Source organism: Mastigoproctus giganteus, chromosome 6, assembly GCF_048544385.1.
Source record: "Mastigoproctus giganteus isolate SK-2022 chromosome 6, ASM4854438v1, whole genome shotgun sequence".
NCBI classification, from domain to species: Eukaryota; Metazoa; Arthropoda; class Arachnida; order Uropygi; family Thelyphonidae; genus Mastigoproctus; species Mastigoproctus giganteus.
Genome location: NC_143580.1, coordinates 169270545 through 169342633, shown reverse-complemented (window position 1 = coordinate 169342633; position 72089 = coordinate 169270545). Strand labels below are relative to the sequence as shown.

The 72089-nt window shown below is 38.5% G+C and overlaps 1 protein-coding gene across 1 annotated transcript; it reads left to right on the top strand.

The window, feature by feature from the left end:
* Window positions 1-33985: 33985 nt before the first annotated feature.
* LOC150084740 (thyrostimulin alpha-2 subunit-like) lies at window positions 33986-67977 on the top strand. Its single transcript, XM_090375477.1, has 4 exons — window positions 33986-34135; window positions 37093-37257; window positions 56706-56881; window positions 66620-67977. The coding sequence occupies exons 2-4, from the start codon at window positions 37155-37157 to the stop codon at window positions 66710-66712; spliced, it is 372 nt and encodes a 123-aa protein (XP_090231603.1). The 5' UTR covers window positions 33986-34135; window positions 37093-37154; the 3' UTR covers window positions 66713-67977.
* Window positions 67978-72089: the final 4112 nt, after the last annotated feature.

Here is a 72089-nt window from a genome sequence, read left to right as displayed (position 1 = left end):
TGCAGATGCAGTTATATCTTTTGCTTTAAATTCCATTCCTTTATTACAGAACCCAAATAAAGCTCTGCCTGTGCCCCCAGCTAGATTAAATCGCGCACAAGTTTGTTTCATTCACTTTGAGCTATAAGACGAGACTTCTTTGGGTTTGGGCTTTCATATTATGTTCCAGAGTTCGTATGGACTTTCTATTGGGTCATCTGTTTTTTTTTATTTTATTCTAATGACCAGCCTGGTTTTTGGAGAAACAGGTAGTTCACCACTGTGACTAACTGATTTAGAGGCCGACAGGATACTGAATGGGAATAGAGAATGACTCTGATCCGTTACGTTTATTTTTCTAGCAAGTCTCTGAGACTCAAAGCGCACTTAGCCCAGATATAAACAGCCAACTTCTTGTCCCGATCACCTAATTTGCAGACAAAATAAAATTCATATGCTTTCTTTAATAGAGGCTTTATGGACCATATACTAGATTTAATTGCAAGTATTGCACATATAACAAAGGCTATCAGATTAATTAACGCGTTGACGTAACATTTAAAAGCACGATGAACTGCAAGTGAACCCAAAAACTATAAAAAGAACAAGAGGTTACAATATGTAACAACGTTAACTTACACACTTATAATTTCGACTGATTGATCTGTCTGGAAGGTTTGTAGTCTAGACACTCTCGACACTGTAGCAAGGTCTAGAAAACTTCTAAGTCAAAATCAAAGTACTGTACATGAAAATTAAAATATGAAATGTCTTGAAAACTGGGGGCTCTAGGAAAAATAGGCAGGATATTGTATAATTCAGCGGTGCAAACACAAGGGCTTTTAAAGGCTTACATTTCAAAGGCTTTCGATCGTGTTTGGCATAAAGGTCTTCTAAACAAGCTTCCATCTTATGGTTTGCCAAACTATTTTTAGTAATTGGTTATCCAGTTTTCTCTCTGATCGCTCACTGAGGGTGATGGTAGATGGCTCTCTGTCTTCTAACTTCTCCACTAATTCTGGTGTCCCCCAAAGTTCAGTTCTTTCCCCCACTTTTTTCCTCTTGTATATTAATGACCTTCTTCCATTCACCGAAAATTCTATTCATAGTTTTGCCCATGATTGCACATTACATTCTACCTGCCAGTTTGAGAAACCTTGCCTTGCACAAACAGCTTCAACTTTTCGAATATCCTCCTACCAATTCTTTAAAATCTGATCGCCAGTGGGACAAAAATAACTTAGTTGATTCAATCCTTCTAAAACTCAGTCTTGTCTTATATCTCGCAAAAAGGATTCTTCTGCTCCTATGCTTATCTTTGGTGACACTCCGATTTCTAGGCAAGATGATATATCTCTTTTGGGGATTACTCTGACTTCTAATCTCTCTTGGCACAAGCACATTATAAATATTGCTTCCTCTGCATTCGGGGTAGTGCCCCCAAAGCCTTTCTCAGGCTTCTAGGTTCCATTCAGAAGAGGGCAGTTAGGTTAATTAATGACTCCTCTCTAACAGAGCCTGTCCACTTCCTGTCTCATAGACGTACTGTTTCTGCTGCATGCCGTTTCTACAGATATTTCCATGGGCAATGTTCTTCTGAATTGGCTTCTATAATTCTTGCTTTCTCTTTTAAAACAGTCCGAACACGTGCCGCCACCAGCCAACATCCATTTACTGTCCAACTTCAAACTCACAGAGCCAACTTTTCATCTTCCTTGTTCATTCATTCAACTGCCATTTTCTGGAACAACCTTCCTTCATACGTATTTCCTGAAAATTACAGTCTACAGAAGTTCAAATCTAATGTCAACAAATATCTTCTTTCGTCTTCTCAACCCATGCAGCATTAAGAAGCTGTACTATAGATTCCAATACCTCATGTGCGTGGGATTTTTGTAAAAAAAAGGTGAAGTCCACGATGTTTCTGTTTCAAGGTATTTTTATTGTTATTCGATTTAATTGGTATTTTTTTTGATACTTAAACCCGAATGCTAGTGACAATTGCAGATTTTCTTAAGCAAGGTATCTTCATTCCGATTAAACAGTCCGAAACATCTGACAAGAAGTAATTTTTTTTGCTCATCTGGACTTTCATTTGGGATTTTCACCTACAATTAATAATAACCCAGCGGGGAAGGCAAAAGTAGTCACGGCAACAGTAGAAACGGGACAGTTTCCCTTCGAGAGTGGTCAATTAACGAAGCCTTTTAAATAGCGTGCAATGGGATACAGCAGTGTGCGCGCGTGTTTTGCAGGAAACCCTTTCAAAACTGATTAATAACAGGATGAGGCTCGCTTAATTAACTGCTGTAAGAACAACTCCCCGGATCCAAACGACATCTTAATCATTTGGTGTTGCGCATGCAGAACGTGCACGAAATTCAAATAATCACCTCCGAGTGGTTTTAATCACTGGGGATTATTTCTTGGGCAAAGAAAGAAACTCCTCTTGATTTATGGATTCAAACACCCGTGGTGGGAGTAGCCTCGACCGTTCATGTTGATTTAATTCCTCTTTCACGCGCAGCGATAAAATAGAACGCTTAGGAAGTGATAAGTAACGCGAGCTGTGAATTATTTCCCGTTTATTGAGTAACGTGTACAAAAACGTAGCCTATTAAAACACCTTAATAGCTGGCTTCGTCACAAAAGTCACTATTCTTAGTTTGCGTGGGTTGAATATATCGAAAAAATAAAAAACTATTAAAATATCCGAATAATTAATTCGCGGTATCCACCAAAAATTAAATCTGAACAATTTTCAAAAATTAAATAACTAATAAATCGGAATAATATTAAGAAAAAGTAAACTTCATATAAAATGAACTTTTGGAAGATTTTATAATAAAAGTAAAATCTACCAAATAAACAAACAGTAATGAATTACAGAAATCGTCAAGAATAATCTAAAATAACGATGATCCGAAGATTAAATCCAGAAATAAGATTAAAATTTTTTTTCTAAAATTGAAATTAGGAAAAAATCTTTCAAAAAAAAAATAGCAATTTTATAAAAATCTCCTATAGAACCAAAACAAGAAAAATCTTCCAAAAATTATCCAAAAAAATCAACTCCAAGAAAGTCTTCCAAAAGCACAATTTAAGAAAATCTTCCAATAAATCAAGATAAGCAAAAATCTTTCAGAAATTCAAAGTAAGAAAAATTATCCAAAAAAATCAACTCCAAGGAATATTTTCCAAAAATATAATTTTGGAAAAATCTTCCAAAGAACCAAAATTTAACAAATCCAAGAAAATCTTCCAAAATTACAATTTCGGAAATATCCAAAAATACAATCTTTCAGAAATTCAAAACAAGAAAAATTATCCAAAAAAAAAAAAAAAGAATAAACTCCAGGAAAATCTTCCAAAAAATAAATAATCCAAATTATCCAAAAATTTTCCAAAAAATCAAACCAAGAAAAAAAACCTTCCAAAAATTCAAATACATAAAAAATATTCCAAAACATTTAATTTACGTATTAAGTTCAGTAAGATCACAAAGCTGTCTTCTTGTTTCATTGCTGTTTGCCGACTCATCAGTGATGCGGATTCTTCACGCGAAGGTAACTTTTTGAGCGCAGAAATGTGGAACTCTTGTTTCAGCTTGAAGCCAAAGCTTGTGTTTTAAATTACGCGGAGCTTTCAGTGGAAGTAAGTTGTGTAATTAAGAAATACGCGTTTGTGGTCCCTGTGGAACACATTAGTGGAAAATCAAGTACGTAATACCAAATCCGTTTCAAGAGCTCTATGAATGCGATGATGCTTACACGGCAAACCCAACCAACTACATTATTTAGTGGCATCTGGTTTATTGCTGTCGTGAGGATGGTGTGAATGACTCGCTTTTAGATATGGCCCCTGTCTGCCACCCCGCATTTCTCGATCACCAGTGTGCCGATGGAGCGCGGGGACAATAACGCGTGAAGTTACTGGGACAGCGTCTCTCAGTAATATCCTTTCTCATAAAAGTATAATCACACCGTCTTTGTGTCCTCAGGTTAGCTTTATTACAGTGGCTCTCCCCAGAGAATACTTAGGCAGGAAACAAGCGGCTGGTCCGTTGGACATCGTCTTTAACAAGATGAGATGCGTCGTTTGTTTCCTTTAAGCCATTCTTCACTTGTTTATAGCGCAACATCATCCATTTTCTTATACATTACCCAACATCCACATATTTTTTCTCCAAATAAACTCGCAGCTTCATCTACCTTATAATTCAATACGAGTACCATTTCCATCTCTTTAAAACTGCGTACTTTCTTCAATCAATTCTTTTCATCATCACGAGTAATTATATAATCCTTATATAAAATACTTAGATGAAATAATAATTTTATTAAACGCGAAAATAATTATATTTTTTATACATCCCCTAAAAAGAAACCCAGGAAGACCATGGAAATCATCGGAAAGAAAATTTACTCTCAAATTGCTGCTGCTGCACGTGATCAAACAATGGTCCAATTCTACTGTCGAGTACATTTAGGGCCGTGCCAACATTTTTAAGCTCCTGGATGGAAAAAGAATCCCTTCCCCTTCTCCACAATATGAAGGGTTCCAGTAATATTCATTTCCCATTCCTTGAGAGGTGGCGCTTTTATGGTCATTTCGAGGCTTCTATGGTAACGCGGTCCTGAACACATCACCTTACCAAATTATTAGAGTCAGGAATTCTAATATGATTCCTGTTGCCGAATCTAAGCGTAATATACACCTTGAGTTTTGTGTCTAGTTATAGTGCTCGTGCAGCGGGAACACAGGTAGCTTACAGGTGCAATTTTACGATGTCCCGTGGTATAACTCACCTTAACAGTAATCCAAAATAACTTCCCTTACGAAAAGAGGACTTTTTAAAAGACCACCAGCCATTGTTTACTTAAGAAGCGCTTTCTTAATTTCTTCAGCAGTTCAAAATGTTTAATTAGCAACACGGTTTTAGCGTGCTGATAAAGAGCACAGTCGTGGGGATTAATTGATTCTTCAAGTTCGAATCGTAGTCCTTTGTTCACACGTAGGCTTCTCCCGTCCTCCCTGTTGGGTGATCGAATACGGGAATGAATTGGACTTTTCTGAAGATGCAGCAACAAGAAGAGGCCTAAAATGAACGCTATTGAAGTTCCGTTAATCAGTCGAAGGGCTGCAAAGAGGCGATAACTCAGAGGGGTTTGAGAAGAGGAGAGGAACCTCTTCAATATTCGCTACCGAATAAACATCTGATAAGATTCGCGGCGCAGTTAAGGATATGAAAGGCTGCGCTACTAGATGCGCAGTAAATTATTTTGTAATTAGTCCCGACAGTGCTGCACCAACCTAATTGTGGCATTGGAAGTATGTTGAAACACAAAGGATTTGTTATGGACGTGCTACTTGCTAAATACAATGAAACAGCCATCAGGACAATCATTAATTATTCGTTTCATTCTTCCCTCAGGTGTCTAGTTTGACAACCAGACATCTAAGTATTCATTGGCTTTTTTCGAATGGTATCCGAGGTAGTTCGAGGCACAGTTTGCATGTTCTCAGAAACTGCATTCTGTGTTTAGAGGCAAGTTGGCGGGGCCCCTCCGGAGGCACAGGATTGTCTCTAAATATAGAATGTTCTTTTTCCCGTTATAGTGCGCAGATTTTCCTTGTCTGGCAGGGAGATTATAATTTCACTGTATAAGGCTGCACTTTGAATACTGTGTTTGTATTGGGAGCTCATATGACAAAGGACATTGAGCTTCTTGAAAGGGGCCCCAAAGAGGACATTGAGCTTCTTGAAAGGGATCGGCAAAAGGGCAACCGTACGAGGAAAGACTTCGGCCACAGAGCTTGGAAACGAGGCAGGCACCTTAGAGGGGACCTGGTTGAGGTTTATAAAGCTCTGAGAGGAATTAGTAAAATGAATGAAGGTGGAATTTTCGCTGTTATACAGAATTCCAGAACGAAGGGCCATAAATTCAAATTACAGGGGAAGAGGTTTCACAAGATTGTAGGAAGTTTTCTTTTTGCCAGCGAGTTGTTGATTACTGGAACAAGTTCCTTCTAGTTCAAACTGTTAGCCTCGGGAAGCACGTAATTTGTACTTTCTTATCTACTTCTTCTTCTTTTTTCTTTTTTTTTTGGAAGGTGTAGCAAAAGCCTGTGGCTTCCTTGCACTATATAGCTAATACCAATACTAACTCTGAATTTTCATTTCGAAACATAACAAACTGGCTGTAAAATACGGAAAATTTGCATACATAAAATAACGCCTCGCGGCCTTAGTTGCTTAAAATTTAAAAACGTTTAAACGACTCTCCATAATCATCCGAACGTTTCGAATACTTCTCAGTCATCACCGAACTTTTCAAGAGCCCTTATCTTTGGTTCTGGAGGTGTTCTTTCCACTGTAGTGCGCAGCTTTTACTTTGCATGTCCGATATGTAAATTATCTCTCTCTTGAAATCTCTCTTGTCGGTGAAAAAGTTTCTTATTTGATTCGGATAATAATTAATACGCAGCAGTAAAGACAGTGCATGTAGGCGACACCATTTTACAACATTAGAAATTTCAAAAAAGGCAAATTCGAGTTTCTTATATAATTAACGGAAATGAACTGGTAATTCTGAAAAGAAAAAAAAATGGCGAGTTGTAAATTAGGAGGAAATGAAAAGTATAATATTCGTTCTTTGCGGTTTTCTGGCAAACGCAGTAATGGGATATATTCGTTGAGTCTAATTACAGTAGAGAGAAAGACACGCGCTTGGCTTCGTCCATAAAATTGACTGCGACCCACATTATTTTCCTCTTATTATTTTTACTCGATCGCATGCAAATATTCAGAAATTTTAATTATTTTTTTTAAAGTTTGTTATTAGGTTTTGACGCTGCATTTATTTCAAAAACAAATGCGTGAATACAAATAGAGATGGAAGAGTTCGAAGAGAATGAAAATGAGGCGTGGGGGGGGGGGTTCTATGTTTTGTTTATTTTTTGTTCCTACTTATCGAAGTAGCATTGAGCTAATTAGCTTTCCAGAATTAGGCATCCCAGCGTGGATTAAGTAAAAATCGCAGCATTCGCGAAATCATTAAGACGCCGAATAATTTTTTATCTCTGCAGTCGAAGTTTTTATTCTGTTTGATCTGAGACTGCTCCCTGTGCGCCAATTGCCTCAATATTTCGAGCAAAAAATAATGAGTATGGAGTGTAAGGCGATGAAGTGCCATATTCGTTTGTTTTACGCGATATGTACAGGCAAATCAGGCCATGGGGCGTCGATGACAAGTTTTATTGACAATAGGGGAGCTGTTTATGGGATGGAAACCACGCGTCTGTAGTCCGACTACATTGGGGGATAATCATAAATTAAGTAACAAGTTAGGAGGGGGTTCAGTTTTTTTTTTTTTTTAAGACTGGGGAATACGACCGTTACGTAACAGTTTTTTTTTTTATAAAAATAAAGAGATTTCAATCGGAGCATTGCGTAATAATGGGGAGAGAAGTAGGAGTATTTCTTTGTTGCAATGTGGGAAGTTGGGGAAGGGGCCAAAAACTAGAAAAATTAAATTGTCCCACAGGGCTCGCTGTTGGGTCCACTGTTGGTTTGTATATTTATCAATGATATCGATGAAGGTATATCAGGCTTAGTGTCGAAGTTTGCAGATGATACAAAGGTTGGCAGGGTTGTTAATGACAGTAATGGCAGTGTGCTACTGCAACAGGATCTAGATAATTTGGGCAGATGGGCTAAGAAGTGGCAACTGAAGTCTAACCTTGACAAATGCAAAGTACTGCATATGGGTAGAAGTAACCCAAGAGAAACGTACCAACTGTGTGGTACTACACTTAAGCTGGTAGAAAATTTAAAGACCTGGGAGTGATTATTTAGTTTTTTTAGTTTTCAGACAGGCTGCCAGGGCAGGTCATGGGGTTTTATCAATGATATGTAGGAATTTTGCTAGCAGGGAGAAGGAGGTGATTATCCCTCTGTATAAGGCAATGGTCAGGCCACGCCTTGAGTACTGCGTACAGGTCTGGAGGCCTCATTTTAGGAAGGATGTAGAGTTGCTTCAGCGAGTACAGAGAAGGGCAACAAGATTGGTGAGGGGAATGAAGGGATCCTCTTACCAAGAGAGGCTTAAGTTCTGCAAATTGCAGTGGCTGGAGACTAGGCACCTGCGCGGTGATCTGATTGAGGTGTATAAGGCCTTGAATGGGTTGAGCACGCTGAATTCTGATGGGATCCTTCCACTTGTTCAGATTACGAACCTAAGGGGGCATAAATTCAAATTAAGAAAAGACAGATGTAGAATAGATGTGCGGAAATTTGTCTTTAGCCAGCGGGTGGTTAATTGCTGGAACAAACTTCCATCTGTCGTTGTGGAAGTTGGTAGGTTGAATAAATTTAAGGAGGAACTGGACAGGCATTTGGAGGGAATGGTGTGATTTTTTTTTTTTTTTTTTTTTTTTTTGGCTGATGCTGCATAAGCTCATACATTTGCTTTCTTGCATCACATGCCACTACTACTACTGATAATTCTCAGTATGGTCAGAAGGTCCCAATACATGAAGGTTATTTTCTTTACATATTGGGCAGAATTGTGTATATGTCACAAGAACTTCAGGGTCACACACAAAACAGAAAAGAAATGGCGCCTCCGTAGCCAGGTGGGAAGGAGCAGCAGTGCGTAGCACACGCTTCTTGATTAGACCGGGGTTTGAGCCCGTCATCACCAAATACAGAGGATGTGGAGAGGTCAGGGAACGACCACCGCATATCCCCGAAGCAATATGGCCTTGGTTGCTAATGCTCCTAAAAACCAGATAACAAACAAAACAGAAAACAAAACTTTTAATGAAAACGCTCATTTACCTTTATGTAATCACAACATCTATAAATAAAAATAAAATTTACCACAGGTCAACGTTAACTGGGTGTTTCATTAGCATCATTATCAAATAATGCTAAAAGAACACTCTCAAACCAAACAGTATCGAATGATCCTACAAAATCAACAAATGAGGCCAATACATACTTGTTATTAGATTGCTTATGAAATTCACTAAATCATTGATGACGTCCTCCGTAGAGCAACCCCTTTTAAAACCATACTGAAACTTGAATTCTAAATTTCTATCCAAAAACAAAGATTCCAATCTTAATAGTATTAATTTCTCAAAAACTTTACCTAAATTTGCTGAGTAATGAGATTGGGTGAAACCCCCTCGGTTAAAGGCTTACCCGGTTTCTGAATCAACTTCAATAAAACAATCTTTCAAAATGAGGGAAAAATCCCTTCAAGAAAACATTTAATAGCACATCAGGACACAACTGCGTGGCTCTAATAATACAATTATTTTCAATTTCATCCAACCCTGGGGTCTTATTTACATTTAACTTAGAGCACACAGCCACTTAAATTGAACAAGTCTTTGTCGTTAGAACCCTGATAAGCTCTGTTTTTCCCCCTAACCATAGCCTGATACGCAGTATCCCGTGCTTCACAGTCAGCTAAAAATAACTGATCAGTAATAGACTTGATAGTTGTGTACCAATCACAGGATTCCGTATCATCAGTTATGACAGTACTTATCGGATTATTAATATCTAACTTGTTTCTGCATATTTTAAATAATAAATCCCATGGGTCATTATTCCCAACAGACAACACTAAATCTTGCCATGTCTTGAGTTAATGAGAATAGATTGCCTTATGATACTGTTTCCTTTTAATTCTAAAAAGTTCCCTACTAACCAGGGCCTTAGCCATACCTCGACTTCTCAATCTCTAATACCTTTTCCTCAGATTAAACCTCTCTGATCTTAATATAGATAACTAATCAGACCACCATGGTACATTGTATGCCCTCTCTCGTCTCCTTCTTGCAGCAAAGCTCAAGGCATTATGCATAACTGATTGAAAAAAATAAACTAACTCAAGTGCATTCAATTTGTAGAAACTGAGTTTTTCGTTTTTAATATTACTCCTAATTATACTATCAAATCTACCCCAATTAAATTTCCTGAAATTAAACCTTGAGCACGCCTTCAAATGAGTCTCAACCAACTGTCCATCCATCAAATTAATATAAAACGCAATTGACTTATGATCGCTACAAGTAAAATTAGTAATTACATCTCAATGAAATTCTGACTTAGAATAAATTCCTCCATTTGAACTCCCCTAGTATCAGCAGTGTTACTATACCACATATGGGATTTAGCATTAACATCCATAGCTAGAAGAACATTCCCTCCAGCAATAAAATCCATAACACGTTCCAATACTCACACTTGGAGGACAATAAGCTGAGACTATATAAAAAGACACAGCCACTGTATTAACATGAATACATGTAACTAACTCAGTACAGACTAGAAATCACTTGTGGGGGGGGGGGGTTTAATGTGTGTATATTTATATTATTATTATTTAATTTATATTATTTTAATTTATTCCCCTATTTAAACAACTCCCCTTTATAATACTCCCCACTTGCGCATCTGACTATTCAACTTCACCGAAGACTTCAGGTTTTGGGGGGGAAACTTCTAGATGTATTTTATTCCCTTCGGATGGGCTTGTGTCCAGTACAACAAATAATTATACAACTGTTATGCAAAAAAAAAAACAAGTTTATTATGCATATTTACAGTTAAATCATAACTAATCTCATTGAGAATAGAATTTCACTGTTTCAACACCAAGGTACTTACAACATATCCAGTCTCTTCCTATCTAACAGGCTCCTTTACAGACTTGACTTTTTTTTTATCTCACCTTTCTCATTACACATACACAGGTTAAATAGTTACTCTTTATATGCTCACCTTATTTCTGCTCCTATTACAACACAATCAAATCATACCTCATAGGTGTCAATAACATTTTTTATCATTAAAGTTAAACATATCATTGATCATATTACTTTTATGTATCATCATAACTACCAATTTATTCTTTAATTCCCTATTCCTCTTTCTTATATATTTCTTTAACCATTATCAGTTACAGAACTTGATTACCAAAATACAATATTACATTCAAACACACCTTTAAGGGTTGGCAATATACATAAATTTTATCTCCACACATTTAGTATTTCTATTTTTACTACAATTCCTTCCGTTAACTTTCTCATCTACATTACTATCCTCCTTATTCCAAATTACTGCCTAAACCAACCATAATTGCCTTAGAGTAGAATTTACTCCTATTTGGTTCACCCATCTAATCTTATCTTTATCATTAAATTCCCCAATTATCGCACTACAGTCCTTTCTCTAGCAGTTAACTTACAGTATTTTCAAAAATAACCTTCTCTTATCATTGAATTCCCCAAATATCGCTCTACAGTCCTTTCTCTAGCTTTTAACTTACAGTATTCTCAAATTAACTTTCACTTACTTAATTTCTGTGATCAGGTGTCTTCATAAGGGCCTTCTATCCTATCCTTATCCAGAGCTGTTATCTTCTGCTATCCAGGGCAACATCTTACAGCTTCCAGGGCAACATCATATGGCATCACAACTGCTACTCCGCTTTCAGGATATTATCGCCTTCCTCGGTGGACTGGGTGTTCTAAGGGAATCTTCTTCTCTCATTCTCACTGTTTGCAGAACTTCCTTTTACTACCCCTTTCCAGTTCATCTCCTAATTTCTCACTCACTACATTACTGATAACCCCACTTCGACTTTTTTCGTCGGCTATTTCTTCATCATCTTTCAAGCAACTCTACCCGACTCACCCTTTCACTGGCACCGCTCAAAAAATTCTCCCCTCTCCTTCTCTTCCTTTTTTTCACTCTCCTCCTCCCCTTCTCTTCCTTTTTCACTCTCCTCTTTTTTTGTGTCCATATCCATCCACAATTTTCTCCAGCAGTTTTCCACGCTTTCCCACAGTGTTTTCTTCCAATCACTCTTTCTTTTTCATTTTTCTTTCTTTTCATTTGTTGGAAGGCTTAGTTCAGCCTGCCCCGTAGCACTAGCACGTGATTCTCTATACCCCTTTCTTTACAATCTGTTGACATCCGTCGGCCGAATACTTCAAAACAACTCTTCCTGTCTCATAACAGCTTGTCTCTATTGCACTCAAAAAAAAAAAAAACCACAAAACGTGACACTGGATACATAGCGTCTATTTTTAGAACTAGTGTGTGTTGTTCAGAATACGTTTCCGGTGTGTGACCCCTCATAAACCTTAAGTTGTTTTTGTAGCGCCGGACCCCCTGCTGGGTTTGTCATAGTGTCAGTTCCCTGTCTTAACGGAAGTAAAGCTAATGGCTCTGTTTTCGTTCCTACTACTCTTTTAATTTTTATACCTCTTACCAGAATAATTCTTATTTCTGAAACTGCATATATTACCCATTTATCCTATTAATGGCAAGAATCAAAGGAAAACTAACTTTCAAAGTCTTAATAAAAAATATTTTATTTTTTTGTAAGATTTTCAAATCTTACACACTGTCACATTTAAATTTTTATTTAAGATCACTATTGCAGTTTTAGGCTTGACCTTCTTGGTATGAATCACATTGGCGGTTATTGGAAAACCTGTCACCCTATAGAGGGAAAGAGAGGAATGGGGAGGAGGATACTTTCTTGGCTGAAAAACATCTGCAACTGGACTGGCAGATCAGCTGAGGATCTTTTTCATCTCACCCAAGACAGAGAGAAGTACAGCGTGGTGATGGCCAACCTCCAATAGGAGACGCCATCAAAAGAAGAAGAAGATAACAATATACCCTTCCTTTTTCTCTCCTCTTTAAAAACATAATACTTGTAAGACTGGAAATGTTACACTTCGATGATGGAGGGAAGTCCCTGATGGCTGCACCGCTATTGACGCACTTTGTGGTCTCTTTATTTTGTTTGTGGGACAAACAGGAACACGGTTATTCCTGAAGGAGGCTAATCTCGACCCCAGAGACATGCTGGTCACGTTCACACAGCCGCCATCTAAATCCCACGAGAACATCTTGTACTAGGAGTACACAGACGAGGCTCGAATGCGAGAGAGGGAAAACGAAGGGGGCCGATGCGCTTTAAGAGAAACATTTCGAATTCAATTATCCTTCGACCTTTAGGACTGTAAAACCTGGCCACGGATGACGGATTCGATAATAATTCAGTTCTTTGGTATCGTTAGAAAAAAGAATGAACTTCCTGCACCAGCAATGTATTTATAATAAATGTTGTCCTGTATTGATCGTGTAGGACTACAGTTGGCATTGTATATTGGAAATACAAAATACGAAAATTATTTACCCGCGTTGGAGAAATTGGTACACGTGTGTAACCGCGCATGTATTCTGTAAAGAAACATTTTTTTTTGTTAAAACCTTGAGTCACGAGTCATCGATGGTTTTGCAGTGATCGATCTCGGCTTGGAATTTGACGGTGAAATGCCAGCGAAAGCCGAAGATAACTTAAAAGGATTTAAACTGAATTAGATGATACTAGAGAGTGAATGAACTATAACTGGCCAGCAGGATTTGTCGAATTCTTGTAAACACGAAGCACTTCGGGGTTTTGAAGAAAACTAAAACGCTAAGCTGCTTCCAGGGAGGTATGTATTTGTTTACGCATTTCCTTTTTTTCCCCTGAGTAAGTAATCGCTGTATATTTGAACCTATTCCTCCACGTTGTAATTGCGACCATCAAATCGAATAAAAGAACCTTCCATGATCTGCAAGGATTAATCCAATATTTTTTGTGATTATCACCTGAAGTTGCTGTCGTAAACAGCTTATTCGATAGAATATGGTATAAAAGATGTAACATTCGCATTTAATTCTGCGCAAATGCGCAGAATTAAACGCGAAGAATTAATACGGTTGCTTCTTTTCTCGAATGATTAAATTGGAGGAATGATAGTCCGTTAACAGAGGAAAGAAGGTTACAACACGACTAGATGATGGTAGCGGCAGTCATCGTGCAAATGTTGACATTTATGATTGATTACTAGTGAGCACATCCTCATCCCAAGAAAGCTCATTCGTTAAAACAATTTTGAATTGTATTATGTATTCATGGAGACGAAGTTGCACTGATCAACACATTAGCTGGGGATGATGTGGCACCGGGGAACAGAACTCAGCATTTCATGGTGTTTTGAATAATTTCGCAAGGGGTGGGGGTTTTCTATTGTTAATTATTACTATGGATGCCTTCAATTCCTTCAGAGGTGGCTGCTAAAGAGCAATCTCTCAGCCTACTACAGCGGTTATAATCAATGTTTCTCCAACAACCTTATGTTTTCAAATTTCGGGAGGGTCGGGGTTAAGGGCTTTCTTTTACCATGACTGAGGTAATTTGGCTCAGGGACGGCTTACGTGTTTTTTTTCCCTCCTCTCTTTCACGGAAATTAGGGCTTTTCATCCCGACCCAAAGCATACCCACTTAATAGACAGAATACTTTGCTATTAATTTGAATTTGAATATACTTTGGCTAATTTGGTTATGTTCAGGAATTACCAGTTATTCAATGAACCGTTGCTCCAGTTTATGCAAATAAATAAATGAATTTCTCAACGGTGTGCTATATATGGGTACGTAATGGGTCTTTATGAAGAGGGAATGCGCACACATCTCGTCTTTTACAGTAAGCCTTGCATAGGAGCTTTATTAGCTCTTTTGAAACTGCTTCTGATATTACAAAAGCCCGGCCAGCTTTTTTGAATATCTCATAATCCGATTTCGACACGCAATCACTTAACCAAATTTTCATTTAGTGATGGCTTTTAATTTTTCCAAAGGAATTTCTTAAATGGCCGTGTTTTGTTATTCGTGTTAAAGTGAAAGTAACTTTAACCTATTTAAATCTTGCCTTCGTAGAAATGATGAGAGAAGCGCGTTCATAATCCCCTTAGGTCGAAATAAAATAGATATTCAAGGTAACAAAGCGTGGTTCAAAGGTATTATCATTGCTCGTAAGATGCTGCGCTCAATAATTACAAAAGAAAGAGTCTGGAACTTCTTAAAGAAAATATCGACTGCTCCTTAATGCACGAGATTAATATTTGCCCGCACACCAAAATGCAGCGAAACGCAAGATAACAGTTATTTATTAATGCGCGTACGTTGAACTCTGAACACAATGGCTTGCAAAGGCAAAGTAGTTAAGCGTTAACCAACTGCTGTAATTGCGTGGTTTTATTGCAAACTTAAGGCAGGTCTCACTTCGTACGTAGGGACTTCATTTTAAGGCTGGTTCGCGTATATACTGGTGCTCAAAGCCTCAGGCATTAAGCCTCAGACAGGGTCACAGCAACAAAATATGTCAGGACCATTATATACTCCCCGCTACTTTATGCAGCTGAAATCTGGGCGTCAGTAGCACCTACGATCAGAAAACCTATCTGGGCTGCGGAATATTGCCTACAAGCATAGGCTACCACCCCATGTTCATACGACTGAAATGACCCAGGCCCTGGGAATTCCTAGGCTACCCTCTCTCATTGACGAAAAAAGACTGGTAATCACAGTAAAATCATTGACCGGTCTGATCACGTCTCCTTCATTCTGGGATCTTTATGGCTGGAGGATTCCACACGCCCAGCTCAGATCCACCCCAACTGTTTGCCCTCTTCATTCACGCCTCCACTTATCAGATCGTTTCCTACCATAACAGATGCTCGGACGAATCCATTTCATCGACGTTGACCTTCAGAAATTTGCTGTCAACCGACGATATAGACGTGGGATACTTGGCCCCACACACCCCATGGACCGCGAACTGTCAGCTGCATCTGCAAATCGCAAAACTGCGATTGGTGACCACTGGAGACGTGGCGCCACCATGCTTTGGCAAAGCGTTACGTCCATTCGCAACCATCTAGACAAAAGTGAAACTGCCCCGGTGGTTGCTCCCAGAAAGAATACTCAATGTTGGTCCAGACAGTGCACAAGGAGGAAAAGCCTTCCTTCTTCACATCCAAAGAGAGCATACCCTTCATCACCACTTGGAGATCCATGTGAATTAACAAATGAACATAACGGGGAAATGAGCCTGGCTGCTCTTGCTGCTCTCTCTCCCATGGACAGTGAGGACAATAGTACATGTAAATCGTATATGTATCAGTTTTCATTTGGTTATTTAAGTTTAATGCTATAAATCTCATGGTAAGATTTAGTAATTTTTGTAATATAATTTAATTTGTGATGTAATTTGTTTAATGCCAGTTCTCGTCATCTTAATGTCTAATGGAAATGCAACACTATTTAACCTTTCATCCAGTTACAATCAAAGGTTGTTGCAATAAAGATTTTCTCTCTCTCTCTTTTCCACCCTATGTGGGGAGTATGGTATTCTTATACTGCCCGTGCTTCTCACGAAGCAGAAGCTTCTTTTTAAATGCGTTCTTTGCGATTCAATGTTCTGTTATAGGAACGAATTGCTCTACCTTTATTTCTTTCGTATTTTTCCAAGAAGTAAATCTTATTATGAAGACAACTTTTTAAGTAAACGAAAGAGAAAGACTGTTTTACGTAAATTAAATTAAAAGAAAGCACAGTTTCTAGTGGAATGCGATGGAAAATCTTTAACGATTCAAGTTACAGAATTACCGCTCAACACAGTTAAGCACAGAGCGATCCGCGCTTTATAATTGGAGGGGACAACGACTCCCCCGAATGCACCTTTAATCTGGAGTGCAACTTTCAAAAATAGACGCAGAAAAACAGACATTTGGTAAATATGTAAACAAATATGTTGACAGAGAAGTATCACTCGCATTACGCGTTATATATAGCTACGGGCAATATCGACCAGGGTGGGCTTTTTAGACTTAGCAAACATCGCTGTATTACACATAGGGGTGCCTACATGTCGAAGGAATTCGATTTGTCATATTTAGATTCGTGTGTGCTGCGTAACTCCTTCCTCCTAAGAATAAACTCCCTCGGTCTAGCACGGTTTGCGATCTCTGGATTCGAGTCTCGTCTAAACGAGAAACATTTCTGTGGGCTTTTTGCGCGCATCTGTTAAGGATTTCACGGTTTTTCATCCCACAACTTACAGATATAAAAGTGAGCTCTTCGCTGTTCAGATGCTCGCTGATTAGTCTTATTTAAGGATTATTTTTTTTTTCTCTTTTTCGCGTGCTTTAAATGACACTTCTATTTTGTCTTCCTCTACCAAACGAGATTACGTTTAAGGCATCCTGTTCTTGGAGGAACACACCCATTGATGGGAGTTTCCGGATCGCTTCCATGTAACTGTCAGCCCTTTTACTATCTTCTGTTTCTTTCCGTATCTGTTTGCAGCGCGATATACTCACTAGGGATGCTCATCAGCCGGCCCTTAGACAGATACGCAATAAAAAAGAAACAGCTTACACTGAGTGAAAAGTTCTTTGTGTTTTTCAAACACCTTCTGCAACTAAAACATCAATTTGGCTGTCGAAATTGAAAATAATCGTTTTCGTTGAATATACCTTAAGTGCGGGACAATTTGAGGAGAGAGAATCTGACAAGGGTCCTTTTTGAGTGATCTGACAAGGCAATATGGGACTTGGATGAAAAGAATGAATAGAGCGCCCCCTGTTGTCAGTCCAGCCGTCATCTGCCAAGAGCCAATTATTGCGAACAAACTAATAAATCATTTCTTGCTGGAACAACAAAGTTGTCCTTTGGGAGTAGTGCGAGGATCGTACAAAGAGATGCTCAAGTTTAAATAATAATAATATTCTTTATTACAACTGAATGATACGCGGTTCTTCCATAATGCCTAATAGAGATAGGGGGACATGGGTTTAAGAGAGAAGTAAGAGTCTACATTTTACTGAAAGAAGAAAACAAAAATCTGAAAAGAAACCGTATACTTACGATGGTCACTCTTTGAAACACTCTTAAGCTCTCGAAACGGGTTTATAAAAAGCCATTATGTGGATGGAGTCTTGGAGCTGAGCTGTTTTCTTTATGGATAAACGCAGAAAGTTTATAGATTGAAGTTGTTGTGGAGTGTTATTTGTGTGACATCCCAGAGGACGGGTGAATGGCCGAGTGCTTCAATATTGTAACGAAACACTATTTGGCGTCTGAATATAAATTCTGTTTGAAACGAGCTCTGTGGACGCTGAAAAGATTCCAGACAGTCTTCATAATAAAGCAAAGAGGGACCAACTCAACGGATAGCCAATCCTCAATTGAAATTTATCTGGAGAATCATACATTTTCAAAAATTGGAAAAAATATATAGTGCACGAGAGGGAAGAGTCTGGGTTGTTATAAGGGGTTGGGGGATTTGCGTTTCGATCCGCCATTATGAAATAAAACTGAAACTGTGCCCCATTATTCGCCACATTGAAACTAACAGAAAATACTCTTCAGTCGCAGGATTTCATGACATGCAGGATTTCAATAGCTAAATTGACCCGTGTTGTTATCAAAAACTGGTTCGTATTCCACTTGCGAGGATACAATGTGCAATTAAGGCCAAAGGTGGACTGATACCTTTCTAATATTGCAGGTTCCCGGTTATTTTTGCCACTATAGATCCTCGTTTATCTGATGATGTGGGCCAAAGTAATGCTTGCACCCCACCTCAAGAATTCTTTTTGTTGCTTCAACAGCCGATGGTGGCAAGATGTTCTGAGGATGACAACGTGAGCAGGAAGATAAAGTTAGATAAGGTTAGGGAGGCCAAGCTTAAGCAAACAAACAGAAGTAAGAGAAGAAAGAATGGATGGGTATAGGGAGGTTTTCATTTATGTGAACACAAAGAAGTAAGCAAATCAGATCAGACGCTTGTCTACTGGGTGTGAAAAAGTTTTAGATAATCCAGCTGATGTTGCTTAATGGAATAGGTACTTCACATCGGTCTTTACTGAAAAAGATCCTTTAGGCAAACAAGACTGAGAAGAGGCATAGCCATCTAAAATTAGCGATTTCTAAATTACAGATGACTGTTTATCAGAAAAAATTTCGAGCCTAAAGGCAAGTAAGGCTCCTGGAGTTGATGGCATATACTCAGTAGTTCTGATGGAGGCCAAAGAGTGTATTGAAACATTGAAGTTAATTATGAGGGCATATTTGGACTCGGGAGACATTTCTTTGGGTTGGAGCAGTGTTAATATATCGCCAATATATAAAGGCGGTTCCAAGAATGAAGTCTTGATCAGTTCCTCTAAAATCTTAGAGGAATTGATCAAGGGTGAAATCCAGGGACATTTAGATAGAAATGACATTCTGAAGGACACACAACATGGTGTTTTTAAGGAAAAATCATATTTAGCTAACCTGATAAGCTATTTTGACACAGTTACTCATGAGGCTGGATATCGGGAACAATTTCGATATAATTCATTTGGATTTTAGCAGGACATTTGACTCAGTCCCTCATGAGAGGATACTGTATAAACTGGAATACGTTGGGAATACTGAAAAGATTGCATGGATTGCAGAGTGGCTGAAGGCAGAGGATTGTGATTAACGAATATTCTTCAGTTTAGTGTAACGTCAGAAGTGGGGTCCAGATTGGTTCTTGGACAACTATTGTTTCTGATTTTGATAAACGACATCGACGAACAGACAAAGGGAGTGATGTCAATTGCAGACGACGTAAAGATTGGGACAGTCCTTAACGTTCAATGCCAGGCAGCACTCCTTCACAATGACTTGAACTGGCTTCAAGAGTGGTCAGAAAATGGCAACTATGTACTATGTTTCAATACAGCAAAATGCAAGATCTTAAACTTGGGAAACAGCAATCCCAAAATAACGTATACACTTTGTGGAGTCGAATTAAAAACAGTAGAGGAAGAAAAAGATCTGGAAGTTACAATACCGGCAGATATGAAGTTTTCTGAGCAGTGTGAACAGGCGGCCAGGAAGGACTATGGTCTTCTACCGATGATAGAACACCATAGACGAACAATATCCTTTAGAGATTGAGAGGTCATAATTCCACTGACCCCCTTTAGATAAGGCCTCCAAACTTGTGTTCAACTTTGGAGTCCTTATCTAAAAAACAAGACTTATGTGGGCAAACAAGACTGAGCTTCTTAAAAGGGACCAAAGACTGGCAACTCGCATGATGAGATCGGAAAAAGGGCAACTGTAAGAGGAAAGACTCAGATTATGTGGGCTACAGAGTTTTATAACCAAACACCTCAGATGGGACCTGCTTGAGGTTTATAAGGCTCGGAGAGGGGTTAGTAAAATGAATGAAGGCAGAATTTACACTTTTTTAATTCTAGAACGAAGGACCATAAATTAAAATTACAGAGGATGAGGTTTAGATTAGATTGTAGGAAGTTTTATTTTAGCCTTTCAGCCTTTCAGCCAGAGAGTTGTTGGTTGCTGGAACCAGTTGTCTTCGCAGGTAGTCGAGGCTGAGAGTTTGAAAAAAATTCAAAGGTCAACCGGATTGTTACCTGCGTGAGGCGGGAAGCGTAATTTGTATTTTCTTATCTACTTTTTCTTTTCTTTTGGCAGGGTATTTGTACTATTGTTTTTCTATGTGGCTGTTGTTCCTTCTGCATCTCCTCTATTGAGTTATATGCTGCCAAGAGTTTCAGCTTGGATTATATTTTGATTTAGCCATCATATGTACTTCATGAAGCGCTGATTATTGGTGGACTTAATTTGGTTTAGCTGGACTCGCTGCTAACAGTGTTTATATTCTGGCAAGATGTATCTCATGTGGAGAGCACTGGTGAACCCATCACTTCTTTTGGACTTCATTAAGTCAGCCAACGTAGATTCTTCTTTCTGGCAGGGAACGCCTAGTATACAACAAAAAATGTAATTAGGCTAAATTTGTAAATGCTTTGCGAAATTCTATTATATTAGCATATTTATTGCATTGGTTCCAAATTGAACTGTTTTGGAACTAATGCAATCTTTCTACATTTGTACCTTTACAAATCATCATAGACTTCGAAATAACAGTAGCGTACGCTGAAACAGACCACCTACTCCTATAGCAGGAAAAGCCAAAAACGTCTGAAAGCTGAGCGCAATTAGATTATGGATGTGGTCCTCTGTCAGCTGCAAGACAAGGAATGCGACCCACCGACTGTCTGGTAAAGCATGGGCGACCTTGAGAAGTATATAAAGAGTGAAGTTGAAAGGCTTATTTATGTGAAATCACTAGACCAAACTACAGCTTATGCTCTTGGACCGTTACTTTAGGTTTCACAACCTGAATTATGCACTGATGCAACATTGAAGTGGTTTTAAGTTACTTGAACTTTGATCTTTCCCTAAATATAAATGGAATTTAACAAAGGAAACATTTGAAGATTTGACGAAATTACAGGGAAAAGCTACAGGAATGTAGAAAAATAGTAATACAAATACACTGTATTGCCAAAAGTAACCGGGCTCTTGCATGTTTCAAGAATCTTTTATTGATACGCTATTAAAACGTGTTAGTCCACTTCTGGCCTTAATTACACCGTATTCCCATAGGTAGCATCCCAAACAGTTTCTCATAACAGGAAGGGGGCAGTTTCTATGGTCTATCCGAACGTTCCCTTCAGCCACATTCAGTTGATCTAGGATGTCGCAGTTTTGCAGCAATGGCATGAGCAGATTGATTGCTAATATGGCATTTAAGAATGACCTCCATTCGAAGTCGTCAGCTGAACGCCTCGATCCATCTATTGTATTTTGTTGATCTGTTCACTTCCAGTCCGAACACAATTGCTTTCATTCTTATTGCTAGCTGGTAGGTGGTGCTGGAATTAATTTTTCACAATTCTAGGAGCGTTCCTATACTTTTAATTTATATATAAATGTTATTTGGCCAGTACTGTATACGAAAAGCAGTCAATATGTTGAGTTAGGGATTGAAATTTGGCTGGAAATTACATCCTTTTCTATGTAGCTACCTTCTCGAGCTACACATTTTTCTCATCTGTGCATAAGCTCTTTCAGGTCTTGAACAGAACTCCTACTTTGAACAGAAAACCAGGCTTCTGCTTCATTAATTACCTCCTCATCAGTTTTAAATCTGCGGCCCTGTAATGGTTTCTTCCTTTTAGGGAAGAGGAAGCAGTTTGAAAGCGAGGGGTCAACAGAATTGTCAAAACCACATCTTGTTGCAAAGTCCATTGTGGGAGAAGCCTTGCACCTATGGGTGTCTTCAACTTGATAGCCTATCTTAACTTTCTAGGAAGGTTTCTGTAGTGATGCCGTTGCCTTTTCGGAGGAAATCTGTTAAGACCTAGCCTGGGTGGAAGACAATTGAACTTTGGCTATTTTGGAGTTGGTGAAGATGGACATTTCCATTATTTTTCTCATCTGTTTTGTTTCTGGGTACACAGTAATGTACCTAGCATTCATCCATTTATACAATTCGGTTAAAAATCGCCAACATTCTCTCTATAAAGCTCCAGTAATTGTGTGGATCACTCTTCAGAATCTTAGAAAGATTCTGAGGAGTGGCAAACAATTTCTGAGCTCATCCAGCTGTCACCATATGCAGGAATTCGTGCACTATGGTGCAATCCGACCCATCGATAATTTTCCCTTCATTTGCTATAAAATATATACTTGCACTTCTGTTTTCTAGGATTGGCTGTTCCACTTTACCGACAATTGCAGGATCTGTGGGTGGCTGAGATGGTCTTCCTTCTCTCTGGTCATCGTGCACACTGCTTGTCCACACTTGAACTGTCTTTTATAATTTTTCACGATTTCCTATGATGGACAATCCTCCCCATATGCTGCATTCACCCCCTCACGGCTTTGGTTTGCTTCTTTGCCTTGGAAATGAGGTAATTTTATAACGGATCGAACCTCAGTCTGTCCAGCATACCATCTCTTGCTGTATTCGTTGCTCTACTTCAGTATAAAAAACAAATAAATATACGTTAACTTATGAGACTTAGTAGTATATATACATAATATCTACATAATATCAAAATGCACGTCGAAATCCCAAAAACACGAGGAAGAACTTTTTTTTTCTGTCAGAGCGTGTCTTTGTGAATATTCTTTCCTGGCTACACCTGCTGCAGTAATGTTCAACTTGTGAGAATGCGTTTCCATAGTCGAACAAAAGCAAGTTTATCAGGCGAGTATCTTAGAAGAAACGTGTCCTGGATCCGCATCACCAATATCTCCATCGAAATGGAATTAAGCTACGGATGCAGTCAGTGAACCACGACGCTGGTGAGATCATTGAGGGAGAAAATTGCTCTCCCTGAAAGGCCTTCGCTATTTATAAACCACTTCCACAGGATCGCTACAACAAATAAGATTACCGTAAGTGAACTTTTGTCCAAATACAGCTGTAAATATGCGAATGAAAGATTCTCTCGTGGAATACTAAGAAATCAAACCCAAGAGAACTCGCATCCCGTATCAACTTCACTCAACAGAATATGACAGAAAGCTGGACGAATCGATTTTCGTTGGAGGGAAGGAAGATTGAAGAAGTTGACTTCATTAAATACGATGATCGAAGCTGTTGATGGGTTAGCTCAACAGTCGTTGGATTGTTAAGATTTTCGTATGGATTAGACAGCGTTATTTCCGAATATAACGTTTTAATTTTAATAATGATATCTTAAATAAATTAAAATATCATTTTTGGAATAATAATCACTTATGGTAAGCATACGGGATGGATGTCATCGCAAGACCGATTTCTATTCTTGTGTTCATTTATCGTTGCCGAGAGACCGGTTGACCTTTAAATTTAATGAAATACGCGAAGCGTGGGTTGTATTAGGATGGTTTCGTGAAGAGGCTGTTGTTATTTATAAACACAACGGGCAAACCTGAACTAAAAACAATATTACTGTTAGCAAAGTCTCCAACGAGATAGTAGATAAATAACAGATGAGACAAATAGTAAGAAAAGTGATCTGAACTCGCTACTGAGTGCAGAAGGGTAACACAAGTACCAGACATCATAATCGTGCCAATGTAACCTAGTAATGGGAGAAACACGAAATGTAATAGTATTGTATTAGATAATGATCTTTAATGAGTCTTTCAGCGAGGATAAAACGGAACTTTTAGATAAATGATAAAAGATAGTTGACGCTGAATGAACAATTTTTCTCAGTTCTCATTATCTTTTTTCTTAAATCATATGATCTGAAACTGAAGCTTCAATTATTAGCACTTTTTTTTCCATTCGAAAAGTCTCAGCCAGGAATAGAGTTTATGATATTAACCCGAATTTAATGAGTTCGTTTTAAATACTAAATTACTTAATTTTGTATTTAAAAACCACTTGCCCAACACGGGAGGAATCATGTTTTAATTTTTTTGGAGAGTGGGGAGCTCTGCTTAAGCTTTCTGAAACTGAATTGCAAGAAATGTAGTATACGAGGTGTGGAAATAAAGTTCCCGGACTGGTGCTCTTGCGGTCATATTCGAAGAATTTGAAAATAAACGGAAATGGTATGTTGTAGTTCAAACTTCCTCCAACAGATGGTTGTACGGAGATTTTCCAGTAGGCTGACAAGGTCCAAGTAACAACCAATTTTGTTAGTAGCGTTAAGATTCCGTGTTACGATTTTGCAATTTCCTTGATTGTATTATCACTGAAGATGAGCGTTAGGTGTTTCAGCATGACCCAGAGACGAAGTGTCAGAGCATGCAGTGGAATTCAGAATCATCACCAAGACCCAACAAGTTTCATTTACAGCAGTTCAAGATTTACACGATGCTGATCATGCTGATCATATTTTTTGATAATCAGGCGTGATTCAAAAGGAATTTGTAGCTGAAAGGGGAGAGTCAATGCTGCAATATATACAGGTGATTCAAGGACTATATTAGGGTATTTCCTGGGTGAGGCCAAAATTTCAATGGATGGCAATACTCCCGTCCATTCCACACTGCCGTTGTAAAGGCTTTTCTGACGAAACATTGCATTGTACAGATCGATCATCCACCCTACTCGCCCGATCTAGCACCAGCGGACTTCTTCCTCTTTCCCAAGGAGAACACTGTCCTCAATGGAAAGAGATATCAGAATGTTGAGGACATAAAGAAAAGAGTAACTGCTGAACTGAATATCATGTCTTTGGATGCCTTCGGTGACTCTTTTCTTTTAGCCAAAGTAACTAAGGTCACAGAACGCTGATCCCGTAAATTGCTTTTAATATATGATCGGGTTTATCTATTTTGTTGTAAGAAAAACCCGAATTTCCAGGAGTCAGAACCATGCAACTCTAGCCCGAGTCTGACTAAATGTATATCAAAGTGAGAAAGATGTAAATTGGGTAAAGGAAAACTCATTACGAAAATCATGGGCGCATTCCCCATTCATCTGCCAAATGATTTCAGTTTTACCTCAACTCTATAAAGGTGAGGTATTCGCTCTTTACTAAAAGGAGAGTTTGACATTTCACAAGAGGGTTCCGCTACCTTTAGTGGAAGAATCATCTTGTGAAAAGTTTTATGTTTCTTCGGAGAGCAGATTTCGCTTCAGACTTTTCACGAGCAACTTTTTGCCAGATTTCATCTGGTTGTGGAAAGGAACCAACCAACTACACTTTCCAAAGAAATCTTTCTTACATAACAATCCCTGTTATCGACCCTTCCGCGAGCACAGTAATTCATCAATTTGGGCGCTTCAAGCGATTTTTGTATTTTTAATTTTCTCCGTTTTCTCCTTGTTTGTTAGATGTTTCTTACTCGAAAGTAACAAGCCTCTCAAACTTCGTCTTGAAAAGGATGAAGTTTCAAAGTCTCTAAGAGGAATTTTCGTTTAATAATATGGAGTGTCGGTGCTTGAGGTTTGCTCCTTTGCATCACAAGAATATAGATTTACAAATCCATTCAGCCGATCACAGACTGTAGTTTATAAATTATTTCGAATTCTTCCGTTTTTATTTTAAGAAATCGAGCCTTATTTCTTCTTGCAATTCGATGTTTTCTTCAACGACAGCTTGCGTGCATTTGAGCAGATTAAATAATGCTTAATGTACGAAAAACCATATAAAAAGTTGATGTAAATTGGGTGTATTCTGATTGAAAGTTATTCCTCCGCAAAGCTAAAGGATTAAATAAGAAATGCACTCATAATCATTTAGATTTGTCGACCTACGGGTCTGCCAGTGAAAAAACCGTAGATGTTTGAAGGACCAAAATTAACTCTCGTGTATTCAATTCCTGAATCGTTTTAGATCTTTCCTTTAATATTAAGGGATCCGTATGGCTAAAATAAGTATTAATACTTCGACAAAAGATGAAACGAGAGTGCACAAGAGCTGTTTACTTGTCTCTGTGATTAATTTTCCCTTGCGCTTCTGTTACCAACTTAAGGACACCGAATTAATCATCCCCCTTCGACAGGTACATCGCGACAGTTTATAGAGTAGCTGCCAGCTACGTCCTACAACAAATGATTCGCATTTATATTACAATCAAAAACACAAACCCAATAAATCCACTTGGCTTTTACAAATATTAGCACACATATTAGGCATCTGCAGTTGGTTGAGAGAAAACTTCCACTATCTCTGTGGAGTTCAGTGTCGATCAGACGTAAACACCATCAAATAATTCTTCGGAACAGACAGTGTGCTCTGTTTATCTGAAGCTCTAACCATACCATTATTTAATCTTGTATTAAAGTTCTGACTCTCACGATTACAGTTTAGTGATCGCTAGATGGCTTCATGAAAGAGAACAGAGACATTAACAGTAAATTCTAACCACCGACAGCCATGCTTGGTCGATCAGTACCTCAAACTTATCATTCGTACAAAATCTAATTATAGATCATGTTTTTTAAATTCATTTTAGGATTTATTGCCACAGTTAATTTCAGAAGGATGGTAGATAACTATTTTGATCTCAACATGAGAAAACAGAACTAAAAGGAGTAAACTGTTCCGTCAATTTGCATAATTTCGTTGTGGGTTTAATAGGGCTATATGTCTTTCTTGGTTATTGTTGATTATTACCTTTATCGCATGAGCTTGTAATATGTATCGATTAAAAATTAGCGCAACTGTTTTCTAGTAATCCTTATATCAAGAATTCTTTCTAATTTGATAATGAAGTATCAAATTGGAGGTCAAAAGGACTCAAGAGATGATAAAATGAAAATAAAAGGCGATGTGCATGGAGAAGATGACTTGAATATTCAAAAATGTTCAGTTCCCATCTGGGAATTGATCAGTTTGATTTCTTCATAGATTTGCACTCTTCACCAATGTGATCGCCATTCTCTAGACCTGAATACGATATTCATCGTCTTGTACAGAGGGGACATTGACTTTGTTCTCTCTACTAGCCGAGGATTCTGTAAATCATAGACAGGGCACCATGTGCTTTCCTAACTGGCTGTTCGCACTGCATAGAAAATTTCATGTCAGATTGAATCACAACACTTAAGGCTGTTTCGTCTTGAACCACTTTTAGCTCCTCGCTTCCTAGTCTATACGTGACTTGAAGTCTTTTTTTTCTCCAAATGCATAACCTTACATTTAGAAGCATTAAACTTCAGCAGTCATTTGTCGGATCACATATGCAACTGATCCAAGTCCATTTGACATATCATGACCTGGCTCAAATTTTTAACCACCCTTTCCAACCCCAAATAATCAGCAAACACTGACAGCTTCCCTTGGATATCCTCTTCATTATTATTTATGAAAATTAGAAATAGTAGGAGATCCAACCATCGATTCCTCAGGGACTCGACTTGTTATACTAGTCCACCCTCAAAGGCACACTGACAGTCCTTTGTCGCCTGTCTTTTAGTTAGTCTTCAATATAGTGTAGGATACTACCAGTGACTCCAACTTCTTTCAGTTTATATATCTGCCTTCCATGAGGAACAGTATCAAAATCTTTCTCAAGTCTAGAATGTCAAATTACCTGCATCCAATTGCTTAATGATTACATCATAGTTATTTACCAGATTGGTCAGTCACGATCTCCCCTTAACAAATTCATGCTGGGATCTATCCAAGATATGATGCTTATTGAGAGGATCCTGAATCTCATCTTTAATCACAAACTCTAATGATGCTCACATGCAATCTTTTTAATAGCAACTGAATATATATTGCCCTACTCTGAGCCTTTTTCCTCCTTAAACCTTGAGCTTTTTTAAGGATTCTCTAAGATCATTATATCACGTAATTAACAGAAATCTGACTCCTTAACATTCCCCAGAGTTTCGAGTTTGTTTTCGATTGTAAATATCGTTGCTAGGTGACTGTTTAACACATCTGCCATTTCTCATGGGTTTTCTATTGACCTCGCATTGCAACAAATTATTTGATTTATTCTCTTATTTTTTGTATTCACCTATGGGAAGAACTCTTAGTTCTCTCCGTTCTTAGCTCTCTTTTCTAGAGCTTTCTTTTAATCAGCTTTTGTTCGTCTTACCCCATCAGTGGTTTCATTACTATTCTCTTATCGAAATCACGTTATTATCTGCAACTGTTCCCGTATTTCTTTTGCTCAGTTAAACTCAACCTCTCCTTGACTTAAACTTCACTACTAGTACGAATCTGTTTGTGACCTGTAGGATAAATCCCTTGAATATTTTCCATAGAATATTAGTATGGCAGCATACTGTAGCCACTCCAGCTAATCTAGCCGAAGAAATGTCTCATTCCATTGTAGTCCCCATCTTGAAATTATAGTTCTCACCTTTACTTTTAACCAGTCCGCGTAGGAAGCGCGTGGATATGATCACCGCCCTCCCCACACTGGGTAGATAAGGCTCGGGTTCGAATCTTGTCATTAGAGCGAGGAAATTTTATTGATTTTATTCACTCGGTGATTATTTACTGCGTGGGCGAGTTAGTCGGTCTCAGGCGAGGACAGTAAGGATTTTGCTCCCGGAAACTCAATAGTTTTGCCCAATACATCAGGCAGACAAAGAGAACACAAGTAATGTGTGTTCTCTTTGTCTGCCTGATGTATGGCCATGTATGGACATAATATGCATAAGTAAATGAGGTGATCGGATGGCCCTAATATTTTAACCACATAGGTTTCTTTAGATATAATTTATTTCATAGTATTGTGGTCACCACCTACTATTGGTTTCTTCACTATCAAATTTTTATACAATAAGGTTCCTTTGCGAGAACCAGGTGTAGGATATAAGATTCCCCTTCTCTCAGATATGATAGGATAAGTAATAATCATCCGGTTTGTTCAAAAACTGTTACCATATAGTGTATTTCCGGTCCACGTACTCCAGTCTAAAAGGTTAAGTCCTCCATAATGGAACAACAATCATACTTACTAGGCCATTCGATCTGCCAAAAAGAAATCTTTGTCGTACCCCTCTGAGTTTGTTTGCCTATAATATACCCCAACTATCGCTTTGACTCAACATCTGCATTTCCTTGATCGGACTCTGAGAACGTTCTTGCCAGTTTGAGGCAAATTTTTGATCAAAAAAATCACTCCTATACCCCTCTGTCCCTCTCTCCTTAATGTTCACCGAAATGAAATTCTTTATATTGAGCCTCTGAGTGGCACCATTTTTCAGTAAGCCCAATTACATTAGCAAAGCTCACATTAATTTCATTTGTTTACAATACTCCACCATTGGCGTGTATGCAAATTAGTTTATTTTTTTTTTACTTTGCTTTTGATAACCCTGATACACCCCTAACACTTAAGTGTTTTTTTCCAATGCCCTTGGATTCCTGGTGAATTTTGCATCTGTTACAGTTTTCTTTTCAGTGTTTAGGTTAATCAATAGTTGCATAAGTGTTCTCAGAAAGGATGCAAGTGTAATTTTGTAAGTCAATTGTTGATCGACTTTTCTAATCCCCGAACTGGAAGTTTCTCCGAACCCTTAATGTATCTTAAATGACATTAACAAAAACTCTTGCACCTCCTTTGTTTAAACGAATACGGTCTTTAAAAATAAATTTGCCTCTACCAACTAAGGTCGACCATACTGAGTAGGGCCCCCACCACCACCACCATAAGCCTTGCAGAGTCCATCAAGCCTAGATTTAAGACTTAATCCATAAGGCCTTCGTACTGAAATCCCCCCCCTGTCGTGTCTAGACAGAATTGCAGACACAAGAACAATTTGTCTTATCTCGCGACAAGTTAACATGACCTTATATTTTCATAACCAGACCAGTTCGTTTAAACTTTAAATAAGTCCTCCCCGCATGTATTATGAAGCACCCACTAGTTCCATTATGGTCTCTATGCCATCCGAAAGTATTTTAGGAGTATGACAGAAGAGATTATTCATTGATTAATATAATAAATAAATATTGAAATACTTTATTCAAAATAAATAAAACCATATTTTTATTTTTGAAAGTTCCAAATGTATTCGGAACCATCTTTGGTCTTTTAAAGGACGCTCATACTATATTTCGTGTACGAAATATCAAAATTACTTTGGCAACATTCGTTTTTTTAATATCTGCGTAAAAGTTAATTGGTGCATAGTTTCGGCTGCAGCAAGTGAAATCGTCTGCTTGCTCTGTTCTACATTTCCTGTGAACTGAGCAGTTTAAACAATCGCAGATGCCAAAAGCAATTCATGGAATAATCATTCGAACTGTTACCGCCAATACCTTCCAGGAACGCTCTAGTTTAGCCCAATCTAATTAAGGGAATCGTTAACTAATTGTACGTAAGCATCAACATACTGGTCGGTTGTTCTTCACGGCAGAAATGAATGGTACTGCCGTGCAGCAGACGATAGATAACACACGCATAATGCACTTGTCATTTCGATCTGGTTTCTGATTGTGTGTGTGTGTGTGTGTGTGTGTGTGTGGAGCAGAGTCGATTAGTAACTACAGCGATCTTAAACGAACTGCGAATTCGTTTTATCCACTGCACAACAGTCATCTATCAATGTGTTCTTGAGGCCAAATTTTCACGCAGTGTAGCTCAGACTTCACAATTACCATCAATGTTCTTCTCGCTCTTGTAGCAAGGGTCTAATTTCGATTCCGGGTCGAGGCAGGTGGAACTTTAAGGGGATTTTTTCGCATTTAGGTTACTCGGACGAAGGTACTCCCCTTGGTTTTTGATGTTAAAACATCTATAGCTGAACCTAACAATGGAATGTAACGAAAATGTGACACGAAAAAAGAAATTGTTGACAAATAATTGTATTGTTGCAGTCATATGACAAATAATTGTATTGTTGCAGTCATATGACAAATAATTGTATTGTTGCAATCATACTATTCAACAAATGGCTAATTAGGCTATTGGTCTTTGTCATTCTTTTTGAGAGTGCTGTATTTGTCAACTATTTTAAGAAAAGAGCAAATAAGCTCAATTCAAAGATCTGCAGGCCACAATGACATAACAATAAAGAATAAAAGTTAAAGTTGAATTGTACGCACGGTACTTGAAAGGGATCTCCAGTTCGGCCGCTACAAAAATAACTTATCTCGATCAGATAGAAGGTTAAACCGTCGTATTATCGCTCTAATGATACTACGGATCGATACGTATGAGTATTACCCACAATTCCGTGCAGCATAACACTGGTATAAATATAGGTCGGTACGAATATAAAAATACTTTGATATACAGTACTTATCTTCCGCACGTGCGGTATTAGTGCTTCGGGGCCATCCAATTAGCGTCTGCCAGGGAAAGAAACCCCCAGAAAAAAGGGGTTATCTTGTTAACCACAATAACGAAGCCTCTTTTCTTAAGGGGAAACGTGCAACGTATTTCAGACTGTACCAAACGACTTTTGTATACGTTTCGTGCCATTCTTGCACACCTGAAGGCATCGCTGCTGCTTCTGCTGCTGCTGGAAGTCATTAATATTAAAAACGAATCTCTGAATGTACTTTTAGAACGTTTCAGAAGGGCATTTCTAGAGTTACGTGTTCGCGGACCACCTGGAGCCAACCGGTTTTAAATTTGTTTACACTAGCGATGGTTAGATATTTCAAAGGCTGGCCTGTTGCGATTTGATGACCCATTTCTCAATTACCATGATCTTATTCAGTCGAAAAATCCATTTGCGTGTTTTACAGTAATTGTATTTCATAAACAGGAAATCGAGCCAAAAATTCTAAGGATTTTAGGCGCATCAAGATACATAAGGAAGATTGATTGTGTCACAAACTTCCTTATTGTGTCTTGATCAAATTTTCCAATTTACAAGAAAAATGGAGTAGAAGTAAATGATGTTTTTTCGTTTGTATTTACCATATTTAAAGTTTTTTTCTTTAAAATCCATATATCCATCGAGATAACAGCAATTTCTTTATGCCTGACTTCAGAGACATCTGCGGTGTAATGTATTATTAACAATTTCTTATTTCCTAATTCCCGTTGGCTTCACTTGAAACGTTTGTATCAATACGTGGCCAAAGAACTCCTCAAACGTGTTCCGACTGAATATTAGAAAAACACGTCTGTAATTTAAAGGAAATATTATCTGGAACCCGATTAAATGTTAAAAGTCACTCGTCCAGAGAACTAAGAGATTCGTCGAGTGCTTTGAATTCAATTTACCACTTCGTGTTTTTCTTTGAGAACTGCAGAAAATGTCATCGCGTGTGGGTAGCCCATGGATCTTGACTGAGACTGCTCATTTATTTCTTCGACTCCAAGGAAGTGTGTGATTAAGAGTCTGTCGCGAGATCTTCATCCTTGATGCAACAACCAGCTTTACATCAGTCTTAGGTCATGATGTTTCGCTCGCTTTCAAAGTGTAGTTAGTTATGTAGATTAACCGAAGAAACACGGCGAATAAATTGTACAAAAAAATATTGGAGAAGCTTAATTACATTCTCCCATCACGTAGTGTGTGGGAGCCTCAGTGTTTTAGTTAGTTAGCGTACTCATCTTGGTGGGGACTCAAAATAGGATTCCTGGTTCTACATTGAAAGTCAAACAGGATTTCCGATGCTGGTAACAACTGGGTTTGATTAACTTTCTTTGCAAGAAAGTCCATCTAGAGATTAAAACAAACTTCGTGGATTTCTAGAGATAATTACAAAGATAAGCCGCCCGCGGTTTCTGAGGTCAATAAATAATTGAAATGCGAAGAGGGTTTTAATTAATGAACTTGTCCGCTGTGAAGAGTAGGACTTCTCCGTACTCCAAAATATTTTGACGTTACCAAAATTGAAGCGCGTCTAATCTACACAAGATTTGGGGTGAGTGGGTGGGAGGGAGGAAGGGAGGGTTGGATATCGAAGTGGAATTCAAGAAGAGAGCCGTATGGAATGCAAGTACGTGGACGGATAAGAATTATCTTGAAGAATTGGTCCAATTTAAGCTGAAATATTAGTTTTAATTAAATGTTTTAAAATAGTTAATATTATAAAGTTATTTAATGTTAATAATCCTCCATTTTCATTTTCCTGTGGATGACGTAAGGAATTTTTATGGGTCTTTTTCACAGGATGAAAAAGACCCATAAAAATTCAGAGTTAGTCGGTCTCAGACGTGGGTAGCATGGTTTTTTCTCCCCGAAACTCGGGTTTTTCATTCATCAAACAGAAAATCGACCTGAGAACACGAAATTTGCAGACAATATACACGGAGTAACGTGGCCTTAGTTGCTGATGCCCTTAAAACCCAACAACCACCAGCTATTTTCATTTAGAAATGCATACTCGTGGTCTGTTACTATTCAGTTTTCTCCAATCATGTTTTTACTGCCTGAGTTTCAATACGTATCTGATTTAGGAGAGAGAGAGAGAGAGAGAGGGGCGAAGGTCTTCTGTTTGCACTTTACCGAGACAGCGAGACAGGAGTTTCATTGGGATATGCATCTGCAGCTAAAAGAGGGTGGCCTTCTTAATATTCGTCTCGATTTGCAGCTCAGTGGATTCCGTCTTGGAGGGATAAAAGGTCATTTGCGGCGAGAAGAAACAGCGATCAAAAATCGACTGGCGGAGGATTTTTAAAATACTTCAATCGCCTCGTTGTCGTATAAAAAAAAACAAATGCGTCAGAAAACGACTTCGCGAACATTTCTTCTCGTATCGACACCGAGCACCGTTTGTCGGTTCCGTCCGCACATTAGTCGACTGCCCCGGGATGACTTCGCACACTGCAAACGAGGAAACGAAGAGAAAAATAAAATTTCATTCCGGACATGTGCCACAACTCTCTGTCCGTCAGGTGGGAGTAGCGCGCGGCGATGAGGCGCCACTGCACGTGGGAGGCGGCGAAGTATAACAGTTGCTTGCGGTATGCTCTTCAATGTGTATAGCATCGGTGAACTGCACGCCAGCGAAGAGGTATTGCGCGATTCTTCCATTGCGATACAACGAAAGGTATGTGAGTGATGTCATTCCGATATTTTCTTTCTCTTTTCCTCCCTCTTCTGTCGTTCCGTTTCTTAAAGTTCTGCCGGAAGATTTAGTGCGGCGGTGAAGCCTTATGATGGGATGGGGAGTGACGTTTGTTTCTGTCGCGAATGCTTCAATTGATGTGCGTCTGTGTGTGTGCGTGCGCGAGCATGTATCTTGTGGGAATGGCCACGGAGGAACTCCTCCGTCCAGACGGTAGTTGAGTGTCTCAGAATGCCCGAAACAGGCATTCAGAACGAGATGTGCGAATCACTGCGATCTGTCAAGAAGACAGGGGCACTAGGCTTAGCTCCGAACTTGCCCGGCCCTCTACGCGGCTTCGGTAACACCAAATGGCGACCGGAATTATGAGTTTGGATTTGTTTCGTGGCTTTGTACCGCTCACCAGCAAGCGATCGGCGTTAAACGGCTGGAAGTAATGCCAAAATATCGTTAATTTTAAACAATCCCCAACACACGATCTATTAGTCTCTATCATAAGCTCAATATTGTGTATATCAAAATGAGAAGCGACTCCTCCATGTTTAGACGACGCCATATTAATTTTTCTTTTTCTAATTAGGCCTAGTGTGACCAAAGAACTATAGTTTTACCACAATTGTACGTTGCGAAGATACCCCCACGTGGCAATTATTGTTAAAATTATTTATTAAACAAACTAATTAAAATCATTCGTGGCTAGAACTGCCAATACGGTTGTTTAAAAGAGCAGTAATTATTGTTTATTTTATGCGCATGAAATGAAGTTAAGTTTGGCGTAATTTGATCAAAATTAATCACTTTCTTGTTAACGAGCAGAGAAAAATGTAATTATTTAAATCAATAGGCTTAAAACCACCACCACCCTAACATAAATGAAACACAACTTGAAATGTATTTAAAACAATAAAATTATTATTATATCGAAATATAAAAATAGATCTTCTAATCCTGTTTTGATTTAAATATTTAATTACGTTTGATTTAAATTAATTTTATTGGCAGAATAATAGAATTTATTTAATGCATTTTGATTTTGTTGTTGATGTGAATCAATCAATTATTATTGTTTTTGTTATTATGAGAACTGATTTCTGAAACTGTTTCTGCATTAAGCAGATATTAACAAGAAACACGTTTGTATTTAAATTTCCATTACGATAAATTCACTTCAACATTCATTCATTCATTTCTGTTAATTATTTAGAGAATCTTCTATCGCCATAAAATATAGCAACTGTCCAGTTGGTTTTTATGACCACTGAGAAAGATTAAACAGAATTATTTTACAATAATTTATTTTGTTCTTTATAAAGATATTTTTCGGTCCAAGAGAAAGAATTGGGGACCAAGGGAAAGAATTGAAAACGTTAAATTTTCAGCACGAGTTTTAAACCAATGATTATAAAAATTATGTTATAATTGTAAAACATTAGAAATAAATATTTTCCAATCGATGATAGCTAATAAACTATCCATTAAGGCTATTTTTCAATAATGACTCTTTAGAGTTGAGTCACGCGTGCTCCTTTTGGCTTGGAAGAGAACTTACGAATTTCCTTCTGTTTTATATTTCATGATCTGTTTTCTGGGCCATACCTAAACGAAGCCATGGTAATTTCTCTGTCATTGGCAGCAGCATCCTCCTCTCAATATCTTTGTATGACTTCTCACCAATTTTTGGTTTACCTGATAAGATTTTCTCATCTCCTACGTTTCTTTTTTATCTCTTTGTAATTGCCTGTTACTCCGGCACTGATTAAATGAATTTCTAAGTGTCCCAGGCTTTTGGATGATAGTTTTTAATGAATAATATCACAATCTCGAAATTCTTCTCATTACTACATTAATGACATCTGCAGTTTCCTTTTTTTCCAAGGAACCTGAGCCAAATCTTGTCAGTGGTTGCCTTTCGCTGTTCTGCTCCCTATTTTCCAAGGGATTATCATCATCCTTTGTGAATTTATCCTAGCTCTTCACTTTCACGTGAACGAGTACCATACATTTCGTGATTTCTAACACCAATTTGAAAACGACCACATTCCAGTATATCTGGTGATGGATTAAGGCTCCTGTCAAAGGTCATCGGCACTTTTTTTGGACCATCAACTTGCGGAAGGAGATAGACAGTGAGGTCATTCAACAAAGAATTTCTTATACGTATTCCCTAGTGTATAAACATAAACACTCAGTGGTTTTTAAAAAAGCCGCATGTAATGCTGATTGCTTATACCTGTACGTGATAACTGGATATTAAATACTTTATACGAAATGAAGTAATGAGATTTTGATTCATCCGTGAAGGCCAAGTGACTCCATCTGTTGTAATCTCGATTCAGATGTGACTGGTCCCATTTCAAACCGGCCTTTTACTTTAGGATTAAAAGAAACGAGACAGAATGCAGATCCTGCTAATTGACCTGTTTCTGAAATTCTGCTGCAAATAATTTGTTTGGAAATACTCATTTCTGCAGAAGTGGAAAGTTCAACTCAACTTCGACGCGTATCAACTACTTTGAGTGGAGTTGTACTCCATTTAGATTAATATATTCATATCTGATTGCGTATTAATATCCTGTATGCTTATATCTTGGCCTCCAGGAAGTTTCTCGACACCGTTTGTTTCCTTGTAGTGGTTTCCCTAACCATCTTACACAGCAGTTGACAATGATACCTGACAATGACAAGTATACCTGAAACACTACCTGAAAATTGTGATAAAAATACCGAATTACACGCTGTGAAAAATGAAGTTGATATTTTTTGGTATACTGATTTACATCAACACAAATGCAAAACCTATTTCTTCTTGAAATGCAATTTAGGGAAGTTAACAGTAAAACACATTTTAAGACTCGAGACACACGCAAAACATTTGGTGTATTCCAAACATTGTTTGAACCACTTGCAACTATCTAAAGAGAATCTCGTTCTTCTTCCAGGTAGACGGAGAACTAGCAGCATTCATCGTGCATCTGCCACGAACTACGTCGCCCTGACAACCATGTACACGGGCATACACCTCCTGTGGGTTCTTCTGGCGGTGTTATATAAGGGGTTGCCGACTTCCAGCTCTTCGTGGGAAAGACCCGGATGTTACCAAGTCGGTGAGTTTGTATGTATGTGTGTGTGGTGAGCAAATAGTCTTGTTTCCACCCCCCCATCCTCATCCGCTGTACTCCAAGGAACTTCGATTTCCGTAAAGTGCGCTTGTATTTAGACCTAAGATGTTTCTGTCTGACTGCTTCTGTCTTCGCTGCTTTCGTTACGAGAGTTGACCTGATTTACAAAGACATAACCATCGTTCGAATAATTTCTTCATCTCATGCCCTGTTATTTCGCACAGTTCAAAATTTATTCCTTTCTAATTAATTCCTCCACCGTTTAATTTGAGGAATTCTCATTCGTTGCACTTAATTAACCTCTAAATGCAAAGCGTTTCTCAAGATGTATTTTAATTAATGAGGTGAATAATTCGTTAAAAAGTAAAGCATGGATTCATGTGCGAAACGAAATATATTTGAAGTTGTCTCCTGACTTTTAATCCATGTTATACGTAGGTCTTCAGGATGTGACTGGTTCAGACTCCAGATTTTGTCCAATTCTAATGTGCTGCGATTTTAATCGGTAGAGCATTTTAATCTAATTTTACTGCTCTGGTCTGGTGCGATGTAAGACCTAATTTAGTTTTGAACCGAAAGGTAAATTAAAAAAAAGAATTCCTTTCGACAGGAATGAATATTCGTAATTAATTCAAATCAAATTTCTAAGAATTTCAAACGATGTTTCCAAATTTAGAGTAGGATTCAAAGAAACGTCTCTCTAAAATATTTATCTTTTCGTTGGTCTTAGGTTTGGCACGAGCTAATTAAGACAAAGACAAGCCCCTGTCTTAATTAAAGTTTTGTTAAAAAAACGTTATTGCTCTTTTTAAAAAGCGTCTATCTAGTTATCAGAAAACCCATCAACCCTATGTCAACTCCATGTCAACTAATAATGCTTTTCTCTATTAGTAGATGAATAATCCTTCGGGACCAAATAGTAATGAGAGTTCTAGAACAGAGTTTCGAACTTCCCAATTACAGATAATGTGATAATTAAAAAAAAAGAATCCCTTTGAGCACATTTAAATTCCATCTAGCTCTCGGAAAGACTCGCTGCAATATATTTTTTCAGCATAGCATAAAATATCCAAAACATGAATTGAGACTGTTTTTTACCAGAGGTCAAAATTGATGCAAAATACATAAAAAGAAAAACATCGTAAATATAAGGATCATTTTTAAGAGACGTAGGCTGCATCTGAGGACCAAAAATATCCGAAACCTCCTGGAAAGTGTGGAAAGTGTTTAAAATGAATTCTGCAATTGACGATTGTTCTTCGGATTACGAAGAATAATTGTCAATTGAGCAGCCCGTGGACAAGCCCCAATAAGCAGTCCGTGGAAAAAGAAACATCTTTTTTATTTATGTTTTCTTAAAATCGCAAAGCACATTCGAAACGCATAAAAGGAGCGTTCGAACGCTGCGGTTTAATCTGTTAATTAATTAAGAGGCTTCGGTTGGGTGGAATAAGATGCAGAAAGCGATTAACTTGCATTGGCCGCTAATCATCGTGGGTCATTAGGATTTTGCGAAGTCTGCGGGCAATCATTAAGCCCGAAATGTCCACTACGAGAACCCACTTGTGTTGGTAGAACGAGTCAAGCAGCGGTTCATCTATCGCGTGTTTTACAGCGATAACGTGGCCACGTTTGGCGATCTGAAAATAAGATTGGGTGTATTAGCCACAGCGCTCATTAGTGTTTGTCGCGCGGTGTAGGTATTTGGGAGTGAATGATGGCTAAATTACTTTGCACTTAATTAGATGAATAGAGAGCGTGCTGGTCGCGATTATGGCAGTTAATTAAGAAGTAGATCTAGTAGGAGTAAGTATAGACAGTAAGAGTTCATTACGATTGGGCAACTTCTAAAATTAAATTGCCCTTTTAAGTGAGGTCTAAACTTTTTCTTGGTCTGCTTCTACAGTCATCTGGTTGGGGGCTGCATCTTGTGTCTTAAGATACAATGGAACGCGCGTGTTTTTTGCAGAAAAAGGGGCCAAGGAGCTCGGAGCTTCCATCCAATTCTGGTGGGTGATAGACGGTGTTTGATTTTAATCGTAAGTTTAGATAAATATGGAAATATTGAAATAAAGAGAGACATCTTATGGTACAGTGTACAAATAAAAACAAATGTAGGCCCCAACACTTTGATAATAAAAAGAAATGCACTGTCTATTGGAGGTCCATGAGTATTTCTGAGTGAATATTATTACATACAAAAAAAGACGAATGTTGGTGATGCAGTGTTGGAAATTCCTTTTTAAAGTGTACAGATCATATGTACGAGCAACGCATACTCTGTCCAATTGGATTTTAACTGGGTAACTTAGTCAGGCTTCGTGGGGTTTGATGGTTCACCTGGAAGATTGCTGTTTATGTTTTGCGGGACTCCAGGAGAATCGGAAAATTTTAGACATCTACAACCGCCATCTAGATTCAAAAGTACCTCGAGAAGCACCAGAATCTGGGGACAGGATAACTTGTCAGCTTGTTGAGAGATTTGCTTCCCTGAGAAGGATTCGGTTGGGTTGCTTTGAGTTTGCGCCGAAGCAAATTAAGACATGAGGAGGTTTGTTAACTCGACTACGGTCTCTGAGAGGCATTAGAAGTGATGTTAATTCAAACGTAAATTACCACACATCTCGTCTTATACAAGGGCGCAGATGAATAGGGAATAATTTAGGGACGGATAACAGAAAGATCCGGCTGTGATCACTCCCTGGTAAACAGCTTCCCTTGTCTGTATTGAACGAAGACAGAAATCGAACTCCAGGCATCATTGACGGTGGGCGGAATCTGTTATGAGAGCCGTTCTACACCGGTTTTTGTTCAGAATAATTTCCCAGGCCGTCTTTAGGTTAAAGATGTTCTTAGACCCGTCCTTGTACCATTCCTATAACAGTTGCTTAACCTATTCATTCCAACAGCGTAGTGCTCGACCCCACAGCATCAGTGTTGTGCAGTTTCTATACGATGTAGACACATTTCTATGGGTGATTAAACCACTCATTTGCCAACAGGAGATATGATTGGAGCTATGCCTGAACCAAATGAAACTATAGCATTTAACGCAGGTGTGGAAGTATATTAAGCACTTTATTTTTTGAGAACCCCCTTACATCACTCTAAGAGGAGACTCCTACTTCATATAATAATAATAATAATAATAATAATAATAATAGGCGCGATTAACTCAGTGGTTACAATGCCGGACCAGCACTCCAGTTCGAAACCCGACTCAGGAAAAAAATCGCTACAGAAAAGAAAAAAAACCGAGACGCGAAAGTCGCTTCATCGGCCCTACTCACCTACTCCAAGGTTGAAGTGACGATTTAAGTAGAGACGACACCATCTGGTATCGTTCAAAATAAATACCACCCACCACTGGATGCAAAAGCCAAAACTAAACAAGTCCACCTCCATAGCTGGATGAAGATGAGAAGTAGAAATATTGAACATACTGCATCGAGTGTGGCGCAGGATAAAGTTACTTGCCTTCAGGCTTTAGGCAGAGTGGGTCGGTTCGAAAAGTCGGAGACAGGCTCCACTGTCTTCAGTCTCCTGCATTTTACGAGTAAACAAGGAGCCACCAGACTGGGAAAACAAAATAATTTGAAGGCTACGGCAGGAGAGATGAGTTATGATAGGCCAACTAACCCAGTACCAATGGGGTAACAGAAATAAGAAGCTGGTCAGAAAAGTGAAGACCATTCTCAAGAAACACAATATCCACAACACACACACTAGACCTATAATCAGAAGATTAAACGATACTTTGACACCATCAAGCAGAAGCTCCTGGAACTCAGCAAGAGACTTCTCCGTTACAAGGAGAGTGCCCAGAGAAAAACAGACAACAATATATTTAATGAAAACTAGAGCGGCCTTCTACGGGAAAATCAGACAAGAGAGGAAGGAAGGCAACGGACCCCCCGCCCGAAGGTACTCGAGGGGTTGGGCAACGTGTGAAGGAGCTGAGTTAGTCACAACGGCTGTGTTCCCTGGATAGGCCTAAAACGGAAGAAAACCAAGGATGTACAAGAGATGACAGAATGGAAGATTCGGGAGGAAAGAGTATAACGGTCGATCAGGAAGTCCCAGAACTAGCGAATCCCAGGAACACATAACATCCACAACTATTGGTACAACAAGTTCAGCTGCACAAATATAGGCATTTGACGGAGCAGTGAACCCAGATAATAAGGCACCCCGACGAAATCCCAGAGTCTCTGGCTCAAGGAATCACCTACCTTAAGGCCAAGAACAAAGAAACTACAAACCCGGCAAAGTACAGATTAATCATCTGTCTCCCAAGAATGTACAAGATCCTCACACGCTGCATAACTAAGAAGATATCAGACTAATTGGAGAGACAGAACATCATGGCCGAGCAGCAGAAGGGATGTAAGCAGATGAACAAAGGAGACAAGAAGCAATTGACAATTGACGCTGCAGTTATAGAGCAAGTCTACAAGAAGCACCGCTACCTGTACACGAACTACATCCACTACCACAAGTCTTCGACTCCGTGCCCCATAACTGGCTGATAGAGACAGTGAAGATCTACAAAATTAGCCCGTCACTGACGCACTTCCTTGAAGCAACCGTGGAGGACCATTATCAATGTCGAGAACATCACGACTAGACCGATTCTCATCGGAAGAGGACTCGTCCAGGGAGATGCCTTAAACCCACTATGGTTCTGTCTAGCACTGAACTCGCTGTCCAACTGAGAATCAACTCCAATATCTGTTCCGGATCGTCGAAGAGCTTAACACTGACATCAGGATGCAATTTGCCTAGAAAAATGCAAGACCCATGTATTGCATCAAAGACATCCAGAGGGACGAAACAACCAGCTGAACACCGGTAAAGAATTTGACGTCATGACGCCATGACAAAGGGAGAGACCTACAAATATCTGGGGATGATGCAGACTCACTAATTAGAACACAAGATGGATATCAGTAACTCCAGAATGACATACCAACTGGGCGGTACTACACTCAGGATAGTGGAGAATAAAAAAGACCTGGGAATAATTGTACAGTCAGATATGAAGTTTCCTGAGCAGTGCAGACAGGCTGCAAGAGTAGCTCATGGGGTCTGGAGGTCTCATTTTTAGAAAGATGTAGAGCTATGGAACGAGTACCGAGAAGGGCAACGAAATTGGTGAGGGGAACAAAGGGGTGCTCTTACGAAGAAAGGCTTGAGTTCTGCAAATTGCAGTGTCTGGAGAGTAGGCACCTTCTACGTGATTTGATTGAGGTGTATAAATACTTGAATGGTTTGAGCATGTTTAATAGTGATGGGATTCTTCCTCTTGCTCAGACTAATCACCTGAGAGGGCATAAATTCAAATTGAGGAAAGGCATTGAAGAATAGATGTGCAGAAATTTGACTTTAGTCGCCAGCGGTTGGTTTGATTGCTGGAACAAACTTCCAGCTGTCGTTGTGGAAGTTGACAGCTTAAATAAATCCAAGACTGAACTAGACAAACATTTGGAGTGAATGGATGGGTAAAATGGGAAGGGATTTTTGGCTGATGCTATATAAGCTTACTTTCTCGCAACATATGCCTCTGCTAATGCTACTGCTAAGATCACGGCCCGCTTGACTGAGAAATACCATCAGAGGCTGAGATGCCTGCTGAAATCAAAGCTGAGTAGCGAGAACATGATCTCGACCATAAACACTTTCGCAGTCCCAGTGCTAACGTTCTCCATTGGGACCAGGAAAATGCATTTTGCTAGGCATTTTAGAAAGGAGGACATTATGGTAATGGCCATGAAATACGCTGGAGGTTTTGAATTGGACTTTTGGGCGACTGGTATAACTCTGTTGCTATGGTAGTTGGTGAAAGTTTCCAAGGGTGAGTCTGAAACGTCTATTGAAAAGGTGAGCCATTTGCTTATGAAGTATTGTTTTGTATAATTTTCTTTTCGCAAATTATTTCCTGCGTTTTTGCTTTCCTTATATTCTTTTGTTGCGCAACTTTAAGTTTTTCAACTTTTATTTCCTATCTTTTGTGTTCCTCTATTCTTGATTTTGTTTATTCCATAACGTAACTTTCTCTAATTTAATTTTTGCCGTTAAAAGCTTCATTTGCGTTTATTTTAACCATTTTATTTCTGCATATATTATTCTTTCTCTTTGGAGCATAACGTTCCGAATTCTGGCTATATATGACGCCGGATACCCCCAACCAATGAATGAACAGCATTAGATCCCGGAAATGATGTCACGCCCGTTATTATTCCGTCAGAACAGTAATGAACACGCACTCTGAAAGGGAGCATCTGTTCTACTGGAAAAACTGAAGGCAGTAATTGTCTCTCGTGCACAATGCAGCATTTACATCGCTCTAATTTTTCTTTAAAACCAACACATTCTTAATAGAGTTAGAGAGATGCAAAAGTGCTTTCAGCTAATCGGTGTAAACTCGTTCATGATGTATCTGAGATATTATTTTTAATTCGTGTACTCTAATTGGTACACCAATTATCCTCATTGCTCTTCTCGACATTTATTATTTGAATTGCAGAATAAGTTGTTTCGTTTGCAATAAAATTGCTTCGACTGTCAAAAATTTGCAGGAAAGAACATAAATAAAAATATTAAGACGCTGTTTTGTTCTCTTTCGGATCATCTCATCGGTTATTTGTTTGTCAGAATTCTTCCAGATAGTAGTTTTTACCTTCTTATATGGCTCTCGATGTTTCTGTAGACTGCAGTAATTTTCTGGATGGATCATCAACATAGTTACAAGAAGAACTCGTTTAGATGAACCCCATTCCAGAGAATCGAATTTTATTTTACGAGTAAACATGGACACAACAGATTTAGCCTCCATTTCGTGACTCCAAGGATTTTGAGGTACCGCACAAAACAAATGCTTGATGAGAACATTTCTCCACTCCATTCCATCAGTTTCTGCTTATTTTCGAGTTTTGAACCACGAAAAAAACTACATCGTTTGTCCAAATAGCGAATTGGTGGGAAATAAATGATCGCAGAGAGAGAGAGAGAGAGAGAGAGAGAGAGAGAGAGAGAGAGAGAGAGAGAGAGAGAGAGAGAGAGAGAGAGAGAGAGGCTGTTGCACCTGGAAAGTGTTTTACCTTTTCGTTGGTTAACTCCTCCCATACTCTTTTTCTTTCTTTTTTTTTACTTTACCATCATTTTCTATCAAAGTCATAATGTTTCACATGATAAGCTCACTTCATATTCTTTAAGTACTGTTATATGGATTTAGGTATTAATTGGTGAATCGTAACCTTTTGACATTAGTATCGTATGAGACGTTCAGTCCGCGAAAAGGGAATCACCAACAACCGCAGCAACAACAACAACAAATCTGTCATGTTAGCACCACCGGAGAGTTACCATCCATCTTCGCTAGAAACCGACTGGTGTGAAAAAAAAACCGAAAAGATTCTTGCCTCATTGATGGGATTGAACCCGTGCTTTTTACACCTGGTGGTTGAGAGTGGCGACTATAATCGCTACACGTTAAGACTGAATCATTTCAACAGGCTGAAATAATATCTTGGCCCTTATATCAATTTCGTGTGAAGAAACGTGTAGCTGTATTGTTCCCAAGATGCTAGTGAGTGAAGCTCACGTTATTGATGAATCATTAAAAATAAGAGCCAATAAGTACCTCGAAAGACGCAAAACTGTATCATCCAGAGAGAGAGAGAGAGAGAGAGAGAGAGAGAGAGAGAGAGAGAGAGAGAGAGAAACCTTGTCGTATTAACAACTTACGCTTTTCTCATTCCACTGGCTGTAGTGGTTGCCTTGGTTACTAGCAGCCATGGAATGCATTGGACAGTCCGCCAGTTATACGGCTTTATTTCTGTGTCAGTGCTGTTTCGATCTGTTCTCGTAACCTGTTGGGCTTGTTGGCTGAAAATTACCGAGTGTTGCTGAGAGAAGAGAAAACACCTCTTGCTCGCAACAGATTCTCCAGATGGTAACATGTTTACAAAAGAACAGCCGGTATTTGAACCTTCACTGCATCACTTAGAATGTATGCAGTGAAGTTCCATTCGAAGGGGCAGGCAAATGCCGTAGTTGGAATACTAAATAAACATGAAATAAAACCAGATATTATTTGATGAAATACCAAATACCAAATAATATTGATGAAATATCAGATAAATACCGAATATTACGGTGAATGAAATATAAACTTCTTTTTATCATAACCACGGTTAACCTATTGTCAAGACAGCAAAAATCTTCATATTTCTGTATGAACACTTTTTATTACTCCTTGAGTTATATTCCATCCCATGGGTGTGTATTAATCGCTGTCTGCTCCACAGGGTGGAAAAGATCTGAGTTCGAATCCCATCAATGACGCCAGGAATTTGTATGGGCCTTTTTTAAACTCTGGTAAGTTAGTCGGTCTCAGGCGAGGGTAGTGTGATGTTTCTTCCTGTAAAGTCATTTTTCCCCTCCAGCAAACAGCAAATTCACCACGCAACACACGCAATTTGCAGACATTATATACGGCGCAATATGACCTAACTTGATGCGCCTAAAACCCCACAACACAAATCGCGCGATAATTCTACCCCCCCCGACATTGAGTTTATACACTTTAAAAATTCTAACGTTTTTCTCTAACTTTACAACAGTTTCTTCAACACCTGGGTTACTTAAAATAGCATCACTTGTTCGAATAACTTCTGAGATCACAGCGAACGTGCAATCCATCTTGGGATTAGTTGTGTCATAAAGATATGAATCTTTAATCTGTTTACATTAGATCATCCTGTGTTTCAAATCCAATCATTTCAAAGCCTGTCAAAACAAAATGGGAGAGAAAAATTTATCGGTCTATGTCTTAGTTCTAAGCAGGTTGTTTGCCTCCTTCATCCGAGAGTGATTCCAATGTAAATATACATCTCGTGAACAAAATCCATTGAATGTCAGCACTGCTGACAGGTTAAGGTCCTGTAGGAATTCATTCATTACTGCCATGGCGCCATCGTGGATTATCTAATTGTGACAGTTTGCATTGTGGTCTGTTATTGTGCCTATTTTATATATTACACTTTTGCTCCTGTATTTTCCTTAACATCACAACAACCTCACTTCATCTGATGTTCCTAATTCATGCATCCTTAAGCGTTTATTTTGGTGTCTCTGAGCTTCTCCTATTGCAAACAAATGGATGAAGTATTATGAAGAAGTTGTAGCTAATGAACACGAAACTCATTCACAACACGAAAATCCGAATTCTGTATGTCATTAGTATTAGTAATGGCCTCAAGGTGCAAGAAAGCCTATGGCTTATGCTGCGCCAGCAAAAAAAAAAAAACAAATTTTTGGGGAAATTCAAAGGTCATCTGGATAGTACCCAAGGTACTATCCAGATGACCTTTGAATTTCCCCAAACTGTCAGCCTCTACCACCCATGTAGGCAACTTATTCCAGTAATTTAGAACTCGCTGGCTAAAATAAAACTTCCTGCAGTCCAATCTAAACATTTTCCCCCGTAACTTGAATTTATGTCCCCTAGTTCTAGCATCATTTATAATCTTGAAAATTACGTCGTCATTCATTTTACTGATGCCTCTCAGAGCCTGGAACACCTCAATCAAATCTCCTCTAAGGTTTAGTTTCCAAACTCTGCAACCCACATATTCGAAGTCTTTCTTCATAAGGATGCCCTTTTGCCGATCGAGTTACCCGGCTTTGCACCTTTTCAAGACGATGTCTTTCTTTAGGCGCGGTCTCCATACTTGAACACAGTATTCCAAGTGTGGTCTAACAAAAGTCTTATATAATGGGATTATCATGTCCCTACCTCTTGCAAAAAGTTCGATAGATCATCGATAGGACACCATGGGCCTTCCTCGCAACCTGTTTACAATGCTCAGAGAATTTCATGTCTGACCGTGTCATAACCCCCAAGTCCCTTTCCTCCAGTACTGGGTTTAGTTGAACTCCACCAAGTGAATAAGTTTTTTTTGGGATTACTGTTTCCCAGGTGTAATACCTTACACTTTGTATTAAAGCACAGCTGCCATTTTTCTGACCATTCCTGAAGTCTATCTAGGTCTCTCTGAAGAAGCTCAGCTTGACAGTGATCATTAACTACTCTACCAATTTTAACATCATCTGCAAATTTAGACATCACGCCCTCTATCCCTTCATCAATGTCGTTTATGAAAATTAAAAACAACAGTGGTCCTAATACTGATCCTTGGGGAACCCCACTTCTTACATCAACCCAATCTGAGGAATAGCCATTTATCACAACACTCTGCCTTCTGCCCTGAAGCCATCCTGCTATCCATCTAAGGATTTTCCCAGTGATTCCAACCTGTTCCAGCTTATAAAGCAACCGCTCATGTGGGACTGAGTCAAAAGCTTTGCTGAAATCTAAATAAACAATGTCGAAATTATTCCCTAAATCCAGCTCGTGAGTGACCCTTTCAAAATAGCGAACCAGATTTGTTAAACATGATTTTCCCTTCCCTTTACAAAACCATGCTGAGTATCCTTGAGAATTTCGATTCGATCCAAATGATCCTGAATTCCACCCTTGATCATTGCCTCCATGATTTTCCCTACTACTGAAGTCAGACTGACAGGTCGATAATTTACAACTTCACTTTTAGAGCCACCCTTATGTATGGGAGATACATTGGCACTTTTCCAATCCAAGGGAATCTCCCCAGACTCTAGTTATGCTCGCAAAATTAGCTCCAATGGTTCAATGCACTCGCTTGCTGCCTCCCTTAAGATTATAGGGTATATTCCATCAACTCCAGGAGCCTTACTGGTCTGTAGGCTCGAACGTTTTTCATTAAATAATCTTGCGAAATTTCAATATCATTAATTACATATTTTTCGACTTCGCTCCCACAATTTCCCATTGCCACAAAAGGTTTTTCATTTGTAAATATCGATGCAAAATAACTGTTGAGTTCATCTGCAACGGAAGCTGGTGTATTTATTACTATCCCCTTTCCCTTACGTAAAGGTCCGATCTGGTTTGTCCTACTCTTCTTGGCATTTATATATGTGAAGAATTCTTTATCCCCCCTCTTTGATCTGTTTGCTAGTGATTTCTCATAAACTGCCTTTGCCTGTGGAACCTTTTCTGTGGCTCTATTACACATCACCTTGTAGCTGTTAAAGGCTTCAGTACTTTTTATTGCTCTGTAACCTTTCCATGCCACCTTTTTCTGCTCAAGTAATGTGGCAACTTCACTATTCATGCAACTTGGAACCCTTCTCGTGGAGTATTTTTTAATGGTAAATACGCGTTCAAGGCGTCTCTGATTAATGTTTTAAAAGCATACCACAGTTCAATTGTATTCATTCTCTACGCGATATCTACCCAGTTAATAGAGGCCATGTAGTACCTTAAGGCATCGTAATTTCCTTTTCTGAAATTAAAACCCATTCCTTTGCCTTTTACTTCTGCTGCCTCTCTCTTCATCATCCACCGTAGAACTTCGTGATCACTTCCTGATGCTGAGTTTCCTGTCTTATCGAGTAGAATTTGAACACACATTTCTGCAAGATTCGAGTTACACAGAAATGTTTTATTATGTTGCCTATCAAACAATATTTATTTTTGTTATCAATTAATTATGCGTACCTAATCTTACAAATTTAGAGAAGTGTTATCTCAACTTGTCTTGATAAGACTTTAGCAACAATAGTGTATATATGTCAAGTTCAAATAGATCAACAAGTACTCATATGAATATTTCATATTAACGACTTTCATATAAACACAACGACTTGTGTTTTCCAGTGGACAGTCGATAATTTGTAAATAGGTTTGTTAGACCAACCAATAAGGTTTCCTTTTGCATTCTGGTAAACACCATCTGATGAAATAGGCTCAGTGCATATTGTGGTGGTATGGCATCATGGTTCAAGATGCCACACCACCACGCCGTTTTCAGGGTCCAACAGAACAGCCTGTAGACTGCTCTGTTGGGTCCTGGCGATGGTGAACTATCCGGACGTTGTTGGGCGCAGTATATTCGTCAGCATTCCTGTTGCTACCAACCATAGTGGAACTTTAAATGAACACCATAACAAAAGCTGGTTATATGAAAATATGGCTTGCAGAACATTTGGAGATTTTTACTCTTCCTTCCCTGGCTCGTTTGTGAATTATTTGATTTTAGCAAAATCAAATAATTGCGAAGTTTTGTTTGAATTTTCGCTGTAATTAAGAAAATTTCTCGCCATTTTAAAAGTTAGGGCAAAAATAACAATATAAATGACGTGGTCTTGAGATTGCTTCGTCATTTAAAAAATTTTACTGTTTTAAGCAATTAAATTTCGTTTATATTTTCTTCTTTTCCTCCAGTTGTAGATCGCTTGGTTTTCATTCGGATGAACAAAACTGAAAACACGGTACTTCTGAGACAAAGGTTGCGCGCACGGATCACTGAGGCAAAGGTATTTGTGATGTTCCTACAGAAAGGAACTGAGACAAACGGATTTTCTTCTCTAAGACTTCTCTACAAAGTCCACGACAGTTCCCTATGGAATTTGGCTTCGAGAAAGCTGTGCGTCGGTTTATCTGCGCAGAAAGCAAAAATATTACAGAAAGGCGTAGAAACGAGCACAAGGTATTTGTGGAAATGCTGATTTGTCTGTATGTGGTATGATCGTCTGCTCTGAGCTGAAGTTCTGTTGGTGATAGGGGGATGTGATCGTCTGCTTCGCACAAAGCATGTCCTCTCTCTTTACTATGGAACTGTCTTTGTGCTCATTATCAGCTATGGATTCGGGGTCTGGTTTCATAAAGCTATTACGTCTGTAAACAGAAGAAAACTAGAAACAATGCAATGCCCTTTAAAAAATCTTCAGGATTATCCATTCATCACGCGACAAATAGTTAACGAGTGTAACATGGTAGCTATGGCAACAAAGTACACGATGTCACTGGATAGAGAGCGAAATATTTTTAGACAGATGGGAAAATGCAGTTTCACTGTAGCGTTGGAGTAGCGGGACAGAATTTACTTGTGCAGTGCGTAATATGGAAATTTCCTTGTGAAGAACTCGTGCTGGGTTTAGGATATTACCTTGCAAGGAATCATCCAATAATAAATATCCGTACATTGAGAACTGCATTCGTAATTGATGGCTATCTTTATATTTGTGTCAAGCAGAAAAAAAAGTAGTGAATTTATGTTATGCGAGCAACGTGGACACTTCCAACACATTTCGGAACAGTTTAAATTAAACTCTGCATTCGTTTTTAATAAAATTTTGTTGTATAACAAATTGGGCTGTACATAATTATTAGATGACACTTTACTAGTCGTTGGTAGAATACACTAAATGAAACGAAAACCCGAACCACGAAAGAGTGAATGGATCTCAAACGAAATTATTGGAATAAATGATTCAATTTCCAGGAATTTGTTCAGTTTTATAAGAGATATAACGTTTTTCACGAACAAATTCTAGAGTTGAAATTATTGTAGAAATAAATTGGACTTTGAGAGAGAGCAGATCGTATAAAGAGACAATGGTTTAATGTGAAATAAACTATAGTATTTAGGGAGGGCATTATAACAGCCCAGTTTCACATTTCAAACGTCATTGGTCATCCAGCTTTGGCGATTATGGATAATGCAACATTCAAACAGAATAATGACCACCCACATGCAACAAATATTGTCAAATTGGATATTCGACATGAATTCCTCAAATGTCTTGCAAGATAACCGAAATTGTCCTCCAATCAAATATTTTGGATATAACTGGAAGGTACCAAACCTCAAATTCGATTCTTCAGCTGTGAGCTCAAGTGGAACTGGCCTCGACAGCATTTCGTAAGAAGACACCTCTTCGACCAAATCCACGCCAGAGTCAGCCCTTGAATTTCATTCACGTGGGAACAAGATGATCTATATTAATTTTGAACAATGTAAACATTTTTCATTTATATCTAAAAAGTACTGTAATTTTTTGATCATTCGATGATTTGTTTCCATAATCCACGGTAATATTGTCACCAACTTTCATTAAAACAGAATCACTTTTTCCTGAGACCTCGTGCGTAGCACAGGGTCTCAGGAAAAATAAGTGTAATCGCCTTCCTAACCACACCGGGTGGAAAAAACCTCAGTCCAATTATATTAAGGGAGGAAGCAAAGGAGGGAATCAAACCGTTAGCCATAATTTTGAGAGCATCTTTGGATTCAGGGAGGTGCACATGGGCTGGAGATGTGCGAATATATCCCCAATTCACAAAGGGTGGGATCAAAAGGTGAGAAGACCAATTTCAGACCTGTGAGCTTAACTTCTGTTCTAGGCAAAATAACGGCGTCACGGGTAAAGAAGTAATGCATGACCATCTAGACAGGAATGCAATTATATTGCAGTCAGAGCACGGTTTTGTTGAGGGCAGATCTTGTTCGGACCAATCTGATTGAATATTATAATGCAGTAATGTAGCCAAGTGGGCAAGAGCAGCAGTGCGTAGCACACGTTTCTTGATTAGACCGGGGTTCGAGCCCGTGACCACCAAATACAGAAGATGCGGAAAGGTCAGGGAATGACTACTGCATATCCCCGGAGTAATATGGCCTTAGTTGCTAATGCTCCTAAAAACCAAATAATAACAACGACAACAATACAGTAACGAGGGAACTGGATGATAAAAATAATTTTGATATCATATATTTGGATTTTAGGAAAGCTTTTGATACTGTTGCGCATAAAAGATTCCTGTATAAACTGGAGCAGTGTGGCAATAAGGGCAAGTTACTGCTATAGATAAATGGATGGTTAAGTGGAAGAAGGCAGAGAGCGGTTATCAATGGGCACTACCCTTCGTGGACTGACGTTATTGGTGGAGTCCCCCAGGGTTCAGTGTTGGTCCCATTGTTGTTTTCTATATTTATTAATTATATTTATGGAGATATATCAGGCTTAATGTCTAAGTTTGCAGATGATACAGAGGTTGACATGGTGGTTAACGACAGTAATCAAGATATGTTCCTGCAAGATCTTAAAGAATTAAGTACATGGGCTGAGAAATGGCAGTTTAAGTTTAATATTTACACATGTAAAGTACTGCATACGGGTAATAGCAGGATGTAGAGCTACTGGAACTGGGACAGCGAGATTGGCGAAGGGAACGAAAGGGTGATCTTACTAAGAAAGACTTCAGTTCTGCAAGTTGCAGCGTCTAGACACTAAGCACCTGCGAGGTGATCTCACTGAAGTGTTTAAGGTATTTAATGGAATGAGTAACCTTAATTTTGATAGCATTCTCCCTCTTGGTGTGTGTAATCTCAGCAAGAGGAAGAATGTTGATAGAATTCTTCCTCTTGCTCAGACTACGTACATGAGAGAGGAAGGATGGTTGCAGGATATATGTGCAGAGATTTGCCTTCAGCCAACGGGTGATTAACTGTTGGAACAAATTGGCATCTGTTGTTGTGGAAGTGGGTAGGTTGAATCAATTCGAGGAAGAAGTAGACAAATTATTAAAGTGGATGGACGGGTGATGTGGGAAGGTTTTTTGGCTGATATTTTATAAGCTTGTCTTGTATCATTTGCCGCTATTAATACTAAAACGTTTTCGGTCTTAATTGTAATTAGGTTTTTTATAATATTAGGATCGTATTCCGATTTTGCTAATAATTATTTGAATGGAGCACGGGTTGAAGAGCAAATCATTTGGATCGCCGTGCTTCCCACACTGGGTGGAAAAGATCTTAGTTCGAGTCCTGTTGATGACGTGAGGAATTTTTATGGGCCTTTTTCGTGACGTGGCTGAGTTAGTTGGTCTCAGGCAAGGGTAGCATGGTTTTTTTCTCCTGGAAACTCGGATTTCTCGTCGAGCAAACAGAAAATCGACCTCACAACACACTCAATTTACAGAAAGTATACTCGGAGCAATATGGCCTTGGTCGCTGATTCTCCTAAAACCCTACTACAACAACAAAAATGACGCACTACAGTCAAAATGAAAGTTATTTATCCGCTTCAAGACAATATATGCCAAAAGGAAATACGAATCAGATGTATTTCCTTACTTCGCTGATAACACAGACAGAACAGCGAGTGCAGTTTGCTCCAATTATTGTTCTGAATAGAACATTGCACGGGTTTCTTTTCGTCTACTCCAATTACCCCTCTTAATTGTACGTTAATAACAATTTCCGTCTAGTAATTGCTTCAAAGCATTTCATTAACCTGGCTGCTGACTTTTCAGCTACGCATTTTCCAGCCGTGGATGACAGTTTTCCTTCTATGACTTCACCATTCACGTGGGAGATGGAAAATTTGACTCAATTTGAAGGAATTATCAGTAAGTCACTGCGTTCTCCCTCACATTTAGGCACGATTCGAAAAAGCCCGAGTTCAAATTCCGAATTCGCGCAATTACAGATGCAATATGTGGACTCCTAATTGCCTTAGTTGCCTTGCTCTTAGCATACGCGCGCATGCATCCCAAGGAATCACGTAACAGCGGATTAGAAGCATTCCTACAGTGAAGTACCGTCGAGAACCTGTTAATTTTTAAAGAAGTACAACTCCTGTACATTGTACACTGCATGAAAAGTTTTTATTTATGCATTTTTTATTTAGTTTTTATGGAAACTGTGAATACAGACGGTTATTGGAACGTATAGTACTCTATTAAGCTCGGAAAAATCATCATCTGCCACCCTGCAGCCGTTAAATACCGGGCAGAACTAAAGTTAATCGAAGAGAAGGGGATACAGGTTGGAAAAAAAGCAGCAGACTTTTCTGGGACTTTACGCTAATATTTTGTGGCAGCTTCTGGTTATATGATCAATCCCGGGATGTACCGCATTGCAAATACGAAAGCTTCGAAGGAAAAGGAAAAGTCCATTGTTTTTCCATTCCAGAAAGCAGGGGCACAGCGCAGATATATTTTGGACTGGTCCCACAAATGAAGTCTTGAATCTTTTAAGTCAAGAGAATGGAATTTAAGGTCCCATTCATTATAGATAATGCTCGTGGGTTCCGAGTCTCTTTGATTCTCGCACCCCAACATGGAAGTAGTATTCAAGGCTATCTACACTCTCTTCACCATCTACCGCATCTGGATGGCTATTGATCTCGAACTCGATCCTGATTAAGCCATTGTTGGAAAGATTGCAATTGCCTGGGCTGCATTACAAATATCGTTGAGGAAAGGGAAGGATTGAAGCCCGAAACATGAACGCATTGTGGAAGAATGCGTGGAAGGAAGTTGTGAATAACTTCGTGGCTTTCTGAAGATAGACGAGGATTCTTAACGTTGCTCGTCAGATACGTGGCGACATTCAACGACATTGCGGAGGACGATATAGAAGAATTTAATTTGTGTTGGAGCTATGTTGTAGGATTTTAGTAGCATCAGCAACTTAGACCATGTTGCTCCGTATATAATCTCTGTAAATCGCGTGTGTTCTGTAATCAATTTGCTGTTTGCTGGACGAAAAACCCCAGTTTCCGGGAGGGAAAACCATGCTACCCTCGCCTTAGACCGACTAACTTTGTCACATTGTGAAAAAGACCCATAAAAATTTCTCACATCAGGAATAGAAATTTGATTTTGTATGAAAAATTATATTGTTTTTACAGTGAAGTTTATACTATACTTATTTAAGATTTTAACTTTAATATAAACAAATAAAGTTTATATAACACGTGTACCCTGTTGATATTCGTTCACATAGTTTAACATTTATTATATACGAAATAGTTTTCGTACTTACGGAGGTCAATACTGTATTCTCGCTTACGAAGGTACCAGGAACCCAAAACCTAGCGAGATCCTGCTGTTATTAGATTGCTGTTATAATAAAAAGCTCATGCACCAATAATAGGCTGGCTGGGGCTCCTTATAGATTGATAGAAAGAACTCATTAAAACTGCTGCATGTTCCATCTTCTGTTGACAGCAACTGTGGATTGGCTTATTTGATGAATGGGTTATGCACAACTTTGTAGCGATCTGATTGTACTTCAGTTAAGCCTTCTGGCCCTGTTTGGTACTTTTTCCTTCGTAGGTCACAGTGTCTTCCCTGCTATCGCATATTGTTTCGTTCGTAATTATTTATTCTTGTTCCAGGGACTCTTGTAAACACAAGAAATAGTCCACCTCGCTTTCAGTAGAACTGCATAAATGGTTTTGAAATGAGTCTGAGAAAAACATAGGTTGAATAATAATTTTGTACTTGCTGTTTTAAAAGATGTCTGGTTGGTAGAAAAAAAAAATAACGAAAAGAAATTGTAATCCACTCTAAAATAATAAACTGAATACTATTTATCTCTGGCATCGGAGTTTGTTGCCCACGTCCGTCTGCAGAAGTGAGTGATTTAGAGACCAACTTGCTCCTTTCATGGGTTGAAAAATCTGAATAATTCACAGTGGGAACCCTACTCCATCCCTCCCTACCCAAGATTGGCTAATTAGAGCCTCAGTTGAAGAGCACTTCAGCAATTTCTCCAGTCGAATACGGGAATCGAACCCAGATCTATCCAAACGAGTGTCAGATTATCAAACTGAGTATCCTACCATGGTGGAGAATATCCGCTGTGTATAATTTCTTTACATACATCTCTCTTGAAGTTTAAAATTCTAAAGCTATTCGCAACTCCTTTAACTCAAGAAGTAACTAGCCAGCATCCTGCTGGCTCGTTAATAAATTGTATTGAAGTCTTCCGTTTCAAAACTAATCATTCGTTTGGAGAAGTCTGAGTTACAATTAAAACTTTCTTCCATCCTGACTGTACTTAGTCCATCTCAGCCGGAGGGAGCAGAGTAACTTATTCTGGGTTTTTTCAGTGGGTACAACATGAAAATCCCAGCTAGCAGTCGAAACCCATTTACAAAGTTGTTTGTTTGAATAACTGAAGAGATTTTTCAATTTTAAAAAATTCTACGCCTACGCTGTCATCTTCAAATATCACAGTCTTGGAGTCTTGACGTGTTCGCGTCAATTTTTGATTAATTCGCTCGATGGTGTTTCATTTTTAATCAGATTTTTGATTATGATTAGTTACCAAATTGACTAGAAGTATGTTTGCTGTCAGACTGCAGTCATTGATCGAACACATTAACAATATATTTTGGACGATCGTCTGTGCAAGAAAATCATTAACTTTGAGAAATGCCTTGCTTTCGAAATTCAAACTTATTCCTTCTAATTATGTTAAAATGCAAATCTTGAGATAAGCCACGCGCCAGGAAGCTGAGTTTACTTTTTATTTTGAAATCGTGCATTAGAGCGCAAACATCGTGTATACCCTGATGTTATCAGGAACTGACAGTTGTCAATAATGATTCTTTGTTATTTGATGAAATCCATGAAGGAACGCAGGATGGAGGTAAAATAAAATGGATTTTTTCCTTGGCTATCTTCTTATATTTTTAATGGACATAACAGTTTGTTACTTGTTAATGCCACTACTTAATTTCTTCCTCAGGTCACACCCGACGAATCAGTATTCCTGACTGTGTAGAATTCGATATTACGACGAATGCTTGTCGAGGGTTTTGTGTCGCCTATTCCACCCCTTCTTCGGAGGACACCCTTCGTATCAATCCTAACCAGGTCATTACCTCAGTGGGACAGTGCTGCAATATTATGGAAACGGAAGATGTAAGTGCACCACGAACTATTTTAAGCGTTTTTTGTTCTAACTGCCATTTATTTTTCAAATCGACTCAGTCCTTCAACTTAATTGGAGTTCTCTGTTACAGCTTGTCCTCACGCCTTATAGGCGCATTCACCTTTTCTCGAATCCTAGAATTTCTTTGGTGAATTCTTTTAACCAACCGATTCAAAACTTGGGCATAATACTCCATGTTTGCTGTTTTACTTGTTGGAATAAATTCTTTACGAATTTTTGATTAGAAGGAAGGTCATCTCAGTATTACTCTCCAAATAGCATAACGAGCTTATTTCGCGTTTAAAAAACGTTGCTCAAAGGTAAACTTCATAAAGTTAATTCATAAGATTTAATAATTGTGCCTTCTGGTGAGAACTTTCCTCTCTTATCCATTTTCTTAATCTCTTCAGGTCTTTCAACACTTCAATCGAATCTCCTAAGATGTCTGGTTGCTAAGCTGTGCATCTTTTCTTCAACTTGAAAAAGAATTTAACGTTGGTTCTTTGTTCCAACGTTTAACACATTGACAACGCCTTGGCAAACATAACAGTTCTAACACAAAACTGCATTTTAAATAATGGCGAAATACTTCTCGTTACTTCTGAAGAACAGAGAAATATTTTACTGTTCATTTAAAACGCATACCATTCTCTGTATCCAGGTTTTGTTCCTAAAAAAGTTACATCCTTTATTTTTAGCAATTCATTGTAATCTTTTAAACCATTCCTTATCATAGAGATGATGCTTACCTATCTTCACAAATCTATTCGCTTCTTTGAACCTTCTCTAGAAGTTCTTCATGTTCCTTTAAATGTGGCTCCAGACCAGGACAAAATGTTCAAAGCGTAGTCGCACCATCGTCTAATAGAGAGGGACAATGTTTTCCTGTCCTCTACTTTCCCAGAGCCAAACAAGAATCCCCTCTAGCTTTTCTGTACCGGTGTGCATGGTGTTAAGGAGTGTGGCGCCTCCGGTGGTTTCCCACTTCTGCGTCGTATGTACGCTGTGGTGACAAACAACTCTACTGTGAATGCCAGGAAAAGTTTTTTGTGTTGCTTGTGTAAGCTTTGCGTTCGGGTCTGTTGTGTCCTGACATTTGGCCCTTGGGCCACTAGTTTGCCCCTACATTACCGCACACACCACTGGGAAGTAGCCAGGGTTGTTATTTATTCGCTGGCTGGTCTCCTGAGCTTCCTGGACAGAGACAAAAAAAGGAGGGAAGGTACAGAATATAAGAAAGAAGAAAGTAAAGAAAGAAGTAAGGGGATTTATACGAAAGCATTCCCCTGTCAGTGGAGTATGTGGAGCAAAGCCCATATGCCCGCATGCTCCACCAGGCTAAAAGTGTGGAGAGTAAACCCCAGGAAGGGGAAAGAAAGACACGCAGCAAGGGAACTGCGTGTTGTTTGCCATAGGCGAATGGGTGGTGTATAACCACAGTATCCTTCCCAGACCTACATCTGGGTCAGCAGTATCCTACCCTGTGACCAAAAAATCCAGAATTTGCTGTCCATGTAGGTGATTTGTATATCATATCTAGTTGTGAAGATAGAATAATACGGGAAGTGGAGTTTGGGTCGATCAGTTGGTAATGGGTTCAGTCCAATCAGAAAACAAGTTCAGGATGAATCATCAACTTCTGTAGGAGGACAAGTTCAAATGAATCATCAAACTTCTGTAGGAGGACAAGTTCGATGTGTCAAATCTAGTAGAATGAGTCAATAACTACAGTAACTATTGTTGTTCCTGGTAGTAGCGTAACTGGAAAGGCTAGGTAGGTGTCAATTGTGGAAGTAGTGATATTCGAGTGAATAATTCCTGAGCGAAGCGGGAAAAGACTTCATGTAGTGTTCCATGTTGAGATATAAAAATTCGTGTCCTTGTGGTTGGTCCAGAATTTGAGTGATGAATGGGCACCGAAGATCCTCATACGTTGGACAGATGTACATAATGCGCTCCCAGTCCTCAATGAATCCATAGTTGACACAGTTGGTCACTGTGGACTCAATGAGGATGTGGGAATGAGGAGGACGGCGATCCTACCACCTTTGCTACCCACGTGTAGGTAGCAAAATTAGTAGGATCGCCGTCTTCCCCACACCGGGTGGAAAAGACCTGAGTTCGAGTCATGTTGATGACATAGGAATATTTATGGGTCTTTTTCACAACGTGGCTGAGTTAGTCGGTCTCAGGCGAGGGTAGCATGGTTCTTAATCCCGGAAACTCAGGTTTTTCTACAGCAAAACAGCTTAGAGTACACGTAGTTTACAGACATAATATATACAGCGCAATATGGCCTAAGTTACTGGTTCTCCTTAAACCCTACAACTTCCCTCCAACCTGTTCCTTAAACCCTACAACTATAGGTTGTAAACTCACCTATCCTTCCTTTTGCATTTAGAAAGTAGGTCAAAAAAGTCTTTAGCATTAAATCCGAAGTTCTCTACATCTTGAAATTTACTTTAGCTAATCTTAAAGAAAAACTGATTTTAAAAGATCCAGTCGGTGTTATAACGGGGGCGAAATATTATCACGCGGAATGTTTTTGAAATAAGCTTCTTCCGATAAACTTCGATAAAAACCATTTATTGAGTGAGAATCATAGCAGATGGTCGGTGTTTGGAACACCTGAGCTCTTTTTGGGCTCTTTGATGGTACACCTCCGAATTTATAAACGCCATCCTTATTCAGTAGGGAGTTTTGAATATTTAATATTCCCAGGGTGAATTAGCATACAAGAGGCGTCATCGTCTCCCAGCTGAAACCACTGCGTTTGATATTTTCCACCATCGATGGATATTAATATCGCATGTATAATAAGTTAGGCTCAAGTTAAAACCAGAAATCTTACTGTTTGTGCGTATCGTTGACTGGTATCTTTCTTTAAATTTGCACGCATGTAATAACAACATAATTGATCTATGAGTAAGGCGTAATCCGTGCGTAAATGACTGACTTTTTGATTCTGCAGTTTACAGAGAGGAAGGAAGGAATGGATATTTAAATCTGTACATGAATCCAGAAAGGTTTGGCTTCACATTCTCTCAAAAGACGCTCTATACTTGCTGAGCATTTGCACTCATTTTGATCCGATGACTCTAAAAGGTTTCTCATTGCCTCTATAAAATTGAAAAGGTTTTGTTTTCGTGGTCCGCACTGGCAGAAATAACAATGAGTTCACATCTCAGTCACCACCCTTTGGGAATCCAATTACAGTTGGAATGTCTTTTCGTTCGCCTCGTATATTCCAAGATCAGGCCATGTAGCAGCTCTTCATTGGAATAAGTATTAAATATTTATTGGTCTTTTGTGTCATTTTTCTTTCATATTTTTCACCAGCTGCGACAGTAAATTCTTCCAACAAGCTTCTTATGACGTCTTACCAAAGGGGAAAAATCGCAAATAATAAACAAGAAAAGACGGCGATGTATAAATAAATCGTTTCTTGTTCTACATGATCTAAAAAACCTCCCGTCAAGTGAGAAGCTACCTTTGGGAAATGGCTGTCTAAGCTTTCTGAAATTGAAGATTTATTTAACTTGCTGCGATTTACAAAGATGACTTACAGATGGATCCGTTCATCCTAAAGCTTATTCGGCTTAAGAATAAAAACAAAAGGCTCTTACTCTCCGATTGCTGACGTAGCGAATTACGAAACTTGAACTATTCTAATTATGCTGATGTACTTAAGCCCCCTCGTGGTCTTGTATAATATATAACTTGCGTCAAAGCACTGCTAATAACATATTCTTACTGCTTTGTATTATCGGAATACGAGAAGGTTGTCAAGGGATTCCAAGAAAGACTTCTCTTATCTTCAAACTTTGAGAATGAGATAAACTCCAATAAATTTTCTCTTCTGTATACGAAGTCCTTCGAAAATGAAGTAGCGTAATATCAGCACAAAAGGGTGGTTTATTGATATTCTAATTTAATTCACACTTTTCCTTTGGCTATCGCCTTATCATTTGACATTTCTGCAAAGAGCACTTAGCATTGATTTCTTCACTATCTTTGGCTTAATCCACGTGACCTTCTAGCGAGCACAACCACTGATAGCTTAATTCTCACTTCCTGATTGTCCATCTGTGCAACGCCTAACACCAGACTGCTGTAAATAGAAATCGGATTCTGAGAGAAAGAAGAGCGAAATGCACGGTATTGTTCTGATTCATGACCTCTTTTGCAGATTCATTTCGTGGATGATATTTAAGAATCAATACTAAGAGTATTTGATGAAAGCATTAGCGAGAAATAACAAAATTCGAATGTAAATAAATATATGTTGCAATAGCGATTATATTCCTTTTGATGCAATGTTGTTTACCAGATGCAATGCTTCTGGTAAACAACATGAAATCTTTCTACTGACTAAGCATAATTAGTTTGTCATTTATTTTTATTAATGCGGATGCTAAATCAGGAAAAGCTGTTTATTTGTTTGTTCATTTTTGCGCCAAGGCAAATAAAGTTGTGTGGAACTTATTCTATGGTCGTCTTGCCTGTTTTGCTCAATAAAAACCCAATTTTTCAGAAGGTAGGCCTATCAAACTCCGAGACCGACTAATTGGGCCACGAGCTGAAGTCCTTAAAATTCTTCTTTAGAGCAATTCAATCAATGTGCTTACTACAAGGGTCCGCGAAGAACTGGATAAATAAAGAGATTAGAGTCACCCAGTCTACGGTGTTCTATGATCGGTGGAATCGGGAATCCTCCAGCTTGTAGAAACTGATGATTTTTTTCAGAGAAAGAAAGAACTTTCTCCGAGAGGTATTTTCACCAGACACAAGCCATCTTACAAATCATACCGCGGCCACTTGCTCACATGGAGAAGCAGCTCTCTTCAGATGATACTCGTTGTCTTCTGTCCATTAAAGGAACATGCTACGCAGATGGCTGAAAATCACATTTAGGAAATTTACTTCTCCAGATATATGCAAATGAACGGTTCTTTCCTGTAACCACTATCTTGTCCACTCTTTTTGATATGAAAACATCTATAGCGGCACATAACAACAGAATGTAACGGATGTGTATCGGCAGGTATTTCCGTTACATATCTCCAAAACATTTGCAACATTCAAATATTTGTATTGTTGCGATCATACTTCCTGCAGTTACGCAGGAAGTAGGATTGCCACGTCACAATCATACTTCCTTATGATTTTGACGTCATACTATCCTACAAATGGATTTCGCCAACCTCTTCCAAGCCAAGGATGTGTTCGCATAAAACATCTTTCGTGCGTACAGAGTACACACGCTTTAATTTTTTAAAATTTTTATATCATATATAACTCATGAGTTTTCTTTTGAAGTAAGTTTAGCAAAAACCGATTCGCTCTCTCGTATGTTTTCACTCTTATTTTATCTTCCCTTTTCTTTTGATTCGACAATATGTCTGAAGTAATCCTGCATTTCATGCGAAAAAAGATTTTCTTAAACTTTGCAGTACAACGATAAGCACTATTTCAACAACTCAAACTTGTTCGCATCCAACCCATTTTGAAAATTCGAGTGTTCGGAAAGTGATGATCCATTTTAATGCCTTTTCAGTCTTCGCACTCTTTCAGTGGTTGTTTGTCCCGAGGCAGATTCTCACAAAACACGCATTCACATTTTAGAAAAAAACGTGCCATGTAGGATTGCACAAAGAAAAAACTTAGCATCGGAATAGATCGTTCAAACAAAAAGTATTTTAACACGAAGAAGGTCATGGAAAAAAAAACTATGAAATAGTATAAGTTTTAATTATAAATCAAACGCTAGTCAAAAGGATGGACGGACATTTACAAATCACTCAAGTCTTTATTATAATTCATATTTAGAAATATGGTACTTATAATTTTGCCCATTCCCTGTTTATTTTCTTTTTGTGAGTTGAAGATGTGAAATCAGTAAATTCTTCCTTCAACTTGATACTCGAAGCAACGATGAAAGATCAGCGAGGTAGCTTGGTGCTTCATCCAATTATTCATCTTCACTTTGTTCCCTAAACTGAACCCAGTCTCGAGGGAAGGAACTGTCCCTGGAAAAAAAGAATTAATCATTTTGGAGAAGAAATAATCAAAATTATGTTAGTTTCATATTCTTGATGGTGTTGATACATTCTTGAATTAATTTATGTGCTAGAATGTTGCATCTTAAATATTAAGATATAATAGACTGTCACACAGCAGATCTTCTGATCCGCTGTGTGACAGTCTTTAGTAAGGACTCTCTTCAAAGAGAAGTATCGAATTTGAAAGACGTTTTCCCTTTAAGAACAAACAAACATTTCCTAAAAGGTATTTTTAACCACTGAAAATTGCAATGCGTGGAAGAATACATGAAAATTCACACTGTACCAAGAGGATAATGGAATCAACCCTTCCAACTGTCCTTAACCACTTTCGTGCTTGTAGATATGTTGGTATATGACTTTGATGTTATTGTGTGGATTGGAAAGTTCATTGTAGACGGTGAATAATTTCGGTGTCTTTTCATGTTTTGTCTCTGCACCAATAGCAATAAAGATTGTCAGCATTCTTCTGAAACAGCTGGCAGTAGAAGAAGGTTGGTCGGACCTCTGTTTTGAATGAACTAAAATTCATGAATCTTGTTTGCTGTTCAACAAATTTTAGTTTTCTTCGTTGGCCACCGTTCGTTTTGCTTTTAATTGTAATACGGCGCAGCGCCTTTGAAAACTGAATCCAAATCGCACGTGATATTCGAAAGTGGTTTCAAATTTGACCCTGACTTTTGAATTTCGATCGTAGTGCGTCAATATGAAATAGCAACTGGACATCTGAGTTGGGCTGAATATAATTCAATTCGAATACATGCTGCAACCAGCCAACATCCATTTACTGTCCAACTTCAAACCCACAGAACGAACTTTTCATCTTCCTCGTTTATTCATTCAACTGCCGTTTTCTGGAACAACCTTCCTTCATACGTGTTTCCTGAAAATTACAATCTACGGAAGTTCAAGTCTAATCTCAAAGAGTATCTTCTTTTCAACATTCAACCCATGCACGGTACTAAGTGCTATAGATTCTAATACCTCTCGTGCATGTGGTTTTCGTTAAAAAAAATTAGGCAAAATAGAATTCATTACAAGTCCGCAGTTAAACTTCTATCCAACAAAAATTTATTTTAATAGTCCGAAGGGGTGAAATCTGTGGGAGATATGTTTGGATTATAAGGGGGGGGGGGGCCCAGGATCTTCTAACTGAGGGTGAAAAGTTTTCTATGGTCTCATTGACAGTGTATTGTTGTGAAAAAGAACAATCCATTTCTAGACCTTTTCGTGATGCCTTCATCTTCGTTGTCAGGACGGATTTTCTCACCACTGAGATGCCTCGTTTTCGATGGTATGTCATTCCTCGATTGTATTGCGGTGAATATCAGTCGGTTTTGAGCTTTATTTCCCAAAGAATTTCATAAGACGTCGCTGACCCACCTTACTAAACTTTACGTAGCCATCTTATGGTATGACTAAGCGTATGCGCCAAGGTTAATGTGAAGAGTAGAGAAATAGTGAGGTGTTTCATTTTCATGATTATTCAGAAATACTGCACATGTAGCATAAAAAAAAGACGTTTCTATTGAAGTAATTTGAAGGTGGATTATCTCTCCCTCTCTCTATTTTTCTCCTATTGTTAGTAGTGCCATAAGGAGTGTCTCACTGCGATCAAATTTTGAGGAAGTTCAGTGAATGACACCTGAAATTCCCCTTTAATGCATTCTTATTTTCCTTGTTGGTCTTTGATGCGTTGAGGGTGGGTCCTAAGGAAGCAAAGATGTTCCTCTTGTCTAAGAATACTATTGGTGTTTTAGTGGTACTAAAATCACCTGGGAGATGGTAATGGCTTCTTCACTAAGCGTTCCTTTTTGCTAACACACCACCCACATACTGTTAGCCGATTTATCTGCTGCGCGAGCACTTACAAGTTTATTACCTCTTGATGAAGACGTACGCGTACTCTGGAGGTCGTTTGTGATTTTCTTTGGAATCGCGTCTTCCACGCACTCAACGCATTTGAAGTAATGCAAACAAACCAATCCTGGATACAAATATTAGTGCTTGCATAAAAATCGAAGAATCTCAGTCCGATCTATTTGGACAGTAACATATTGCACATCCGCCATTTTGTATACTCTTTGAAATTCATATTATTTGGTTATAAGTGTTGTATCAAAAAAGACTGCTGATAAATAGAGCTGGTCATGGTCTGATAGCAACATTGTGCAACGAGTTCAACACGCCGCAGATTCAAATGGTCTTCAGCTGGTTCGTTGGTTATAAGAGTTAACATCTCTAGTTGGAATGTAAAGAGTAATCAATTTGAGAGACTGCTCGTGTCATTGGCTGAATGCATCCCTTGTGGTTATTAATTCAAGATCACAACGGCATAACTACATGGCGTAGTATAAATGAATGCCTTCCAATATCCCTCTCGGTTAGTACAGTAGTTATGATTACTATTCTTCCACACCGCTTGGAAAATGGTTCGAATCCCTTTAAGAGAGGTAGAATTTTCACACCGGATGAATTTTTCACTCTGTGGCCAATATCAGGCGAAGATTGCATACTTTTATCTTCCAGGAATGTCTGGCTTTTTCGTTCAGCACGCTGACCGAAGGCTATACGCTGTGAAGTGCGTCAGAAGGTGTAGTCAGAAGTAGGGTCCCTCCAAAGATCGGTTCTTGGATCACTGTTTCTGATTTTCATAAACAACATCGACAGTGGGACGGAAGGCTTGATGTAAAAATTTGTAGAAGACCTAAAAATTGGTAGAGTGATTAATGATCAGTACCAAGCAGTACTCCTTCAGGATGACTTGAACAGGCTGCAAGTGTTTTTATCGCCAGAAAAGTGCTATGTTTTAATGCATCAAAATTCAAGGTCTTACACTTTTGACTTACATTTTTGATGTAAGTCAATGTAACTCTGCTCCTTTTATAATTTACTCATATTTTTTCTATTGTAAGATCTGGTGGATGCATAAGACATGCTTGTTATAAATACTTCGATCTATAAGGAAGTTCGTTAGTTTTCTTTAGATCAGTCTTAGATCTGTCTTTTGTTTGAGGACACTTTTGCCGACGAAGACACAGAAGAACTGTCTTCATCCCCCTTAAAACAAGTTTAAGAAATGTTAGTTTGAACATTGGATCACTTCTTTGTTTAATATTCATCCACATCGCATCATTTTTTATAAATTTCTTTGTTTATTCTACGGTGTCATGTAAAGAATCGTTCTTTTGATGCTAATTCCTTCATTATCATCTCATAATGATTTGGCGTCAGCATGAAAGGTTTGAATGGAAAGCAAATATTGAATTTGTTATTCATTGAGAAGTTCAAACGTTTTAGTTTGCGTGAATTAAAAGACATTATTTGTTCGAACAGAAGATGGAGTTATTTCAATTACCACTGAATTGGAGAAATGAGAGCAGACTGTTTCACTTCAGGGACTCTGTGGTTTCCAATTTTGTTTCTTGTAAACGTAAATATTTTAAGCAAAGACCAACTTTTCATAATTTAAAATATCAAAAACTTAATTATATAAAATCTGTAATAATTTTGTAATTTTAACTAGGGACAGAGTTTTAATCTACGAGTAGTTACATTCATTTTTTAATTATTGTATTCTTTTTTCGCACATTTTGCATGAAAATGATTGAAAAATATTCTGTCTTTTAGATAAGATGTCTTTTTAATGACGTTTTATGATTACAGGTCAAAGTGAAGGTGATGTGTCTGGAAGGACCACGAGATCTTGTTTTCAAATCGGCCAAAACATGTTCCTGCTTCCACTGCAAGAAAGATTGAGACAATTTCCTGCTAGTACTGGTGGAATACATTGCCACTTAATGGAGACACAGACCTCCGTGATTCAACCTACGTTGAGGGTATCGGGATACTATTTTAAGTTAAGTTTTAAACCTCGATCCCAGCCAGGTGGAATTGGTTGATGGCTAATCTAGAACCTAATAAAAACATAAGGGTTATAAGATTTCACAGGCAGCAAGACCAAGAGTAATAATATCGTTGTAGGGTATTAATGATCATAGGGGAGGGGCCGTTAGTAAAATTTCACACATTTGAATTTAACTCATAAAGACGAATATTTGTAATGAAAAGAAACTTTATGAAATCACGCTCCAGGCTTAGTCATAAAAATATAACGAATTACTTTTATTATTGGTACAGTGGTCTTGCTCCAAAAGAACCCCCCCCCAATTCTCCTTAAAGAGGGGATGTTCCCTCCACGAGGTACTTAGGTGCATTTTAAACAAATTTACTATCCCTTTACTCTCAAATTAGGTGAGATCTGGTCCAAGAAGCTTTTATTCGTCTGTACAAAAGCGACCTCTATATTTCTCATATTGCATTTCGTTCATGTTCTTCACGCTTTCTTTACTGTACAATAACCCACCTGTTCGTAGCGAGCCGTTTCCCGACACTCCCATCCCACCTCTGAGTGTCATTGGTGTTCACGTAGTCATTATATAGAATCCACTGACATCATCCCGGAAGGACCTTTCTCATTCAGTGTTCGGATCTGTGACTAAAGAACTACGTTTTCCTATCCCGACCCCAGTAGGTCTTCTTTTGTGTGAAGAGAACGTAGAAGTGAGAAATACTCAACGTCTGAGCTTTGGGAGCCTGCTAGTATGTGAAACAGCTCACGAGGAATTTGAGTTCACAAAGTGAAAAGAACCGGAGTTCATCTGTCCAAAGATTGATTTGGTTTCTGGTTTTATCAAACCCCTGTTCAAGAGACGATTTGTTTCTTTTACATTGGCATTCGTGTGCGCAATATTTATCTAAGAATGGATCGGCATCATGGAAATAGGGATGAGGAATGCGGTACACAGCGAATGAAGGAAGTAGATCTGAGTTCGCCGTTGACATTAGCGTTCCTTCAACATAATTCCAACTCTTACTTCAAATCAATAGCTTTGGGCAGGTGTGCTGACGGTTCGTAGAGTCGAGAGCGATCGGAAGGCGAAGGGACGTCGATAAAGGCTAATGTATGTTTTAGTGCAGATTAAAGATTATCGTGTTGTCTTTTTTTGGCGATTCTGCGCAAATGTGTTTTTTGTTTGAACAAAAATAACAGCACACTCACAATCAGGAATACAAAATCGAAAAAATTAAGAGGAGGATGTTTTTATTACAGGAAAACAACCCGATTATAAACACCTTTGATAAAAAAATGATCTTCATCGAATTTGATTTGAAAACCTTCGTGTGGATGTGTCATTAGACCTAAGTACCTAAAAGCAAATTGCAAAATCGTGTACAAACAACAAAAGAAAGAAAAAACTTTTCAAATTTATTTACGGTGTGGAAAGCAACTTAATTCAATAATTATATGATCATGAGTTGAGAAGGAAGTACCAACCATTTTAAGGATCTTATCGGGAACATCTCCAACCTCAGATCACCATAAATGAGTTTTACTGTATTTCTATTTTAATGATATCTGTTAGAATAAACTGAATATTTTAGGGAGTACCTGTTGTTTAGTACAAAACGTGATTGTTGTACTGAACAAGGAAGATTAAGAATGATGGTTTTGCTAACAACGTAACAGATTTAAATTACTCTTTGGTGGTAATTTATATTCGTTCCACTTGAATTTAAAGGAAACCTCGTGATACGCAAGAATTCTAAACTAATTTCTAGATGGAAGAAACATTTTGGTTTTCCTTTGTGGAATGAATATTGATCCGATTTATACAATAGGGGTTTCTTGCAGGCCTCTTTCAATTCTTGGTGGATAACCACACAATTTGTGATGACCCGCATAGATCAATGTCCTAATAATAGGTGTGTCAATATTTTCGCACGTTTCGGTCAACTGTTACTATGCCTTTTCACAGAAATGGATTGGGATCGGCTCTTCTAAAGGATAATGAATGATTGACCAAGTAATATTATCACGTATATCTTCTCAATTGGTACAGCAACCACCTGGATTCGAGGCAGATTCAAAAGGAGGGGAATGTAGCGAATTATGAGCAAAATGCAGAATAAACATCAGGTTCAGAACTCCTAAAAGAAAGTTATTGGTACAACGGATATAGCCGACAAGTTACGACAAGTCCCCGATCATATGATGGTTGGAAAAACGAATTTTGCAACGACATTCAGGCCTTACCCATTTTTCATAGTCCCACTATTACCTGACCATAACTTTTCATAACACAGATGTTTCAATGGGGACTGCTTACCGGACCACACTACAAATATAGTGTCACAGTTTCTCTTGGAGCGGAAGTATCGTTTATTTGTTGTATTACCTGAGTAAACTCGTGGTGATTTGTTTCAAAACTATGAGATTTCCGATGCTTTTTATTGCCAGCTTTTCTTTATTTGGCTCTGAAGAAATAAGGGTTTTTTTGTCCCTTTACGACCATAATTACTTTTAAAGATAATTTACTCTGTTGATTTACTATATTGAAAAGATACATTCAAAGCATTGGACAGGAAATACATTCAAAAGAAATCACATTGATAATTTCTCGAGAAATCTAAGATAAAATTCTAAAAAAATGTGAAATAATTTCTTCTTTGGTGTAGAAGAAAAATGCACGCATTTTAGAGAGTCATTCTTTTAACAAAATCATTTGTTTTCCCATAAACAACGAGGCGTTTCTTTTCTGTCAAAGTTATTTCATTTACGAAAATAATTTCTCGGACTGAAGATGACAAATGACAAATGCAGCCAAAGGTTTAATTAATTTCTGATACGAAGTTGCAAAATAGTTTGACTTCTGTTTTCCGAACAGTGCACTTTGAAGTTTCTACCGTTTAATTGAGTTTTTGTTTACTTTTCTTGGGATAAATGATGAGGAGAGGCTTTATCTTTCAGAAACATTGATTACGTTTAAAGGTACAAACAAAAAATAAATAAATAAACGAGATGTAGGACATTTTTTAATGCTCAGTAAGCTAGATGTGTGTTCATTTAATCTATAGATGTAGATGCTGGTAGATATATAAAAAAAGCTTCTACTCTTCAGAAATCTTTCAACATATTGCTGATTATTTGAGAGTATCACCTGCTAATCATTTAGGGGTGAAGGATTATCAATGATGTCTTTCCTCACTTTCAGAGTACCGTTTGAGCATATTAAGAATGATTCTTCCAGCGGATCTGAAATCATCTCACAGATGTGAAAAAGTTTTTAACAACCCTCGCCCATTTGTTTTGAATAAGTCACTTAGAAATGGATTATCCATCTCTGTTTTTAAAAAGGAACATATTACGCATATTTACAAAAAACAGATTATAAAATTGCGATAAAGCTACACTATATGATAAAAAGTATTTGAACGCTCCTCTACTTTCACTGAAGTCCCCCCTATCATGCTCATTGGCTCAGATATATTAAATATAAATATATTGGGCTGCCTGTGAAGATGCATTACGTTAGAAGCCAGTATGGATCGGAACTAAGACTTTCAACGTGGGATGATGGTCCCATGTCGCATCACTCTTCTCTGTACATGCGCATGTGTGGCTCGTCTAGTCTGGTCGTGCGTCATACATATCGTCTGCTGTCAGTAGGCCCAATAGATCATAGAAACGTCCATTAGCACCAATCGGGGTAGGGGAAGCTACGCAGACGTGGGTTCAATGGTACGACAGCTAGGCATAAGTCGAATATCTTGATCGTGTGAAAAGTGGCTTTCGAAGCGAGACGTTCTGGAGGTAATTGGACTCTAAAACAGTGTCAAAGGACGCTTTAGAGGTGACTATCTCGCCATACAATGTTTCGTTCAGATGGAAAATCTGACAGTATGGAGCTTCTTCAGTTTGTTAAAACTTGGTCCGTTAGTGGCAGTGCCTGAAACGGGCCCCATCTGTAACAGCGCGATAACAAATCCATTCATATAGCGAGAGTCATACATAGCTAGACAATGATATCGAAAAGTTGGAATGACAAATTCAGAGCCAGTTCTTAACTCCAGTGAGCATCTATGAGACGAGAAGAAACCCCCGAATTAGACTTCAACCAAAACGGCCTTCTTCCAAACAAACCCTAACAGCTGCATTGCAAAAGGAAGGGAAATGGATTCACTTTCAGTTGATAGAAATTGTCCCAAATATGTATTAGGTTTTTGAATTAACATTCCTTTTTTGCAGCTAGTCGTATAATTGAAATTACCAAAGATATTCGATACAATTAATCGTTTCAAGCTGTTTTATTATTTTATAAAATGTAACCCTGGATCAACGTGGTTTCGTGTGTGGATTCTGTGCATGGAATACCATCGTTATTGTGAGTTGGGTTCATTCCGGAATGAATGTTGCTGATTGAGATATGTTTTGTTTTCCGGTTTCCTAGTACCTTTGAGATAGCAGATTAGAACACTCCAGCGGTTGTCACAGCGTGCAAAATCTTCGCATCAACTAGTCACAACAACCATTAAACCGACATTAACACCAATGATGACTCCAGTATGTTGGTGTCAATAGAGCTTTAAAAAAGGTTTGGAAAGCATTGTGGTCAGGGGCAACAAATGCTCACTTAATGAAGTGGGGGAGAATAAGCAGACGAATTTGCATTGGTTCCATACATGAAGCGTACAATGACAGCAGGATCCATTTAAATATTCTTTTAGCGGCATAATGCGCAGGAATATCAAAAACTGGAATTTGGTGAAATAACTGAGCACTCAAACGTGCTTGGAGTATAATTTGCCTTTAATTTCTTAAATAAACGCAAATTATTCTCAGACGTTTCGTGGTACTTCCACTTCTTCAGTGAAATCCTGTAATGCTGTCCCTATGATACCATTTTCAATATTAAAAAGAAGAAAATAGGAAATTGTGGTGATTTTCTTCACAACACGGACTATATTTCCTAGTCATTAGAATCCACTGATTTCGAATACGTGCGCAAAGAGTCAGCGATCAGTTAGACCTGTTTGATATCGTTGTGCAATCACGATGTTGTTTTGTACGTGACCTAAAGAAGTGTTTTTAATATTCTGCAAAGTAAGTGGTTGCTAAGTCCAGGAATACTTAAAGTGGTGTGGATATTGCGATGGTTTTGGACGAAAAAGGGATAGTTTGAGCATAAATGAATTATGTTGGCAATACCGAGGGTGTGAATAGAGTATTTGTGTTGGAAATGTGCCAGGGGGGGGTGAGGATAGAGTGCAGGAGCTGTAGTCAGACAGTGGGCGA

Coding starts and splice junctions, on each gene's coding strand:
- LOC150084740 (XM_090375477.1), top strand. CDS start 37,155: ATGTACACGGGCATACACCTCCTGTGGGTTCTTCTGGCGGTGTTATAT. Junction 37,258..56,705: donor ACCCGGATGTTACCAAGTCG/GTGAGTTTGTAT, acceptor TTTCTTCCTCAG/GTCACACCCGACGAATCAGT. Junction 56,882..66,619: donor ATATTATGGAAACGGAAGAT/GTAAGTGCACCA, acceptor TTATGATTACAG/GTCAAAGTGAAGGTGATGTG.